Raw genomic sequence first — 56,265 nt, 5'->3', positions numbered from 1 at the left:
CTGCAGGCAACTTGGCAGATAGCAGCACGGAAAAGCATGTGATGAAACTAGAGTTTACCTGCAGTGTCAACATAATAAATTGTATTAGGAAGTTCACAGATCCTCATGCTGCCTTAGAGATTTTAACACGCTATATATCTACACTTAAGGACTCTCGATCACGTCTGCTTCCCTGATCCACGTGGGTGACTCCATATGGAGGTGTTATCTATTAATATTGAAATAAATATCTCTGATTGGTTAATTCTCCAGAGAGCCATTTCTTCCCTTGTTTTTTTGTGGTTCTGCCCTGTCTGATTGGTCCTTCCTTCTCTGCTTGTCTGTCATCATCGACACACATCCCAGGGAGGGCGACGCTGTTGATGGGGAATGAGTAACAGGCCCGTTCCGGCCACATCGGGGGGTGTTGAGTCTGAGGAGAGTAGAGCTTTTGCTAACGAGTCTGAGCCGATGACAGCTTCACTGTGGTCAGCTTCAGTGTGGGGATGCAGTGTGGGGATGCAGTGTGGCTTCAGGGAGATGTGCGGCATTTTAATCCTTACAGCTGACGCTTCTTTATTGGAGTGTGGAAAAAATAGCCCCTCAGTCTGGAAATAGGACCACAACAGCAGGATCTGTCCCCTGCAACATGTAGGCAGAAGGTCGAAAACAGAGTCGTCACAACATTATCCGGAAGTTACTGCGAATGGCGGCATTTTGGAAGCACCGTGTTCTGCGTGTCCGAGTCTATGTGGGCGGCACTGTATAGTGCGAATGTCGCAGGGCTGTGGTCAGCGTCCATCCTGCCAGTCGGTGATTAGCACGTGGATGCTACAGCCAGGCCACACCCACCTCTCACTAGTGAGGAGGGGCAGGTTAATCCGTACAGCCCAAACATGTGTCCTCTGGCCCAGCAAGAGCCATCTGGATCTCCAAGGAAGGGCCCCCCAGTCTGGGGCTTGTGAGGTGGCCAGGGATTAGGGGAGGGTTAACCCCCCCCCAGGCTCAGGGGATGTCCTGTATCGGCTGAAGGGACAAAGTGATCTTCACCAGCTAGCGCCTTTGTTTACATGCTCTGGGTCCCCAGCCTGAAACGTGATAATGGAATACAGCAGTCGCGTTTGCTAAGCTCCCTATTTGAAGAATGTATTTTTCTGATATGGGTATTGTAGTTTGCACCAGCATGCGGTGGAATGCTAACTTCTCACATTCCGGAGAAGGAGACAGCAGGCAGAGCTGACAGACCCAGGCCATGTACATCTACTGTGAGCGTGTTCATATCCGAAACCCTCAGCCACCAGTCGGATCACTTTCCTTTGAGATGACAAGGTGAGAATAAAGAGTACTCACAGAGTCACAGAGTACTCAACTGGTTGGTTGAAACAGTCTTGGTCTGCATTTTTGATTTTCTGGACCTGACCTATCAACCTCTGGTTCTGGACATGGGAGCAGCACAGGGTGCAGGACCACAGCTGTACTGCACCTGAGCTGTGCATGTGAGGGACAAAAAGGCTTAAACAGAGTATGTGGGGGGCCCAGGGGTGTGAGGTGTGCAAAATGAGCAAACAGCTCCCCCTCCCACGGCCGACCGTCCTTCCCTCTGCTTGTAGGCGGTCTGGGTCTCCCCCAGCATGCCACCAGGACCTGCACACAGACCTGCATACATTTTCACCCGCACAACCCGCTTCCCATCCTCCATCATCCCAGAGCGATACAGGGGCAGCCGTGCATTCCTGACTGTAGAGGAGGGGGGGCGGAATGTACGTGTGTCTGTGACATCCCCCTAACCCCCTCTCCCGGGAGTGTAAAGGTCACGCGGGGTTTGTGGTTGTAGGTTGGTGCCCCTGTCGGGACTGTCCTGTTGCCCCCGTAGGCGTGGTAATTAGTCTGATTCCCAGCCAGGGACTGACAGGTTCCGGAAGAGTCGGTCGGACAGCTGAGCCTCAGGGACTGAGCGAGCGACGGAAGGTTCTGGATACGGGGAGGCAGCTGTCCTGTTTGGCACTCCGGGTTTTCTGAGAGTGATCAGAGCATCAGTGGGACCCCCACCGTCGGCTGGATCTCAGGTCCGACTTTGAGCTCAGTCACCCTGGTTCTCAGTGTTTCCTGGGCCCAACGCGACCATCTTGCACTATTTCCCATGTAGTGATTTTAAAGATTTGTTTTAGGGTGGGGTGCATAAGAGCAGCTATTATTCATACAGAGGGACCGATCTTATCATTAGCCAGGGATATGTTCAGAATCGGTGAATGACGGGGGGGGGGGATTCCAAGGACCAATCAGCTTTTTAACTGGGGCCCTGTGCCCCCGCCCTAGTATATGTCCATCGGGACACTTCATGGTGACCCAAGGCCATTTTAAAGACAGTCTTTTTGTGGGGGGCTGTCAGGGTTGGGGCTCCTGCCTTACAGTCATTAGCTCTGATAGACAAAGGGGGGGGGGGCATTTGGGGTCACGTTGGGGACTCATTGAGCTGCCCAGTGACCTGTCAGTGTGCCACGTGGGAGGGCAAAGGGCAAGTAATGGCTCTGAGAGTGTCTGTATTTTACTCATTTTGGTTGTTTTGTTTTCCGGGGATTGACCAAAGAGAACTGCTCACCCCCCCGGCCCATCTCTGCTGCCAGACATGCTTTTTGTCTGGCCCCATCAATAATGCTGTCGAAGAAAGGGTTCCTTCCCTCCCCCCTCAGCAGATCTTTGGGACAATTAGCCCCCTTTGTGATGCTGTGCAGTGACTAAATGCGATTCGGAGCCGGCACGTTTCTCTGGGTAGTGGCCGATGTGATGGAAGCCGCCTGCTCCTTCGCCGCATTAAAGGAGCCGGACGCTTGTAAATTGGGCTGTACCACCTTCTCGGAAAGGTAGGGGGGTCCATGCTCCGTGTCCTGAGCCTACAACATGCAGCAAAAAACGACAGATGTTTCCAAGGAACGCAAGTACGTTCCATCAGCCTGTTTTGGTCCAGGAGTGGCCAGTGTCGGGGGGGGGGGGGGGGGGGTTGACTGGGGTCATGTGACGGGCTAAAAAAGAAGTGTTGTCCAGCGTTTAAAGCGAAGTCCTCCCTGTTTCGGCAGGAATGAATGAGGCGGTGTTCCGCTTTGCTTATTCCCCATAGAGGTCGCATCAAATATCTTCTTCGGCCGTAGATGGACTCCCCAGGAAGGACGGTCCAGTAAACCTAAACAAAAGGTTAACAGAGACCAGTACAAAGAGGCTTCTTGTTTACCTCATTCAACTCAAGCATCCTGTGATGATCTTTGGCATGACCCCCCCAGCCCCCCCCCTGCCCCCCCCCCCCCCCCCCACACACACACACACACACACACATCTTAAACACAAATGATTTTGCTGCCATCCAGACAATCCTGTTAATTAAGGTCCAAACAGGTTAGAAAATGCATTTAGGTGGCCAGTTCCTCCATGGGGGGGGGGGGGGGGGGGGGTATCAGTACTCTGATGACCACTGGGGGCCTCCATGCCGCTGATGTTTGTCCAGCATCCTACCCCCGGACACAGAACATCTGGTTCTCCTTTCACGGCCCGAGCCCCCCCACCCCCCTCTAAGCCCACCCCACAGTGCCACAGGGGGCCACATGAAAGGCTGTGGGGGGGCATGGTCGCAGCTGGGAAGGTAGCGAGGCCTTGGGAGCTGGCGGCGAGGTGCAGTGCTCACGTCTGTCCTGTGAGAGCTGATGCGGGACATGCAACCGTGCAACATGGGGGTGGGGGCTTGCGGGGGTCCTGAAGAAACAGCCAATAGAAAAACAGAATACCTGACTAGGAGCCACTGCCCCCTATACACACTGTGCAGGTAGAATATCATCACCAGTGACATTCCTCATGTCAGACAGTTCGGTTTCCTCCGGTCCGCTCTGCCCTGTGCAAACAGTGGTATTCTGGGTGATTTCAGAGCCGCTCTCTGGACGGTCATTTAAAAAGCACAAGATGGTCCAGCAGCGCTCTCTGCCTCTCCGGTCAGTGCGGCGGACACTCAGCTGGTCGCTCTGTAGACGCCCGGAGCAAAGGCGGCTGCTCCTTTCATCAGGACATTAGCGAAGCAACTGTGGGCTTCTTGTGCTTCTACCTTCAGCTTGATGTTACGGTTAAGATGCATTTGATTGTGGGCCATACAGCAGTGAGAATGCAGTGCCGTCAGACAAGTTCCAGAGACAGCACACCAAGTAAATCCAGTGCAGACAGATTTAAAGAGAACACGATACAGGTACAAGTAAAATACCCCCCCATCAAAAAACAGAATACTGTGATACTATAGAAATAAATATTTAAAGAATAATTAGCGATTTATCCGTGACTCAGCTAACGGTGTGTAGTCAGGCAATGTTTTTTTTTAATTTTTTAACCAATCACGGCCTGCTCCTTACACTCCTGGGGGGGGAGGGGGGGGGGGCTCTGCAGTGGCTTATTTTCTGTGCTCTGCTCAATAAGGAAGTGGAGATCTGCACTGGGGCTGTATGGTAATCCCACCTTATAGTTTAGTGCTCCGGTGCCCCCAGGTACGACACAGACTCAAGAAGAAAGCCATGGGGGGGCTCTGGGATGGCCTACACTAACACCCGCCGTCATTATTAGCACATTCCCCTGCATGCCCCCCCCACAGCACCTGTTGACAATTCCTTCCCCGGCTGCTTTCTCAGGCTGACAGACATCTGGAGGACATTGCAGGACCCTTTTATACTGGATTTATGGCCGAGGCTTTGAAGGGAAAAATGGAAGAAGCAGAAACGAACGAACCTGTCAAGTGGCTGGGGGGGGGTGGGGTGGTTGTGATTTGTTTTCTCAAAGGTGTGTGACCCAGCTTTGGGGGGGGGGGGGCAGTTACTAGGTGAGCCCCAGACAAGGCAGCCGTTCCCACCCGACTGGCCCATGACATACATCCTGACCCACCCTCTCCAAAGTCCGGGACCGCCAACCCGCCCTCTCCAAAGTCCGGGACCGCCAACCCGCCCTCTCCAAAGTCCGGGACCGCCACCTCCACATGGTCCACCTGCAGCTTTTTAGCAGCTTGGGTAATTGTCACTGAGAACTTCCACCGGTTCAAAACGCCTGGTTCTGTTTGCCTGAGGTGAGGATGTCTTTCCCGGCAGAGGAGGTGAACTATTGTTCGTTTTCGAGACGGGAAGCCTTGAAATAGCTCTGTCTGACATCTTGCATCACATATGAGTCCTTTTGGTTTTAAGCAGTGTTTTGGTGGCCCCCTGAGAGCAGGCTGAGGTAAAATGAAGCATTCTGCAACAAGGACAAAATGTGTGATTTGCATTTAGGCCAGAGACTAACACTGTGGTCACATCAGACGTAGCTTCTGTTGAGTGCTTATTATACCTCACCACCATGAGAACATGGCTATGAGAAGCACAAGCCAATCAGAGATGCTGTCATTTTGGTGTGAAGTCGCCTGTTTCTCTCTTGCCCAATGATGTAAAGATAGTGAAACTGCCATTGCTAAATAGTTTGCTGCTTTTACAGTTTACATAATGTAAGGAAATCTAATGGATTCTATTAGTTAGAGATTCCCTTTCTGCCCAACAATTGTATCCTTAATTAAGATAACTTAAAATTATTTTAAAAGGATACATTACTGTGCAAAAGTAAAAATGGTGTTCATGTTGGTGTAAAATAATCTTCATTTTGGGGTAAAACTAGTACTATGTCTATCAGAGATACTCCATAACTGTGTTTTTGCTGACTTGGCTATTAGCATATGTTTGGCTAATCAATAACTCATCAATTTTTTTAAGTCATTAAGTTAATTAATTAATTAAGCTGGTGGTGATATTTAACAAACACATGGAATGGCTGAGGTGCCCCTGAGGAGAGGTTTGGGGACTGAAGCTGTGTTCATCTAGCCGTCCAACTAGATATCAGTAACTTGCTGGAGAACAGAAAAAAATCTTCTTAGTTTTGTTGTTACTCTTAATTTGCAAAAGGTCCAGTGTTAAATTCTGTTTTCTGAGGAAATATACACTTTTGCTCAGTACTCCATGTATTGTCTAAAACTTCCAGATAAAAGTAAATATTTTCGAGGACTCAAAATCTGTAAGTTTTCAAGAACCTGAGCTCTGGCTGGTGAACTGCCCGCTTCTTTCGTCAGTGAAAAATCTTTTGGAGGAAGATTTGGAGGAAAGGGAAAATAAACGAGTGAGGACTGGAGTGTCTGGGCGGCGCCAGGCTTGGCTGGCAGGATGGACCGCAGCCTCGCCGCCCTGCCCACAGTGGACCCCGACCCCCCGTTTTCAATCACAATCCCTGGTCTCCGCCTCTGAGACGCATTGTGGAGTGCTGACGCATCGACACGTACGCAATAACCGGGTGGGAGAGTCTTCCCAGCTATAAATATCCCGCGGCTATTCCGGGATGTCGCCGCCGATCGGACCCGTCCCGCTGCAAACGCGGCGTCACTCCATTCCCCTCGGCCCATCCAGGGCCTAAAAATAACACCCACTGGTCTCGCGGCGTGGGCCGTTCTGTTGCCGTGCCGACTCGCTGGGAAGCAGGCTGCCTCTTCACGCTGCCTCTTCACGCTGCCTCTTCACACTGCCTCTTCACGCTTTCAGTAGACATTTCTTTCTTGTAGCTTGTTAAACATTCACCAGCTGATGCATTATTTAGTCCCAGCTTGTGACTCGCTGGGACTGAGTTGCGATTCGAGTGCCGTGGAGCTTTTGGAGCGGCTGAACCAACCCGGGGAGAGATGACCTGCTTAATCCCCTCCTTCATGTATTGTCGCATGCTCATGATTCTCAGATTTTTTATCTGGAGACCTCCCCCAAAAAACACCGGTCAAGTCTCGCAACCCCCTTAGATATGATAACAATTGGCAGCCGCAAGGGGGTCCAACCTTCATCAGTTTTGTTGGCCGGATGATGAAATTTTAGTGACGGCCTGCAATGGACAAAATATGTCGGGGGGGAGGCATGCTTACTGCAGAAAATGAAAACAAGCAAAACATTATGGTCTCTTGTCGAGGGCTATGATGCAGATTCTCAGATCTCTTTGGGCTCAGAGGCAGGAAAAGGTTTAGTCAGGAGCAGCAGGAGATGGAGGCGAGGTGGGAGAACCGACTTCCAGGTTCTGAGCTGCCCGGGATAGCGGGGTGCCGAGTGACCCCCCCATGACCCTGGAGACCGGAAGCTTCCATCTACTAATGTGAATCTCTCTCTCTCTCTCTTTTCTCTCTCTGTCTCTCACCCTTCCTTCCACCTAGTATGTGACTTCACAGGGAACATCGTGAATACGACAAAGATCTGACAGGGGTCACCTCATCGGCAGCGGTCCCGAGACAGCCGACAGGGGCAAATATTTGAGTCAATTACACCTCCCTTTCCGGGGCCACCATCACAAAAGGATGATCAAGGGGGAGGTGGAGCTCTTGAAGGGAGAGGGAAAAATAGCAGCCCCTTCCCAGTGAACTCTTGAGGCTATTTCTGGTGCTTCGTGGGCAAACTGGCTACTCATTTAGGGAAACTTGGATGTTGGAAAAAGGATTTACCAGTTGCCTACCCATTCATCCCCGGATCTGTGTAAGTGCTGGATATAGATATCAATTTGTACGGCTCCCAATCTGACCGACAAAGACGCTAACTTTAGCGAAGCCGAGAGTGAGCTCTGCTATTGCGGCTCCTGCAATTGGTACCTTTCTCCGGGACAGACTTCCGACACCACGGGGTCCAGGGATCTCTGTTTGCAGCCCCGTTTCTCTAACTGAGCTCCTGGAGTAAAGTTCATGTCCATCTCCAGAGCCACATATCGTTAGCCTGTTGCGCTCTGGCAGAGTGTGTGAGGGTGTGCCGGCCCACATCAGAGTCACGCCCTCAGCGCCGCCAGGCAGCCGTTTGCTGCCCCAGTTGCTTTGATGTCCTTAACCAGCAGGGCGGCGCACCATGAAGCCTCTGACGCCAATCGGCTCTCCGTCCCCCCTGAGGCTCCTGAACAAGGGTCCAGAATACCTGCGTAGGCAGATGGATGGCGGGGGCAGGGGTCCTGCACTCAGTGCTGTGGAGCGACTGGAGGCTGATAAGGCCAAATATGTGAAGAGCCAGCAGGTCATCAACACCAAGCAGGAGCCAGTGCTGGTACCCTGTGCCACCCCTCCCCCCGTGCCTCGGCGTCCCCTTGCTGTGTCTGGCGCCCCCACACCTCGCCCCAGCTCCCGCCACACACCAGACTCCCCGTATTTAGTCCTGGGCTCCCTCATCATTCGACATGAGGATGAGGAAGACGCCAAAAAGGAGAACCGCCGTAATGCTGGTGTGGGGGAGCGAAATTGGAGCAACACTGGGCGGGCATCCCCGGGGCCCATTGTCCTCATCTCCCCCCTGGTGGCCCCTCACAGCGCCCCCCTGCTGCGGCGCAGCAACGGCAAGCGAATGCTGCGGCCCGACTCGCTCGTCATCTATCGGCAGAAGAAGGAGTGCAAAAACACCAGTGGCAGTGGCAGTGGAGGCGAGGCTAAGACCTGTAGCTTTGTGCAGCGGCTCTTCCAGGGGTCCATGCGGGATCGGGGCAGGCCCCCGAAAATGACCATCAGCGAGGAGAGGGTGCCGGCGCAGGACGAAGAGTCCCGCATGTCCTGGACGGACCAACGGGACACGTCACAGGAGACCAAGAGCTTCATCAAGACGGACCATGGGTCTATGTCGACCCCCAACAGCCCTCGCTCACCTGAGAGGATGAGGCTCAGCACGCCAGAGGACCCCAGCGACCCCTGGAGGCTGGCTGTGCCTCGCGAGACAGCCCGGCTGCGGCGGTCCAAATCGGACCTCCGCCTACGCTGCTCACTGGCACTGTCTGACAAAGAGCGCTTCTTTGACTACTGTGGGCTGGACTTGGAAATGGTGCAGAGGCTGGGCCCCGAAAACTTCCCGTCAGGCGGCAGCTCCGTGGACACGCTGTCCCTGGTGCTGCGCAGCGTCAGCGGCGGTGGCGGACCCGGCTCAGAGGCCAGCGAGTTCTCCCGGCACTCGGGGGAGGGGCTCGCCGAGGAGGAGCTGACGGAGCAGTTGCCGTCGGTCGTGTCCATCGTCGAGAGGAACGCCCGCGTCATCAAGTGGCTCTACGGGTGCAGGAACGCTGTCCAGCAGGGGCCCAAGGAGTCCACCGTGTAGCTAAATGCCTCTGCGGATTGGCATCGCATACTGTAAATTCTGGGGTGTGCTGCTGTGCCCCCGGTTTGGAATATCGGGAATCTCGGCAGTCCGGGAGCATCCGGCTGGTGACGGTGTCCTATCTCATCTTTTGACAGAGGCCAGTAACGACAGGGCACATGAATTCCAGAGGGGAATCCCCCGATAGACTGTGTTGTTTACCGCCAGTTGGTGGCGCTATTGTTTCGGGTGACGCAGGCATCCCTCAGCACCAGACGGATCTGCCCCGGCTTCCGCGGTGCTGGATCTCTCTGTTCTTGTGTACCATGGCCAGGGGACTCTACCTTTGGGCCAGTTAAAGTCCTGAGCTGTTTGGGGGGGGAGAGAAGGAGAGTGGGGGGGGGGGATTGGCAAATTGAAAACCAGGTTTATCTCTGCGCTGTAAACATTCACAGGGGACAGGGAGGCATCTGATTGCGAGGGGAGCTGAAAACCCCATGGGTTATTTTAACAGACCACTCCATTGGCATTTCTGATGAGTCTGGTAATGTCTGTGTGTGTGTGTGTGTGTGTGTGTGTGTGTGTGCGCGCGTCTGAGATGCATTGGCACCCCCATCCCTCCTAGATGCCCCCTGCCTCATAATCTGGGCTTCCTGGAATAAGCTTCAGGTCCTACATTGGATAAGCTGTTATGGAAGATGGGTGGGGATACCGTGAACAGATGGATGGAGGCTGGGTCTCCTTGTGAGGAGTCTGTGTCCTATTCTTGATGTATTTCTCATCAATCTGAGCAATACAAGTTTGTCTTATAAATACAGCACATGAGTCTTTAGGTCCATTAACAGGTGACTGGCAGTATTGCACAGAAATCAGAATCACATGAGCATCTGGAATGTGTCATTATTGCTGCTGTGGGTACAGCTGCCTGCTTTTCGCCTGCTGTGTTAGGTCACTCCCTCAAGGTCCCTTCTGGACCTTCCCTTCGGCCATCGTCCTGGGTGGGACCCGAGGCACGTAGTAGACACTGAGAAGGCTCACAACCTTCATCAGACATGCTTTTAGGAACCACTTCTTGTGCAGCATGTTGCAGCTTCATGAAAACCAAGTGATATTTCTGAGAAATGTTGTTATGCATGTTTACACCCATGGGTCTGTATATATTTGGTTTATTTCTGAGAGCTTTATTCTCACAGGAAACCAAATCACAATAAAGCAGTTTTTTCTGACTGTGAATGGCTATTTGTGATTCTGTTTTTGTCCACGTTCGTCTGAGTACCCGACCTCGTAATCTACTCGCCACACAGCCACGTTGCACATTGACCAAAACTCTCGAGTTACAGTATGTAGCACTAACTTAAATGCTGAATTTCTAATTAGAAAGTCTTTACATTTTATTGTTGACATTTCAGTGTCTCTAAAAGAGCCCGGTGCTGCAGGTTCAGACGTGGGGCGTCCCACACAATCAGTCTGTGACTCACAGTTCAGATGGGGCCTGGCTGGGGCCCAGTGTGTGGCTCAGTGGGCAAGGGCACAATGCCTGTGACCGGAAGGTTGCTGGTTCACATCCCATGGTCAGCGGAGTAATTTCACCTGTGGGCCCCTGATCAAGGCCCTTACCCCCAATTGCTGCTAATTAAAAGTAACTGTAATTTTTCCCCTCTAGCATCTCCACCCTCCTCGTCTCTCCTTTCACAACTCCAGCAGCGTCACCCTGTTTTCCCTGCTCTCCTTTGGGAGAGAGCGGGGCAGGGGGTGGAGCTTAATTGATTGGCAGTGAGAACTGTTTGCACATAACAAAAGACCAAAAGCTGATTCTGGGCCCCGGTGATCAAGTTACCTAGCCCTCCCTGGGCTGTGCCAACCCCCCCCACCCCGCACTCGAGGAGGACAATGGGCCCCTGTCACTCACACTCGCTGTGGGGCCCCATGACTCATTCTGTTTAGGCTTGTAGAAAAAGGTTTTTTTATGCTCATTTGGATTTGGATCCCTCATCTATCTGTGCCCCTCCCACCTTTGTTGGTCCCATGCAGACAAACAGCTGGTGTCTAGTCCCAGCCCCCCAGGCTGAAAACCTCAACTCAGGGTAAGCGGCCCCAGCCACCCTGGTCTCCAGGTGTGATTGCGGTTGCAGTTCTGCTCGCTAGCAGGACCCAGCAGGACATGGGTGTTTCTGACAGCTCGAGGCTTTTAAAGCACCACCATGTCTCTGGGGTGGGGAGGGGGGGGGGGACGGTCACAAGGTCAGTGGTGGAGCAGAACAGAAGTTAAAAGTCCCACTTTATTGGGGTTGCTAACTTTGAAAGGCTGGTAGGTGCCACATTAAATGGTCTGGGCTTGCAGGAATTCAAAGGCACGCAGCTCCCCTGCCGAAGCGGCATTATCGCTGACCACTGTTTTTCCAAATATTAAACTTCAGGGAGTCAGGAAGCTTCACCACCAACATTGTTAGGCTACCTAGCGACGGGTGTCAAACGAATCGCTTGCACTTACAGCCTGAGATATCGGCCCTTTCTCTCTTTCTGCCGTCTTCCAGTCCCCGGCATGGGTAACACAGTAAACAGGGTAAAGTACCACAAAAAATGCAGTTACGTAATTGCATTGTGTCCAACCCTCACAATTAGGAATTCCTAATCAGATGGCGTGAGAGTGCAGAGAGTGAGTGTACATAAACACAGGCGCGTTCACGTGGTCCCAGGCCCTGGGCTATTTGGGTTTTCAGATGACCCGCTATCATTTTCTACCATGGTGTATTTCTTGGCTTTTGTGAGGGGGTGGCAACAGTAAAAGTAGCTGATTTGGGGGGGGCGCATTTTTGATGCCCCTTTTTAGCAGAGACCTTTGGGCTTCTTAAAGTGTCCCTTGTGATGCAAGCCTAGGCGCAAGATACAAGACAGATCACCAGAGGGTAGAATGAGTCCAGAAGTCCAGAAAAGCTCAGTCCACGGGCTGTGGAAGCATCAGGCATTACGAATGTGCATCTCAAGAGCCCAGAGGACAAGAGAGCAGAAAAGCTTTTAAAAGTCCCTCAGAAGGTATGAGAGTCACACTGGCTGTGGATGTGAAGCGTGACGGGTCAGACCTAGTTCTTCTGGTCCAGCAGTTTGATGGAGCACAGTGAGAGGGGTGGGGGTCATCGAGCTTTCTGAGCACTCTCATTCACACTGCCCCCGGGGCGATCTTGCCGAGGAAGCAGCCATGTTGTTTGGAGCGAGAGGGCACAGTTTGAAGCGAGATCCGGACAGTGGAACACCTCGGGGTCACAGCTTCTGGGTGTGGGTCGGCATTTACACACCTGGTTTCATTCGGGGAACATGACCCCCTGCAATGCGACGTGTAATGCGAGGGCCGCATGTCTGTGAAAGCACCGACGGTGCAGCACTCGCAGCCATCCATGAAGCAGCCGAGGCTGGCAGCCAGAGGGACCGACGGCTTCCCGCCGGCGTCCGCGCGCTTGGGGCATAATTCCAAGGAAAATGCAAATCCATCCACCATTTCCATTACCTGAAATTTCAGAACTCGTATTTTAAACGCAAACTTCAGCTTCTCATCATCTCTGGGGCATGTGGCTGGTATCTGACTGTCCGTTTTGTGTTTTTCATACGAGTGGGACAGGAAGGCCAATGACTGAGATTTGTCCCCCCTCCCCTTCCCCCGTCCCCCTGCCCCCGACAGTCCCAACAGGAGCCGGAAACCTGACCCCTCTGCCCTGCTGTCCCTCCCCCTAACAAAACCCTGGCCAGGGCAAAAGGAGATCCGATGGCAGCCTGAGCTCATAAATCAGGGGGGGGGGCAGCCCTTTTCTCTGCTCTCTTTCACCCATGACCCCCCTGGTGCCCCGGGGCTCTGCGTCTCCTATCTGTGACTAATAACCCCCCTCCCAGTGCAGGCCTGACGTCACCCCTGGTGTGGAGAAAGGGCAGTACTGGGTCATCCACAGCAAAGCCCAAAGGCTTGGGCAGGGCCGGGAAGTCCTCTGAGACCCGGTTCAGGTACACAGCTGGGCCGAATTCGAACCCTGCTCACCGTACTCCATCGCTCAGGATAAGCCACCTGCTTATTCAATCTGCAAGTAGTGTCACATTCAGAAGGTCTTAGTATCGCATGTAGAAGGTCATTCTTGAGACACAAATTTAAAGTGTGCGTGTGATCCAGAGTGACCTGGCACGAGGCCAGGGCAGGGGCCGTGATTAAACGGGGTTGCGTGGGATGCGTCGTAGGGCAGACGTAGCCCAGTTTGGCCAGCGACATTTGGACCGATGTCAGTGCCGATAGTCACTTCATGTAAGCCAGTGAAGATGCATGGGGTGGGGGGCAAAAGTGGAAGGAGCTGTCAGGATGAGTGATTTGTGTCAAACCGGCCTGGCGACAGGCCCAGGGTGGTGGGAAGGAACACCACCTGTTACAACTCGTTTGTTTTACTTCAGCACTAATAGCACGTTACTCAGTGCCTCGACGTTCCCGCCTTGGCAGCTGTGCGTGCTTCCTGTTTTTCACAAACGCGCCGGCCTCACACAGTCTAGAACCATGTCCTCTGTGGCTGGACCGTACCCAGTCTCCTCTCCGTCCTCAGTGTTCATGTGATTCTTAAAATACTCTCAGGCTGGACCAACCTGGGGTTATCGGGATAAACAGGCCTGAGACAATGCGCCTTTATGCGCTGTGGTTTGTGGGGGAGACATTCAGGCTCATTCCAGCGGTTAGGAGCGTCGGTCCCAGGGTCTGGAGTTAAGGCGAGGCCCAGGCTGCTGTGAGCGGAGCAGGCCTTCTGTTGAAGATGGAAGAGGGAAAGGATCCTCAGTATTTGGGCAGAGGGTGGGTGGGGTCACTGTTGCACACTTTGAGGTTTTTAAGATAGAGGGAGACAGAAATCGTGACGGAAATGCCACATCTGCCAGCCTCTGTGTGTGGCTGCTCTACACATCAAAGCGTAGCCTCGCCCACGGCCTCGGGGCCGAGCGTCTGTATTTAAAGCTCAGGCCGGTCAACCACGGCGCCATACGGCGTTTGACCTCCCCCATCGACGCCCCAGGACTAACCCATGCAGGACACACCCACTACATACGGCAAAGGTAGGTCAGGCTTGGGATGTGAGCCCTACTGACACACTTCTTAATGACGACATCACACAGATCACCAGCAACACTCCATGCGTGAACATCTGGAGTTCAAAACTTCAGCTGCTTCTTCTCCTGGGTGCCACAGATCGCATAACGTCGGTTGATCCATCCATCCATCTTCCATGGCCGCTTACCCATTTCAGGGTCTCAATTTCGGTTTATGCATCCAAAAACTTGGAACTTCCTCCAGTCGTAGGGGAAATAATTCAGACAACAAAGAGATATCCAGTGTTTCTCCAACGAAACAATAACAAAATTAAAACACTTGTGGGGGACACGGCAAGTTAAAGCAGAGACTTTTATTTTGAAAGTCCTAATAAATAAACATTGCCATGTGACTAGACTGCAGTTAATGCAGAGCTTGCAGCATCAAAAAACAAAAGACTAAACTGTTTAATATGAAAAAAGATGGGTATAAAGGCCTTCTTGTGTCTCAGGGGGAGGATTTATCCAGCCTTGCAGTCAACCCCCAGCCTTCGCTAATCGACGTGAGGTTATGATAATGATCTCCCATTGTCTTTCCAAATAAGTATCAGTGAGGTTACAAGGCCCATATCCAGAAGCTGGTAGTCAAAGTGGATCTCTGCAATAATCAACAATCAAGAAACATTGCCGGCAATTTCACCCAAATGTTCCAGAATTAGGTTGTGGTCAAAATGACAACGGCTGAGTGTTGTTTTGGGGAAATGTGAATTGGATCACGCAACTGAAGCCACCCAATTTGAACATCACACATACGAAAAGTCTCTGCAGTTAGCCTAGTGGTTAACCTATGAAACAGCAGCCTGAATGCACTGTGGAGCCCAGGCCTGGTCCAGCAAGCTTAAGGCAGATTTTCTAACTGATGATGTGTCCCTGATAGATAAGGTCCCCAGGTAGGTAACTAGGACATCACCTCTCACCCTCAAAAGTCTAAAGCAATGTTTCCCAACCCGGTCCTCGATGAAATCTTGGAAAGAAAAGGTCAAGAATTTTGCTTTTCGAGTGATTTCCGTCATGGTTATCTGGAAAGGCCTCCATCCTCCTCTGGCTTTAGGATATAACCAACACTGCAGCCCTAACTGTGGCCCTAACTGCGTAACTGCATCCTTAACTGCAGCCCTACCTGTGGCCCTAACTGCGGCCCTAACCGTGGCCCTAACTGTGTAACTGCATCCTTAACTGCAGCCATAACTGCAGCCCTAACTGTGGCCCTAACTGTGTAACTGCATCCTTAACTGCAGCCATAACTGCAGCCCTAACTGTGGCCCTAACTGTGTAACTGCATCCTTAACTGCAGCCATAACTGCAGCCCTAACTGCGGCCCTAACTGCAGCCCACCACGTCCAGCCACCTCCACCATTTCTGCACACACTGGACCCCAGCCCCTGGCCATTAGTGCCCTGTTGCTGAGAACCTGTGGAATCCCTATGAGGTTTGGCACATTATCCATGCTGCTTGGAGCCACTGGTGGGGAGGGGTGTCTGCCCCCATCCCCTGACTATGAAAGCCCCCTCAAAGACTGGAAGGTGGGCCTTTAACAGATAACATCACTGACCATCTTAGGATTACTGCCATAACGAGCGCATTCACAACAGAGCTTGCGGTTGGGGCTATGGTTAGGCCTGATAGAGGGTGGGGGTGGGGGTGGGGGGGCATAAGGTCCCTGGTGGCTCCAGCCTGGGAGCAGGACAAAAAAAAACCAACATCCTCAACAGCTGTGGAAACAGAAACCAGATATAGCCAGGGCTTAGCGGTCAGAACGAGAGCGGATGGAAGGGCAGATCCCACCTACCTCCCCCCCCCCCCAGCCAAACATCCAGACCTCGTTCATCCTCTTCCTCATCATTTGTTATTCTGCCTCCTTCATCTACCCATTTGTCTGTATCATGTGTCACTTCTGCCCTCCTGCCTGGGCAAGGGGCAGTTCTCTCTGGTACGGGGTTTTGCACTCGTCATAGCCACAGAAATGAAAGCCATTGAGGGCATGTGTGGCCGTATAAGGTAAGCTGACGCGAGACTCACCGAATCCGGCTCAGGAGCCGTACAGCTTGGCAGCACGGATCAGTGCTTCCCAGCTAAGATTTGGCACGGCTTTCGGACATGTCCGCAGTGTCCCAGTCTGAAGGACGTCCCCGTGTAGCTGGCTTGTAAGTTCTTTGACTCTGTATTCCATTACGTGTTCTCCAAGTCTCTGTAATGGTATTGTCGATACAGAGGAATCAATTTCCAGGTTAGTCCAAGCCCTCATGTGAAAGAATGACAACAAAGCCCTGCGCTGCTTTACTTGTGTGTAGTCCCTCATTACCAGGCGTGAATCGAATCCCTCCATTTATTAAAGGAGATATACGTAATTCTGGGCTGGCCTACGGATCCGGTTCCTCGTGCTAAAAGAAGAAGGTCGAAGGGCGACTGGGTTGTGTCTGAGCTGCGGAAGGGTGAGCGGCTTGAGAGAGAGATTAGCCCTCTTCAGGAGATAATGAGGGATAGAGAGAGGCAGGGACCATAAATCCGCGCTAAAGAGCCAGGAGATTATCAGATGAGATCGAACTCCACATCGCAGAGGCGGAAGCCGGAGAGGTCAGAACCAAAACAATTCTGTAATAGTTTTCTCCCCATAGACCCTCACTGGCATCTTCTCAGAGACCGTGGCACTGCGCTGTTCAATTCGCAAGGTGATTTGCCCCCTGCTGGCTGACACATTGCACTACACCCTTAAGCACCATCAAAAAAACAGGAGATTTTTCTCATACTTTGAGGGAATCACTTGACAAAAAGTTTCCTCCCAGGTCCCTGAAAGCAGCACTATCCAAAATTATGTCTCACATCATGCCAACATCTGTTCCTCAGAGTGCTGAGGGTGCAGATGGGGTGGGGGAGGGGCACCTGGCTTTAGGCAAAGGTGGGTTTCACAGCCACGATTCTGCTTACACCAGTTCTAACCAGATGGGCTCATCATCCAGGCTGCGTGACTCACTGCTCCCTGCTCACGTGCTCGTCTCATCCGGCCTGTGCCCACACGTGCTGGTGTGTACATACGATCACGTATTGGCATTTTGGTGTGAGCAGGTTGGCCTGAACATTCTAGGTTTAGACTGGATAAGCCTTTGATAATGGATCCCCATGTATTGTTGTGGAGTGCTGTGGATCGCTATGGATCGTCATGCATTGCTGTGGATCGCTATGGATCCCCATGTATTGCTGTGGATCGCTGTGGATCGTCATGCATTGCTGTGGATTGTTGTGGCTTGTTATGGATTTCTCTCAAATTCCCCAGCAGACGTATTACTTTTCTTGTCAGGCAGACGGGGAGAGAGTCAAAGCAGCAACCATGAAAGAGATGACAGGGAAAGATAATGCCGATTGTTTATGAGTCTGTGCATCTCCTGTTTTGGGGGTCTCGGTGAAGGTCTAACTGTAGAGAAATGAAAAATCAGTATGTAAGCTCAGGGCTCAGCCCCCAAGAGGCTCAGGCCGGAACTGCAGATGTCGATGTCTGACCACACGCCAGCACTGAGGCCTATGCTCTGTCATACCTCAACCAATCCAATCTGATTGCACCACATGATTATATTTTTTTCTGGCCAATCACTGGTCACCGAAATGGAATCCTGTATCATAGCAAAGTTAAAGCTGACACTATTACAGACAGCCATCTGTGGAAGCAGGTAGAGATGTACCAGCAGGGCACTGAGTGACACCCGTCAGCTATCTATGTCACTGGATTAGGTATCTGCTAGCTCTGTGTTATCTTTGGCGACTGACACTGAAGCTGCTGTATAGGCACCACCTTTACCCAACAGTCCCATAATGCACCTGCACCCTGAGGCTCAGGGTGAGGGGGCACCCCCAAAAAAAAAAAACAATATGATAAAATTTTTCAAGCAGGAAGGGTCCCCCACAATATCACCATCCATCCATCCATCCATCCATCCTCCCATTTTCTATACTTTTTTGCTCTATGCAGAATCGCGAGGGTCTGGAGCCTAATTTTGATATGATAAAACTGAGTTACAGATTGCTACCAAGGTTCTGATGAAAAAAAAACAAAAACAAAAATTTTGAGCACACCCCCGAAATCATCTTTGCGATTCCTCCAAACCATCTGCCGCCCCACAGTTTGGGAGCCGGTCTAACTGATGGTCACACGGAATCTACCTCTGTAGCTGTGGTGGCATGAATCAAGTGTTTTACAGGAAGGTTAAATGTGAAATATGAGCTCCCCCCGTCTGCCACTTCCATCCTGCATCCATTTGCCATTTCATATCCGCTCCGCTTCCTAGATCACAGCTTCCCGTTCCTCTTATGGTTATGTCTCCAGATCCCTTCAGATGTCTAGCATATGTGGACATTCTAACTACCACCTATATGGTGTAATGTAAAGTGTGCAGTTATGCAATAATAAACAAACTACTCTATTTCCCTAAATAGTAATTCTCATTCCATTCTGGCTTTGGGACAAGCACACTATCATGAACCTTTTCGCTTTTCTGGCCACCGGGGGGGGGGTTAATCTACAAACCTTGTTTCGGCAAATCTGCTTCAAAAGCTGTTTTTGATGTCCGGAAAGCAAAGACAGGTCTGGGGGTGGCCTGGGGGGAGGAGGCTCTGTTATTCTTAATGACAGGAAGTTTGTCCCACGGAAAGCTGAGTGTGTTTTAATCCACTTGAAAGTCCCTGCTTTTATTATCCCGTAATTCCTGTCAGCTCTGCTCCCACTTCCCGGCCCAGGAAGTTCAGATGAACAATTTGAAAGGTGTGACAATGGAAACAGACCTCAGATCAGGCGGGGTTGCCCTAAGGAAGTGCACCCCCTGCGCTGGAAGTCTGCGGATGGCTGCTGTTTTCTTGTTAAGCGGGAGGAGGCAGAGTCAAGAGAGACAGGAGAGAGGAGGAAATGGGGGCATCCATAATGACTGGGAGGGGGGAAAGAGAGAGAGAGGGAGAGAGACTCTTGGTAGGGGTTTCAAAATCAAGGCCAACAGCAGAATTAATATTACTGATATTGATTTTGCATCTTTAAAGTTTGACATTTCATTTCCAGATGGGTTAATAGTCATCGTTGTAGCTTATTCCTGCTATCACAAACATTGCTGCAGTTTTAGCACAAGTATGATGCAAGAGCTCCCTCTGCTGGTGAGCATATGAATTGAGAGGCAGCCTTGTTCCCATAATTCAGTTGATTCTGCACCACAGGCACAGTCGGCTGGCCATGGATGGGACAGTGCAACAGGCAAGACGAGGCCAGTAAAAGCTGGATTCGATCACAGGGGTTAATGAGTGTGAAATGACTTCACAGCATCGGGTGATTTTCAGTGCAACAGCATTTATTGAAACATAGGAGCTGCTCACATTTTGTCACACGAGAACAAAGACAGCTTTTCGGAAGAATGCGGCGCAGAGTCGACTCGCTGCATGCCGGCGGATCAAGGGGCTCTTTAGCGGCTCTGCCACCCTCAGACCCGGGGGCCAGACACCTTCCCATCCATCTCATGCCACCTCTGTTCATCCTGAGCCAAACCGGATGCCCTAGACGTGCTGAAGCCTCGTGAAGGAACGGGGTGGGGGGGGGTGGGGGCTACTCCATCGTGAAGGTGAAGTGGATCAGACCTCACTCTCTGTCTGCCTTCTCCTCCATAATCTCTCTCTCTCTCTTCCTCCAACTTTCTTCCTTACTTCATAATCCCTCCCTTCCTCTCTCCATATCTCTTTTTCTCTCCATAATCTCTCTTCCTCCAGTGGGAGTGAGGTGCATGCGGATCTCCTGCTGTCTGCCCGATGTGCTTTGATGCACGGCCTTTTGCGGGCTGAAACCCAGGGGCCCCTTGCTAATCACGAGATTCTCAGATGATCGGATTGAGGCTTTGGGTTTCAAACTTCACCACCTCCAACCGCAAACGGAAGCAAAAAGAAATTAAAGATCCCCAGCTGCTTCTAAAAAATCCCAGTGTTGACAGAATATTTCAAACAGTGTCTGCGTTTCCTTCCAGCTCCTTTGCTCCTCTTCCAAGGGCCTCGGACCACGTTCACGTGCCTCTGCTGTCGGCATATGGACCCCGTTCTTTCCTCAAAGACATCAACATTCACAGCGACAAGCATGTAGGAAAGGACAGCAGTGATGAAGGCTCCTATTTAACACACAGTGTCTAGTGCTCTATAAACCACTAATAAACCACTAATGTCACGGGGATCACAGTGATCTATGGAGGACGTGTAAGCGGGGCTGGAAATCTGTGTGCTGGCTGTGGGTGGGATGTGGGACCTTGGAGGCAGGCTGCACCGTGCCGACCCCCCCCATTTCTGGGCCCACCCCCCAGGCCATTGGCTAATTTGTCTTGTTCATGCTCTTGGACTTCAATTCCACCAATTTACTGGTGACAAAGTTCCACTTAAATGCCGTGTCTTCGCTGTTCCCTCCGGGGGAGGCGTGCTTGGAGAAGGCGTTCCCGCTGTCTCCCCCTTCGTTCTCTTGCCTCGCCCCCTGGTCCTGCCCCCCATCCCCCTCTGGGCCTCCGGCCCCCTCGTCAGCCTTGCCGCTGGCCGCACCCTGTCTCATGGTGGCCGCCTGCTGCCACTTGGTGGCGAAGTTATCCCAGAATCCCGTGTTCTGCTTGCTGGGCGGCGGCTCCTCCGGCTTGATGGCCAGTGGGCTGGGGGGACATGGGAAAGGTTGAGGGGCGTCTGCACGATCTCCCACGGAAAGCAGAATTGGAGTCGGGGCATTTTCGGCCAAATATGTTGGCACACACAGGGAATTTGTTACCAGTTGTCAGTGGCTCACATATTGCCAGTACCCACATGGAAAAGGTTTTTAAAAACAACATAAGACTCTGAGTGTTTTACCAAAATCATATAAGTCCTTTATATGACACCGAAAATAAATTTACCATGCATATTAACTAAATGTCATTAGACATATATGTCCTATATTCATGTACAATACATAAAATTTATTTACTGTGCAACATACAAGTCCTACATTCATGTATAATCCATATTAAATGAATGTGTCATTGATTATATATGAGACGATTATTCATGTCAAACATTAATGTAATATATATTTTGTGAAACATAAGTTCGACATTAATGTACAATGCATAGTAAATGAATGATTTGTCAGTATTCGTTTTTATGTATAATTCATTGAATGAGCTCAATTGACTATTTTGAAATTAAAACATTCACTTGGTGTTCTTAGAACTTAACATAGTTGAGTTAAATCTGAATTTTCTCATGTCTAATTAAACCAACTGAATGTGGAGAGATCATACATGTCATTTGTTAGAATAATATAAAAGCAATATACATTTTTATTAAAAGACAACAAGCAATAAACATGTATTTCCCACTAAAGCCATATGATATCACGTATGGTAAAATGTACAATTCATGTAAAGTTTTATGTCTTTCCTGTAAACTTTTCTCTTGAGTGTCTTACCTGTTACGTGTGTTTTTTAGTATAAATGTGGCCATAATCATACAACGAAAAACACTGACTTGTAGTGAACATATAAGAAACATCATGTGTCGTCATATATAACTTGAAATATATGAATTAAAAATGGTTGATGGCCTTATATGAGCCACGGGTGGCTAAAGAGAAGAGAAGACAATGATCACAAAGAAAGAAAGAATGAATGAATGAATGAATGAATGAATGAATGAATCACGCTGGGACTGTGCTGAACCTCACAGTGCCCCAGAAGAATGATCAGCACTTGCTTGGTGCCTAACTTACCCGAAGATGCTACATTTTGTCAGCCTACAAACCCATCGGCCCGGTATGTCAGACGCCCCTCTGATCCTAACACCCCTCCCAGCGGCGCCCCCTGCCTGCCTCTTTTTCACTTTCCCAGCAGTGACTCGGACACCTAGAGATGACCTTACATATAATAAATGGCCATGATCATGCACTGATGGCTGTCAGGCCCACGGAAACACTGTACAGTAAGTAAGTCCAATGCGATGAAACTTTATATTGAGAAACATACAAATCTCCATAGCCAAGCCTGTTTTCTGGAGTGATTCGGGCTAAATGCCCCATACCAGAGTGGTTTCGCTGCAGAAGAAGACGGGTCAGATTTCACTTGCCTCCTAGATCACATGACTTCTTCAGATCATGTGACTGGTTTGTTGCGGAAACTGAGGTGAAGATCAGAAGCCGGAGGAGAAAGAGGTCTACCTTACACGAGATGATCCTTATCTGCTGTCACCTGACCATGGCCCAGACAACCAGTCTTGAGACTTATTCAAGACACCAAAGACAACGCAGTTGCTTAAGCTACAAGTGATTTTGAGTCAAGCTCATTTCAAAGATTCATGGGTTTTATTTGTCATGTGCCAGGTTTACAGTCAGACTATAACCTACAGTCAAATGCAAGGTGGTCAGCTCCGTCATAATGAAAATAAGACAGAAAGGTAACAATGTAATGAATATAATAAATAATGAACAGAATTATACTGGAAAAAAAAGAAAAACACCAGAGATGTGCAATACAATTCAAAAAAGTGTGAAGTACATACTAAAAGAGCAAACGTTAAATTATAACCATCGATTAAGTATTTAGTAATATGATGCTTTGAGGATAGAAGCTCCATCTGAGCCTCTCAGTTCATTTTTCTACAAGACTACAATGCCCAATCACCTTAGGGGGGCGGAGCTTGGCAAGGCGGAGCCTGTGCTCAAAGGGCGGAGTTACTCACTGGTCAGCAACAGGCTGGGTCTCTGCCTCTAGCAGCTGGTGCTCATCTTCCTTGTTGAAGAGCGCCGACATGCTCTTCCAGCCCCTGGATCCCGCCCCCTGCATCTACGATAAAGGGCAGACACTGTAGCTTCAGTCTTTGAGTGACAGAGTGACAGTGACAGTGAGTGACAGAGCTCATTAGTTCTGAAACCAAGCCAGCGGGGCTGGATACCTCTGCTAACTGATGTTGCCGGTGCATTCAGAGAGACAGGAGGCCATTTTTAATCATCATCATGCCATCGGCTGTAGCATATGTCCAGTCCTTTACACTACAGAGACATGCATGCTAGTGGATCATCTGAATGATGCTCTCTGCACTGTATAAATAGTGTTCTGTGATCCGGCACCTGTTATAGTTCATGTAAAATGACCAGAGATGGAAGGTTCTGGACTCAATCCAACTCTTACCTTTTTAGCCAAATGGGACACTGTGTTGGGATTCTCATTCTCCTGGACTGGTGTCAGGTTGCTGTCCGGTTCGCTGATCTGCTAATAAACAGAGTGCCAGTGCACCGTTAATACTCCACCAGCCGTATTGACATTCTGTATGAAGATTTTCAGTGCGTTGGCTTTTTTTAGTGTTGTGATAATATAATTAGAAAATTAATATTAGCTTATCTTGTTGCCCAAAGTACTCAAACAATGTAATGCAGCTTGACATCTACTCCAAAAGTGTCAAATAGTGTAAAAGTGTTAGAAACAGCTTCACAATATATATGTGTGATAAATAGTTAGGTAAATGTATATTTATACGGTGGTGTGCATGGTACACATGTATCAGTTTCTGTGTTCCATCTTTGAACGTTACCGCTTCCGATGAGATTTTAATCGTGCCCTGAATGTGGTAAGTTGCATATACCTGTGATTGCACACCTGTTTGGCGCTGGGTCTAATTTTTGCTCATGTGGCGCAATTGTTTGCAGCCGCATTTCATCGCAAACACGACGACAGTCAAAACGTCATCACTCAAATCAGACGGCATACCCGCATGTTACATTCAGCCAAATACACTTAATACACTCAGGCTGAGGTCCTCAGACCAAAGACATGGCAGTTTATTAGTGCTTTGGTTTGAAAGGCAAAACGCAACAAAAATGTTTCACACAGACTGCAGTACTTTCTTCAGAGTAATACACGTAATCATTATTTTCAGTTTAACAGTAGAGGATTTGGTTTTTATCTAACATGAAAAAGCTGTTAGTTATGTTCCAGCCACTGCAGATAAGTTCCTTTCTTTCAGTGCAGATCCTCATTGTGTACTGGGAACCCGGTCAATTTTTTTTACATTATTAAAATTAAGTTTAGAGTAATTAGTTGCAACCAGGCCCACGATAGCAGAATGGTGTATGCGTTGGAATGCCTGCCTGTCAAAGAGTAGCTCTCGATGTGAATGAAGCCATTATGCATTACAGTGGGCCCTGTCACGCCTCTCCTTGTGGAGGAAGGTGTGATACTGTGAGAGCTTCTGGATGGTCTGTTGGGTCTGACTTCTGGGCCGATGTCAGCTGTCCCACCAGCAGTGCCGAAATTACTTTGCCGAAAGACTAGTCAACTCGAAAGTACTACAATAGCCCATAGCGGAACATATTTGGTGACTGGTTCCAAGGGGGAATGGTCAGTCTAGCATATCATCTGTCAGTCACTGTAATGTCATTCTATCCTACGTTCCGCTTCTGGTCTACGGTTACAACTAGTTCCACAGAAGAATCGAAGAAGGTCAACACAGCTTTTGGGATCAAATGAAAGGAGGCCCTAGACATACTAAGTAAACCATTGAAGGGCTACTGTTGGCAAACAGATCTTTTGGTTTTGAGGTTTTAATTAATTGTCAGCACAGTGAGCCATCTAGTTTCCCATAAGCAACTTTGGTAACACTTTACCTAAAACATCATAATGCATTATAGATACCTTCATAATGAAATGTAATGCATTCATAAAGTATTACAAACATGGCTATAATTTTTTATAATAAAGGCATAACACATTTTAGCCATGTTTATTATGCATTATGAATGCTCTATGAAGCTCTCATCTATAATGCACTATGGATACCTTCATAATGCATTCTAAATGTCAGTATAAGAATCAAGGATGCTTTGTCTTGCATTATGAAGGTATCTATATTGCATTATAGATGAGAGCTTCATAGAGCATTCATAATACATAATAAACATGGCTATAATGTGTTATGGCTTTTATAAATAGTTATGGCCATGTTTATAACACTTTATGAATGCATTATTAAGGTATATATAATGTATTTTTCATGCTTTAAGTAAAGTGTTACTGCAACTTTTAAACATCTATCGGCAATGTCTTACCAGCATTCACAGGCTGTATAGTAGTCTATAGACTTGAAAGAATGAAAGTAGACAAATTTTGACTCAACAAAATCTAACATCCAAAGGACAACATAAAAGAGGCTAGCATTCTGCTAAAGATGACATAACAAGTCAGCTGGAACTTGGAAGGTTTGGTCTGTTGGATTCAAAGGATGTAATAAAAAGCTGTTCAAGTATCTGTAGATCCTTCACCACACCACAGCATTCCTAGATATTAGACAACCAACCATTATACACACAGAGCATCCAGGGAGAGATACTATGAGCCTGTTCACTTCCAAAGGGAACGTGAACCACAACAGTCTCCAGCCTGCCCCCCTCCAGCCCCCTCAGCCTTGCCAGCTTCTGCACCACCCAGATGTCAGTTTGGCTGTAGGGGTGTAAGAAGAAAGGGCAAGAGAGCAGAGCACCAGGCAGGGATAGAGGAAGACCAAGGAAGCACCAGCAGCGTTCAACCTCTACCTCATCCACAGCATCTTCTGACACTTCAGGGTTGATGGTCTTCATAACCTTGTTCTTGTACGTTTTCCAAAGCGGATTCATGTTCACGACAAAAGGGCCTGTGTTTCAGGCTTTATCACCATTAAATGATTCCTTAAGGGACTGATGTCCTAGTCATGGATCTACAGACTCAAGCAAAGCTCTACTTCACATGTATACATATATATTCATCTGTGAAGATACAAGAAAACACAAACTAAGCTGAAGTCCAGAGCTCTTCAGACCAGTGCGGGTGGGAGCCGTCTCATGGTGTCCTGGCCAGTTGTCGTGTCCGGACCCAACGCAGACAGCGCTCCCGTCCAATGTCGGGACTAATGACAGACGAGGACACGCCCACCACGGCTCTGTTACCTGGAGACAGGTATGGGTTTTCTCATGAAACTTTTAGGAGTCCCCTTTTCAATACATGGCAGCCATTGTGACTTTGACAGGAATATGGGATGTGTAATTCTAGCTGTGGAACGGGCACGGCGACCCTGAAGACCGGCCACTCTCATGCCAAGGGTGGGAATGTCTGCAGTGTGCCAAGGGTGAAGGAAGCATGTGAACCTTGAGAGTTTTGGATGCTGGAAGAGAATTTCAACAGTTACGTTTCCAAATACTAATCTGATCACCATAAACCACCATACGAGTACCTCACTACTACCTGCCTATCTGCTGGCCGTGTAAGATGGGGGGTAAGACAGTTCTCACCAGGACACGTAACTCACACCAGTCTGTTAGCCTTCTGCTCACATATCCTACCACGTGTATGGTAACATAAACACTTACATCCATTCAATGCAGGACTGTGTTTTCAGAGTCATGTCAGCTTTTACTGGTACAAGTTTTCCTATGCATGAGCACTCAGAAATACATCACAGTCATTATTTCTGCTCTATTGCCCTAAGACACCATCCCGCAACTTCTTATGGATGCTATTGGTGCAGAAATAATGTCATTTAAGGTATCAGCCAATCAGAAAATGGTCTCTTCATCACGGTCTCCTAGCAACCAGCCTAAGCTTGATATGTGCTAGGACACGATAAAAGATTGATAGCTTTAAGAGTGTCAGTCTGCTTTTCCCCTCTGAAGAGACAATGGTTCAGAAGGATGATTTTTTATAGATAATTATGTTTTTGTTACTGTAGAAAATCTACATTTGTAGCACATAAATCTATTTTCATTTTATATCTATAGACCTCTCCATAAACAAGTCACATCAGGACTTGCAGCAACCATCCAAGACACTCATGCATTTATTTCACTCGACCACCAGCACATCTTATTTGGCTAATCAATACGTCATTAAGTTATTTAACTAATTAAATTAATTAATAAAGCGTGCTGCTGAGGTGTCTCTGAGGAGAGGTTTGAGAGTTTTTGTTCATTCTTGTTCGTTTTTATTGTGTTACTCTTAATTCAATTTGTTCTAATGAGAAGTACACTTACTACCTAGAAAAATAACCTTAAACATTTTCTTTGAAGTGACTCAGGAGACAAGGAGGCAATAATCACATTAAAAGCACAAAGAGCACTTAGTGAGTCTGCTGTATGAAATACTACAGCATTACTCTACATCACAGGAATACGACAGTAAATATCACAGAACAACACTTTAAGAGCCGATGAACTATCCATTGAACAACTACATACATAAAACACCTGATAATATAGCCAAAACAAAGTGCTTCATTTGCACAGATATCCTAACATGAAGACAGATGATGCTGAGACTATTTACTCCGTACTTGGCAGTCCTCCATTAGCAGATAGCCTTCTGGATGAATAATGACACTCCAGTGGGAGTAAATACAGGCACAACATGAGATACAGGCTGTCAACATGATCCTTCACTGCTCCCGGCCACTGGACCCTCCACAGACCACTGGCAGTTCCTCAAATTGCAGATATTTCCAAGCCACATCCTTGAAATTGTGACAGAGTTTGCTATCCCTCCAGCGGAGGATGGGCAGCCTGGCAGCAGCCAGCTGTGAGCTTACTTCCCTGGGTGATATTTTCAAAGTACGTCTCATAAACTGCTTTAGAGGTGTCTGTGCTGCTTCTCTCATCCAAAGAGCCTGTTTTATGTTACCATAAAAACTATGATAATCTGTAATATTATGAGAAGATACAACACTGGCTACCCTATAAATCTACCAAAATGTGTAAACTTAACATCTAGTAATACAACTGCAGCTGATTGATGTTAACATAAATGCTATCAGGAGAACCACCTGGACACTGTTCAGTCACTGGCAGCTTCAATTCACTTCATACTGCTTAGTCAGACAGGTAACCTCTGGTTTTGGTGTTGGGACGTCCACAGCTACAAACCCAGTAGGTCTCAGTCCACCCCTGACCCATGACCAAACAAACATGACCGCGTGGGCTCGGCTTTCAGTCTTCTTGGAAAAGCGGCCTGCATTATTCACGAAGACCCAACACTGCAGTTGAGATCTCAAAATAGAGACCAGTTCTGCTCCCTCGCACCAGTTGTCAGGGACTCATCAGCCAATCACAAGTCCCCGTCCCGCTTTCGCCACTGGGACCATTAGCAGACTCACGCTGTGAATGTGCAAACTCACACAAAGCTTTAGTCTACCTGTATACCCTAGAAAGCGTGTCAAATGTATGTTATGTATGTTAATTTATTAGTATTTTATTAGTTTGCATCCAAGTATTTAAAATATGAAGTTTTTTGGAATGTGTCTATATTATATACTACATTCTTAACTTCAAAAATAGCTTGTTGACATTTAGCAGCAAAATTCAAAGCATCATACAGCTCTGGAAAAAATTAAGAGACCACAGCAAAATTTTCAGTTCCACTCATTTCTTAATTTATGGGTGGGCTCCTGTGTACGTGATATACCATTTCCATTGTTTCTGAAGGTCACTTCAGGTCATCCTCCAATTTATGAGGCTCTCCTGGATAACTTGACGGTCATCTCTGGCATTAGAAAGACGCTTCTGCCCTCTACCTGGCTGGTTTTTGGTCATTCCCAGTGTCTCCTGCCTCACTCTGTTCTTGTGTACTGCTGTCTTAGAAAATCCGAGCCTGGATGCAGCCTGCCGCGCAGTGCGGCCTTCTGCCAGCAAAATCAGGGTTAAACCAGCAATTTAAAATGCAGATTTAAAAAAGATATAGAGCAGTCTGTTAATTTTACCAGAGCTGCGTATTTTTGGGAAAGCAGGGTGGGATTTAAGGGCCTCGTTCTGGAGCCCAGTGGCGGAGATACTCTGCCGATCCAGAGCTTTGAGCCATTGAGCTTCCTATCACAGATGCAGCATGCTGACCCAGTGAGCCACACACCACACACACTGTTCCCATTACTGACTGCTTGTTACGGTTACTGGTTCATTTACTATTGTTACCTCTCTTGCATCAGTGCATCAGACCTGATCAGGCTGTACTGGCTACCTCACTATTTGTATTTATGGTCAGTAAGATGACAGCGTCTGTGATGTCATCTCTATAGAGGATATTACTCAGATGTGTCCTGAGAGTGTCTCACTACGGACTCTCAGGCTCCAACGCCGCAGCACTGTAAATTACCTACCCATAGTACACTGCTCAAAAAAATTAAAGGAACACTTTGAAAACACATCAGATCTCAATGGGGGAAAAAACATGCTGGATATTTATACTGATACGGATTGGGTGATGTGTTAGGACCAAAAGGATGCCACATGGTTTGATGGAAATGAAAATTATCAACCAAACAGAGGGCTGAATTCAAAGACCCCGAAAATCAAAGTGAAAAAATGATGCAGCAGGCTAATCCATTTTGCCGAAATTTCATTGCAGCAACTCAGAATCGTACTCTACTCAGTAGTTTGTATGGTCCCCACATGCTTGTATGCATACCTGACAATGTCGGGGCATCCTCCTAATGAGACGACAGATGTCCTGGAGGATCTGCTCCAAGACCTGGACCAGGGCATCACTGAGCTCCTGGACACTCTGAGGTGCAACCTGGCAGCATCGGAAGGACCGAACCATAATGTCACAAAGGTGTCCTATTGGATTTAGGTCATGCAAACGTGGGGGCCCATCAATGGTATCAGTTCCTTCATGTTCCAGGAACTGCCTGCATACTCTCGCCACATGAGGCAGGGCATTGTCGTGCACCAGGAGGAACCCAGGACCCACTGCACCAGCGTAGGGTCTGACAGTGGGTCCAAGGATTTCATCCTGATACCTAATGGCAGTCAAGGTGCCGTTGTCTAGTCTGTAGAGGTCTGTGCGTTCCTCCATGGATATGCCTCCCCAGACCATCACTGACCCACCACTAAACTGGTCACGCTGAACAATGTTACAGGCAGCATGATGTTCTCCGCAGCTTCTCCAGACCCTTTCATGTCTGTCACATGAACTCAGGGTGAACCTGCTGTCATCTGTGAAAAGCACAGGGTGCCAGTGGCAGACCTGCCAATTCTGGAATTCTGTGGCAAATGCCAATCAAGCTCCACGGTCCTGGGCAGTGAACACAGGGCCCACTAGAGGATGTTGGGCCCTCAGGCCACCCTCATGAATCTGTTTCTGATTATTTGGTCAGAGACATTCACACCAGTGGCCTGCTGGAGGTCATTTTGTAGGGCTCTGCCAGTGCTCATCCTGTTCCTCCTTGCACAAAGGAGCAGATACCGGGCCTGCTGATGGGTTAAGGACCTTCTATGGCCCTGTCCAGCTCTCCTAGAGTAACTGCCTGTCTCCTGGAATGTCCTCCATGCCCTTGAGACTGTGCTGGGAGACACAGCAAACCTTCTGGCAATGACACATCAATATGCGCCATCCTGGAGGAGCTGAACTACCTGTGCAACCTCTGTAGGGTCCAGGTATCACCTCGTGCTTCCAGTAGTGACACTGACTGTAGCCAAATACAAAACTAGTGAAAAAACAATCAGAAAATATGAGGAGGGAAAAATGTCAGTGGCCCCCACCTGTTAAACCATTCCTGTTTTGGGGGTCGTCTCATTGTTGCCCCTCTAGTGTAGCTGTTGTTAATTTCATTAACACCAAAGCAGCTGAAACTGATTAACAAGCCCCTCTGCTACTTAACTGACCAGATCAATATCCCAGAAGTTTAACTGACTTGATGCTATACTATGATTAAAAAATGTTGCTTTCATTTTTTTTAGCGATGTACTTTGCACATATTTATTGATTTGAACGTATTTACTGACTATTTCGTATTTTGTGCATATTGTTAAATATCACATGTTTTGTCCTGACCTATGTACAATGACAACTGAAGAACTGAATCTGAATCTGGACCAATGGAATTAAAATGTGAGAGAGGAGCTTTTGGTGTCAGTACAGAAAGTGACCACCAGATGGCAGCAAAGCAGCCATCTTCAAATCACATTAAACTATATCCCCGTTTTTCACTGAAGCAAACATGAACATGATGTACAGAACATATTATTCAACACCAGAGGTCTCAGACTACCGGCCCACATGCCAGATCTGACTTGATAGAAGGTTTTATATGGCCCATTGCATGTTTATAATTCATTATTAATTAACTTTTGTTTTCTAGTTTGTACATTTTCATTTAAGTGATGTCCATATACTAGTTTTCTTAAAGATTAGCAGAATACATATGATACACAGATTTTTTTCTCTCTCATTTACATTCTCAAGTACCTCAATTAAAAGGCAATCGGCCATTTTATGACGATTTATGCAAGTACATGAGATGGGCCTTAACTGTCACGGCACGGACCAGGGAAACAGGAGCAGGGAGACGGAGAAATCGGGGAATGAGGGATTTATTAGGAAAGCAACACTACACATGAGGAAAAGCAGGCAGTAACGTCAATGAGAAGACTAGGGAAACACACTCGAACGCGGACTTAAATACACAGGACTAATCAACATGACTGGAAACAGCTGGTGACATCAGGATTCCACACGAGGTAATGAGGGGGCGTGGCACATGGGAGGATCGGATGAGCAGGGCATGACATTAACTTTCTATAACTGGTAAGGGTGCAAGTTTAGCAGATAGTCTAAAATCCTTTATTACTTGAACAGTTTAACACAATTGACTCAGATCATGCAGTGCATGCGTGACTCACATCCACGGTTGACTCACATCCACGGTTGACTCACATCCTGTAGTGATGAGGCCTCCTAGCCACTAGCCCCCACTTAATTTGAGTTTTAGACCCCTGGTCCACACATTCCCCTGCATTTAATGCCATTGCACAATAGGGGCATCATCACACATGGTGGCAACTAAGCTTTCTTTATATAATTCTCAAGTAAATGCTGCCATTTAGTTAATGTCTTCTGAGGCATCTGGATCAGGAAATGGCACCGTCCCTGCTGTTTGAACCTGGTCTGCTAGTGAAACCCCAACTCCAAGGAAGGAAAGCAAGCCACCACCCAATGTGCATGGGCCATGTGTACAGAACAGGGTTCCACGCCATAAAAACACCACCTGCAGAATAACAGAGAACCATGACATACAAAGATCACCTGCAGAATAACAGAGTACCGTCACATACAAAGACCACCTGCAGAATAACAGAGTACCATGACATACAAAGACCACCTGCAGAATAACAGAGTTCCACGCCATAAAAACACCACCTGCAGAATAACAGAGTACCATGACATACAAAGACCACCTGCAGAATAACAGAGTACCATGACATACAAAGACCACCTGCAGAATAACAGAGTACCATGACATACAAAGACCACCTTCAGAATAACAGAGTACCATGACATACAAAGACCACCTGCAGAATAACAGAGTACCATGACATACAAAGACCACCTGCAGAATAACAGAGTACCATGACATACAAAGACCACCTGCAGAATAACAGAGTACCATGACATACAAAGACCACCTGCAGAATAACAGAGTTCCATGACATACAAAGACCACCTGCAGAATAACAGAGTACCATGACATACAAAGACCACCTGCAGAATAACAGAGTTCCATGACATACAAAGACCACCTGCAGAATAACAGAGTTCCATGACATACAAAGACCACCTGCAGAATAACAGAGTTCCATGACATACAAAGACCACCTGCAGAATAACAGAGTACCATGACATACAAAGACCACCTGCAGAATAACAGAGTACCATGACATACAAAGACCACCTGCAGAATAACAGAGTACCATGACATACAAAGACCACCTGCAGAATAACAGAGTACCATGACATACAAAGACCACCTGCAGAATAACAGAGTTCCATGACATACAAAGACCACCTGCAGAATAACAGAGTACCATGACATACAAAGACCACCTGCAGAATAACAGAGTTTCATGACATACAAAGACCACATGCTGTCAGCGCAATGTTTCTGATGGAAAGGATGGGACTATTGGTTTGTTCCCCTGGGTGGAGCATAAAAATGTTACTTATTTTTTTAACTTCTCCTGTCGCTTGTGATGAATTGGATCTGGAACGGAATCGGAATGAAGATTCTTCAGTCCTGCATTGGTGGCCAGCAGAGGGTGCTACTCCAATCTGTGTGAAATGCGCGCACACACACACACACACACACACACACACACATGTATACAGGGTAAACATATCCTTATGGGGACCGCTCATTCATTTCAATGGGAAAAATGCTAACGTTAACTATGACAACCTTAACCCCTACCCTGCCCTAACCATAACCATAAGTAACCTAACAAAATACAAGAGTTTTTGCATTTTTAGTTTTTACATAGCAGTCACCAATTTTTATAAAATAGAGTTTTCCCTTATGGGGACCAGGAAACCGGTCCCCATAAGGGAAAAAAAATGGATATTTATCACGTTATGGGGACATTGTGTCCCCATAATGATAGGTAAACCCGCTCGCATACACACACACACACACACACACACACACACAAAAACACACAAACACACAGCCCCCAAGCTGAGTGGGACGCTGTGTAAAAACGGTGGGCAGGTCCTTTCTGCTCCTTTCTGCTCCTCCTGTATCCCCAGCTCCTCGACTGGCCCCATGCTTCAGACGCCCGCTCTCGTGTTGCTTTCGTTTGGCTCACGGCCGTGCTGACCGGCTCCCCACAGTCCTTCTGTCATGGCTAGGTGTCCCGTTACAGGCCTCAGGTGACATTCCAGAATAACTGAATGACAAACCCGCAGGAACCTTTCCAGCTTTCCAGTGTTGACATGGGATTGAATTCACAGGATAAAGAATAAATAAGGCAGCTTAAATAAAAATAATACCTAAGTGCTGTAATATGTTGACCTCATTAATAGTAAATTAACCAGCACATATGCCAACTTCTCAGCTGGATGAGTTAGATCTGCAGACCCATCTGCGATCTAGATCCCTGTGTTCGGCAGCGTACTCGGTTACCCTCCCTGCAGGCCCATCTGCGATCTACATCCCTGTGTCCGGCAGCGTACTCGGTTACCCTCCCCGCAGACCCATCTGCGATCTACATCCCTGTGTCCGGCAGCGTACTCGGTTACCCTCCCTGCAGGCCCATCTGCGATCTACATCCCTGTGTCCGGCAGCGTACTCGGTTACCCTCCCTGCAGGCCCATCTGCGATCTACATCCCTGTGTCCGGCAGCGTACTCGGTTACCCTCCCTGCAGACCCATCTGCGATCTACATCCCTGTGTTCGGCAGCGTACTCGGTTACCCTCCCTGCAGACCCATCTGCGATCTACATCCCTGTGTCCGGCAGCGTACTCGGTTACCCTCCCTGCAGACCCATCTGCGATCTACATCCCTGTGTTCGGCAGCGTACTCGGTTACCCTCCCTGCAGGCCCATCTGCGATCTACATCCCTGTGTTCGGCAGCGTACTCGGTTACCCTCCCTGCAGGCCCATCTGCGATCTACATCCCTGTGTCCGGCAGCGTACTCGGTTACCCTCCCTGCAGGCCCATCTGCGATCTACATCCCTGTGTTTGGCAGCGTACTCGGTTACCCTCCCTGCAGGCCCATCTGCGATCTACATCCCTGTGTCCGGCAGCGTACTCGGTTACCCTCCCTGCAGGCCCATCTGCGATCTACATCCCTGTGTTTGGCAGCGTACTCGGTTACCCTCCCTGCAGACCCATCTGTGATCTACATCCCTGTGTTCGGCAGCGTACTCGGTTACCCTCCCTGCAGGCCCATCTGCGATCTACATCCCTGTGTTTGGCAGCGTACTCGGTTACCCTCCCTGCAGGCCCATCTGCGATCTACATCCCTGTGTCCGGCAGCGTACTCGGTTACCCTCCCTGCAGGCCCAGGCACTGTGGAGCCTTCAGACTCCCATATAGTACCAGCTTCCAGAAAGTTCCGTCACCACCCCTGTTCACAGGACAGTAATCCACAATCAATAAAGCTAGAACCAAATATGGGGGGGGGGGTGGGGGTAGATGGCAAAAATAACATCCAGGGATTCTGGATGGAGATCAGAAAGCTTTCCAGGGGCTCTGGTGGTAAACGTTCTTTTTCATCGTCATGGTAACACCAGTGATCCATAATCCAGTGCCTGTATTCACAATTCACTTCTGCATGACCTTCAAGGTGTCACCCAGCTACAGTCCAAATGTATAGCAGAGGTACTGTGTAGCCAGGAGTGTGTCGGGGGGGTATGAGGGGTCTCATGCCTGCCCTGCAATCCAGGCAGGGGCAGTGAACACATTCCACTCGTTCTTATCCCCTCTGCTGGACCTTGACCCTTAGCACACCGACACCAACACTATGGCGAAATAACAGCACGCCGGCTGACATGACAGGCTTCCCCACTTTCCTAGTGGCCAGATCTGTCGGTAATGACGCCTGTTCATTTTTTTTAGGGAGATGTCTCTGTATTTTCAGCAGTGCTGACCTTGGCTTCGCCCTCTTGGCAGACCTAGAGGCTGGTGGTAAAAAAAACTCACTGGAGAAGATCTGCATGAAAGCAGTAAAACACCATAGTAACCTGATGAGGACTGCATCCACACCATGCTGGTTAACAGCACACATGCAAAGCAATGCAAGAAGGTCCTTCATGAACACCGATAATAGCTCTTGCTTACTGAATTTAAAGGGGCAGTTCACCCTAAAACTGAAAAAATATATTTTAGAGGAGCTTTAGTGCTATCAATCATCTAGGTCCAGGGTTGTCAACTCTCACGGATGTGGCGTGACACACTTTCTGCAAATATACATTAATTCATTATAAACTTAAAATTAGCTACATCTAAAGCGTTGGGGTAGTTTCCAAACCCTACAGACTATTTACAAGGTAATAAAATTCTTACATACATAAAAATGTGTGTGCAGACATGACTCGAATTGAAAATCTCATGCCAGCCAGCTGACCAAAGTCAACCCTGTAGGTCGTTCTACTGGGAGAAGCTTAGTTTTGGAGATATCAGCTGTAGAGATGTTGGGCTTCTCACAAATATAATGGAGTTTGGTAGAAGAAAATACCTGATTCAGATTAGGGATCTGTGCTGTCAAAATGCAGTGCTACCTTCCCAGTTGCTCCGCTGGATACTTGTACAAGCGTAAACTTGCAGTGAAGCAGACATCCAGTGGCAAATCCCATGGGCGCCTGCAGCTGTATGCCTGGACGCCCTGTGCATGCATTCAGATTTTTTTTTTGCCTCGCTACACCTGCAACAGAAATGTAAAAAGAGTCGGGCTGGACAATTCTGGGTAAAATATGAATCCTGACTTTTTGTGATTCAAAATCAAGGTCACAATTTTCTCAGTAAACAAAGTTGCTCAAGTTAGCAGCACCAGAGTTAAAAACACAACCACCAGAATAACATGACAGCACTGGACAAACAGCCTCTTTCCGCAGTGGAAGACGAGGGATTTCGTCGGCCCATTCGTCACTTTTCAGAGGCCTCACGATACCGGCCTGCAAAATATCTATAATCCATAGATTGATCTTTCGTTTATCACAGAATTTAAAAAATGATGTAATGTCATTCTGTGCCTACTAGGTCAGCAAATTTCACCACCAGTGGCGATATTAAACAGAAATAAATCAGTTATCGATATCTGTCAAAATTTCACATTAATGCATGTCAGATAAGTGTGTGTGGCTTATGTATCGATTGCATTGTGCGGACCAAATGTCCCCACAATGTGATAAAAACCTGTTATTTTCACATTGCGGGGAACATTATTTTGGTCCCTGAATTTTATAAAAATTTGCAACTGAAATCAAAAAAGTAAAAGTGTCAAGTCTTGTATGTTGTTTGGTTACTTATGGTTAAGGTTAGGGCTGGGTAGGGGTTAAGGCTATCTCTGTTGGGATTAGGGTTTTGCCCATAGAAATGAGAGTCCCCAGAATGATATGGATACCTAGTGTGTGTGTGTGTGTGTGTGTGTGTGTGTGTGTTGGGGGGGGGGGGCAGATAATCCTGCAGGCCCCCCTGGCAAGATCTCAAACTACTTTCCCTATCATCAACTTTGTCTGTCACACATGGGAAAAGCTAAATAGACACTGCATGACCACCCCTGACACCCCGAATACATTTCACTGGCAAAAGGTCAGGAAAACAGAAAAAGGCTAAAAAAAACACAATCTGCGTGTGTAATGTGGTCATGTGACAGTGATTGACCTATGACATGGATTTTTTTGTGGCTATGTTGTAGGTATTCACAGTGCACCAGTGTAAATTATATGAACTAAACTGAAAATAACTGACCAATCCTGGACCTGTTTGAGTTGTGACAGTTTGCTCGTCCAATCGGCATGCTGTCAGTCCTGTTGGCTGCCATCTATGTTCTTAGCCTCAACTGTCTGTCTCTAACCCATCCCGCCCCGCAGCTGTCTGCCAGCAGGACACCACAGCTTCTCTGCATGACTTTCAGCACCTGTCGCTCAACAGCCGGGGATCACAGCAGACCGACGCGATTCCATGTAGGACACAATGGAAATGACCAGAATGTGAAACGCTGAATTCTGAAACACGAGGACAAGCAGAGAGTTAGTGCCCATTAAATATAACTAGTATCTCCGGCCCTTTAACATAAAGAAGCCAGTCAAGCATGAAGAGTTGTTACAGAATGAGGTCCTTGGCCAAGCAGCAAATGGCACTTACGCAACACCCAATAAAATTAAAGACACTCGCGTTGCTCTCAGAAGATGGTATACGGTGTCAGACCCTGAGGTACCTGACGGCTTTTGTAAACATTTTATTGCCTTAGCTTGTGCTAACATGTAGAGGACATGTTAAAATAACTTAAGTACATAGAGCAGAGGGGCAGGGTAAAATGTAGTAATACTTTGGTCTCTCTCGTCGGTCTCTGTTAGTGGCGGCGTAGGACATTTTGTCGAGGAAGCTTGTGGCACCCATGATGCCCACCGTCAAGCTGGGCGACGATGAGAAATTGGGCGGGTATCGAACCCACAGCGCGTGGCGTTTGTGCTAATCAGAAGACCATGAAGGAGGATCAGTGAAATGAGGGTCACGGGGTCACCAGGGTCGCTCTCAGGTGCCAGTGATCACACCCCAAGATGGCCACGCCCTGCCTTCCTTGACAGATCTGCTGAGTGAGCACTGACCACAAGTAACCTGAACCAGCACACGCTGATCCCCTCCTAATCTCCATGAGGACCGACATAAAGAAAGGAAGCGGCTCTCACAGAAACTCTGCAGGGCCGCGAAGTGGTAACTAATAGCTGTACCTCAAGCTGGCCTGAAGCCTCTGAAAGACAAGCCAATCAGAAAGGGACACAAGGCACATTATCCCCAGTACCTACAAGTTTGAATTCCCACTCCATTTTCCTGAACACTGATGTACCGAAACAAACAACTTTGAAGTTTTATTGTCACATGTGTTCCAAGGATCACAAGGAAATTCTTATGCTGCAGTTGCAGGATAGGGCATCAGGGGACAGGACAAACAATACTGCAATACAGGACAAACAATACTGCAATACAGGACAAACAATACTGCAATACAGGATAAGACAATACAGGACAAACAATACTGCAATACAGGACAAACAATACTGCAATACAGGATAAGACAATACAGGACAAACAATACTGCAATACAGGATAAGACAATACAGGACAAACAATACTGCAATACAGGATAAGACAATACAGGACAAACAATACTGCAATACAGGATAAGACAATACAGGACAAACAATACTGCAATACAGGATAAGACAATACAGGACAAACAATACTGCAATACAGGATAAGACAATACAGGACAAACAATACTGCAATACAGGACAAACAATACTGCAATACAGGATAAGACAATACAGGACAAACAATAAAGTGCAATACAGGATAGGACAGTGTAGAAAAACAGCAGTAAAATACAGGATAAGACAATACAGGACAAACAATACTGCAATACAGGATAAGAGTGCAGGGCTAACAGCAAACAAATACAGGATGAGACAGTGCAGGACAAACAGTTCAACAGTTCAAACCAGTGCTGAGGTTGAGGACTAAGCTTGGGCTTCTGTCGAAAAGCACCCAAAACACCAGCATGATGGAGCTTTTCCCCTCTTTCCTGGGATATAAAATGTGTGGAAGTATTCAAAGCATAGCAAACACCATACTATGAGCTGAAAACGAGAACCATGGCTGGAAAATCACTGCTACCAGGCTACCTAGAGGATGGAGTTACTACAGATTATTCTAAAGACCTTTGGTCATTGAAACAATGTGGTTATTGATCAAGTGGTTTAAACGAGTCAACAAGTTTGTTTCTTGCTATTATTTGAGTCTTAGAGGCCATTCTAATAAGTTAGTAATTAAATAATTATTACTGTCTCGAGGAATGGTGTGAGTGTGCCCTGTGATGGGTTGGTGCCCCATCCTGGGTTGATCCCTCTGGGGTAGGCTCCGGACCCCCCACCACCCTGAACAGGACAAACAGTTTTAGAAGATGGATGGATGGATGGATGGATAGTGTCCGGTGTCATTATACCTCCTTAATACAACGAACAGAAGAATGATGCACACGTCTAAAGGTTTATCCCAAAACCAGAGGAGCAACACAACTTAGGCCCCTGCAAGCTTATCATCTCACACAGAGGAAATGCAAAACTGGATATTAGATATCATATAATGGACAACAAAACAGATTTAAGGGTGTACTGGGTAGTTTGCAGCCCAGTGTGAAGCAGTCAGGATGAGGATCAGCACTTCTACATCGGAGGCCATGGTTCTCAACCAGAAAAGAGTGGACTGCCCCCTCCAGGTTGGGGGTGAGTTACTGCGTCAAGTGTTTCGGCATCTTGGGATCTTGCTCACGAGTGAGAGAAGAATGGAGCGGAAGGTCGACAGGCAGATCGGTGCGGCATCAGCAGTTATATGGTCCATGTCTGTCACGTTCAAGACAGAACCGAGTAAGAAGGCAAAAATTTCGATTTACCAGTCGATCTATGTTCCTACCCTCATCAGTGTTACACGTTCAGGGTAGCGACTGAAACAATATCACAGATACAAGTGGCAGAAATGAGTTTCCTCCACTGGGTGTCTGGGCTCAGTCTTAGAAATAGAGTGAGGAGCTCGGACATTCAGGAGCGGCTCAAAGTAAAACCGCTGCTCCTTCGCCTCAAATGTGGTGATTCGTGCATCTATCGGGAATGCCCTCTAGAAGCCTCCCTCAGGAGGTGCTCCAGGCATATCCAACCAGGAGACCCAGGACATGCTGGAGAGACTCTCTCTCTCGGCTGGCCTGGGAACGCCTGGGTATTCCCCCAGAGGAGCTGGAGGTAGCCGGGGGAGGGAAGTCTGGGCATCTCTGCTCAGACTGCTGCCCCCGTGAATCGGATAAGCAGTGGACAATGGATGAACGGGGGCAATCAAGGAATCAATTGATTTGAATTGATTTCAGAATCAAGGACATTTATAAACTAGAACTACTATGTTTTTGATTTAACTGCCGATTTTAAAAGAATTCATGCTAAAATATGGTCCATATGGTCCCATTAATTAGATCAAAGAAGCAAACAGACTCCCAAGCCTTATGTTAAAATCTTTATTAAATGCAGATAAGAACATATCCTAGAGGGGGCCCCTCCCCCTCCCCTCTGGGCACTCACAAACCATTAAAAGAACACTTTCAGACAGCAGCCTGTCCAATCAGGGCAGAATGAAGTTGAGCCATCATGTTAAAAAACATATAACCTTCACAGAATTGTACAAAGCGGTCACAGCCTAAGGTCTGGGAGGGACATCACGCACAGCTCACAGGCCACGCACAGCTCACAGGCCACGCACAGCTCACAGGCCACGCACAGCTCACAGGCCACGCACAGCTCACAGGCCACGCACAGCCTACAGGCCACGCACAGCCTACAGGCCACGCACAGCTCACAGGCCACGCACAGCTCACAGGCCACGCACAGCTCACAGGCCACGCACAGCTCACAGGCCACGCACAGCTCACAGGCCACGCACAGCTCACAGGTCACGCACAAACATTAAACTCAATCCCATCTGATCCCAAAGTGTTCTGGGATCTCCTTACAACCGCAGAGCAACATCCTGACAGTCTCACCATGCAGAACCTTCAAGTTAAACAGGATTTCAAAACAGGTTCAAGCTGTTCCTCAAATCGCCAAAAATGCTAAAGAAACTTCACCAAAAAACCCCAAATGTGAAATTATTCCAGCTACACTGGCCATCTCATATGTCACCACTGCGGGTCTCATTTCCGCAGCTCTTATCTGGGTCAACTGAAATACCGTCCAGCGGTAGCCAATGGGATCATCGCTCTGCCGTTCCAGCCGGCTTAGCGATTTAGAAGCTCACGGCCCATCGCGCAGCATCACATCAGCTGGCGGCGCCTCTTGGGTCCTGCCCACAGAGCGCCCCACCCCCCCCCCCCCCCTCGCCCCGGGTGACTCCCAGAAAGCACTGGCTGGCCATACGGAGGCACCTGAAAGTCAGGCTTCTCAGCACTGCAGCTATTCCGTAAATTAAAAAATAGTCACAAATCTGAGATTGCTACACACACACCAAGCAGTACCAACCCTGTTAGTGTGCAATAACATCCATGGACACAAAGCACATGCACCCACACGTTACATTTTTTAAAAGCTACTTAACCAGCCAATAAAAATACCAAACATATAAACAGAATCTACAGTAAACGTGAGTGTCTTTGCAGGCGTTTCAGCACAGACTGGCAGGGCACGCCTGGGTTGCGGAGAGGCGGAATCGCTGGCACCCGCAGCTCCGGCTCCACCCCCCACCTCTGCCCACTTCCTCTCAGACGGCACGCTCTCGCAGAGCCATGCAGGAAGACGCGGCAGCAGTGGCCAGCTCCAGAGCACATGCGCAGAGGCAAAAACAAACAAAAAAGTGCAAGCTTGCCCTTTAAAAGCAGGGCAGCTCATACACGAGATCACGAAGATCCTCTCTTCACATGTATAGGTCAGAGCTTTATTTCACAGTTTTAAAACATATAGATAATACAGCAGACATCATATTATCTCATTCTAAAACGTCACCACCACACCCATGCAGAATCTTCCAAAATCTTCGTAGTGTGACTCTGTACCTCCGCAGTCTTGCAGATGTGCTTTTAATAGTCAGTTGAAACAGATTTCACACCAAATGGGAAACAGGAAAGAGGCTGATTGTCGCCGCCCTGGTGACGAGCAGGCCCCCCTTCATTTCAGCATGACTGGGACTCTCAGGCTGACACTGTGTCTGGGACACAGCCGATTTCAATATTGACCAGTAACTGTCTTGTCTTCATAGTATGGACCAGGGGCTCAGTAAAGCTCCATTAAAATCACTTTACACAAACTAAAAGATGGTGGGGGAGGGGGGGGGGGGCATTCCTCAAAAGCACTGCCATTTGTTATTTGATGTTCGCAAAATTCCAGAACCGAAATGAAATTTTGCTTCAAGTGCGGAGACGCCCCCCCAGCAGCTTTCAATGGGGCACCCCCCTGCGTCACCTGGTGCTCACGTCGACAGTAGCTGCGCGGAGCAGGGGGGCAGAGCGGCTCAGGAGGGGGGGGCCTCAGGCGGCCGGCCCGTCGCGTACCGTCTCCGTCATCCGCCATGCGCTGTAGTAGGACAGGCTGAGGCCCATGGTGGCCAGCAGGGCAGCCAGCTGGTTTATGCCTCGGTCCTGAGGCGGAGTCCGCACCTCACCCGCCGCCTGCCGCTGTTAAAGGGACACTGTGAATTAGCGGGTCCGGCTGGGACGGAACACCTGGCCCTCCCTCCACATTCATGTTCCCTTCACATTTTGCTTTAATGTTTCACTCCACTGCGATCACCACCATTGCCTTCACCCCCAGCAGAGCTGCACTGACCTGGAGGAGCCTGAAGTATCCTGGAGTGAGACGGCCAAGCCTGATTATCATGGCTCCAGCACGACAAGACGGACTGCAACACGGCTCTGATCTGCGGGAGGGAGACAGCACCCTAGGTCAGGCTCCCCCCCCCCGCACAGCAGCGTATCAGCCCCGCCTCACTGAGAAAACCCCATCAGTGTTGCGAGGCAGACACTGGGGCGAGGCTGGGCTCCACACCACCCAAAGACCCAGAATGTAGTCACCCGCCCCCTCCCTCTCTGGTCAGGAACACTTGATGCCTCAGGCCAACATGAGCATCAAAATCCCCCCACTCTCCCACCCCCTCTGCGACCTGCACCATCTCCCTACAGACTGACCAATCAGATCAGACGGCATGACCGCACCAGTCCCTTCACATCTGGTCCTGCTTTGGACTCAACGCACACCAACACCGCCCTATCACATTTTATGAATGCGCTGAATTAAACACGCAAGCCTGAACTGGATTCAATAAGCAACAACAGAGCTTTCTTTGACGTCCAATTAACCACTCTGGTGGAAAAAAAAGGGGAACATTAAGGCAAGTTTCAGACCGAAAAGTTTCCCCCACGATTCATAACTGCCAACTTCAGTTAAAGAAAAGGAGCTTTCTGACCGAACAGCAGAAAGCTGCTCCAAAAAGCTCGAGAAGCTGACCAATAATTGGGATTCTGTAGAAATCTGCCCAGAGGTCCGGAGATCCAGAGTATCAGCAGATGGGGAATTGACTCGGCACTGTGGAGTTTAAGCATTAACCCAGCGGAGGAGACTGAGGGAATCGCTTACCCAGGACTACTATCGAGAGGAGAGCAAGAGCAGCCGTATTCATATAAACTACATCTACCTCTGAGAAGTCGGCAGCGTAACATATGTGGGAGTGAGGGGGGTCCCTTTAATATTCTACAAACCAAGCTATACAGCAGTGCGGTTCAGGGGTGAAAATGGAATAACTAAAACACACCAAAAAGAAATCCCAGGCCATGGAAGATTTCAGGAATTCAAGCAGGTTCAAGGAATGGGTCGAGTACCCAGATATGTGTGTGTGTGTGTGTGTGTGTGTGTGTGTGTGTGTGTATGGGTGTGTGTGTGTGGTGCGGGGATTAAGAAAAGGGGAAGACCCTTAGAATTCTCACCTTCAACAGGCTGTTGGGCACCGCCGGTTCTCCACACAGGCCCGCCTGCCCACCAACTAAAAGCCCCTGGCAGCAGATAACATCCCAGAGCTCAGCGAAAACTCGTCGTACTGAGTGGGCTCTGCCTCACGCTCCGCCCTTTTATACAAGCCACCCCATCCAACCAGAAGGGCAGGCTCACGCACGCGCTCACACAAAACAACACACGCTCACACAAACCAACAAACACTCACAGAGCTGTCAGCACATGTCACTTTATCAGCAGACACACCTCCAAAGTCGTCAGAAGAGACTCTCTCATCTAGTAGGCACATGGGAATGTTTTCTCGTGGAGTGTGGAGGTTACAACAAGCCTGAAAGCACAATTGCGTCAAAGAGCTATGGAGAGTTTCCGAGATAACCACAGCACCTTAACTGACCCACTAGGCTAGTGGAAAGCAGAAAGCAGATTTGCGGAAAGCAGCCAAAGGGAGGACCGGGATGTCTGGTCACATGACCAGCGACCACCATAGAGGGCCAGGCAGACCACATGGGTTGTGACATCACAGCAGGCATGCCCATTCCGGTCTGCCTGCAGGTCACGCAACCAAAATGGCTCCTTTACTGAAAGCCTAAATTGCATACAGTGAATCAAGCGACTACATCTAATGCAATGTGACAGCGCCAACTATGCCTGGAGCCACAAACCCTACCCATGCATAAACGCAAAACTCAACACGAACCAGACAGTCATGTGACCACCGAGCAATGTGGTAAAATACAGCTACACAGCCCATTGCAGCATAGGTTCCATTCTGCGCTACATGCGCCCCCACCCCAGTTAACTCTGTGACCTTCTTTCACAGAGCAACACCAACATGGCATCAATATAGTCACACCTGTCACCTGAGGCTACTGACACGTTTACACCTCACAAAAGGAGTGCCCGTAGAAGAAAAGCGAAATAACTCAGTTTTCCATCAAACACAACCACGTAAAGTGGGTGGAGGAGCAGCCGTCTGCTGAGCCTCCCTAAAATTCATTAAGGAGACTGGTTGAGTGCCATGGACACAAACCGTTTGGCAGATTAAATCCAGCAGCACTTAGAAGGTGCAAAAACATGTGTACTTTTAAAAAAAAAATTAAACGTACATCTGTACTTTTAAGAAAAAATACTACGTCAATTACACTAAATATAAATGTCCTAGTGTGGTTAATGAAACATTTCCAGCTGTCCGTGCACATCACCCAAAAAACCCAGAATGCAGCCACCCCCCCGGTCAGGAACACTTGATGCCTCAGGCCAAAATGAGCATCAAAATCCCCCCACTCTCCCACCCCCTCTGTGACCTGCACCATCTCCCTACAGACTGACCAATCAGATCAGACGGCATGACCGCACCAGTCCCTTCACATCTGGTCCTGCTTTGGATTCAACGCACACCAACACCGCCCTATCACATTTTATGAATGCGCTGAATTAAACACGCAAGCCTGAACTGGATTCAATAAGCAACAACATTTCCAGCTGCCCATGCATACGGCATATGGGTGTGTGACCTCACTCTGGGTTCCTCGCCCATTCCTCACTCTCTCCCCAAGCCAGAGAAATGCAGATCAGCTCAAATGGAAGCTCTAATTGCCCCTGATGCTTGCATAGGTGTGGGTGAAGATGATCAGGAAGCCAATGACAGGCCTATGCAAAACACCCATATCTCCCTTACATACTCCCTTGTCTCACAATACCCCACTGAAGGATTTCCACTCCTCTGAACAGTAAGTGTCTGTGTTGTTGTGACAAGAGATTACAGTGCATTTTAACCTATATACCACAACGGCATACTTACATACAAGTTATGTCAGTCCCTGTCTATACAATCAAATTAGTTTAGCTAACAGGTACAAACTATGTCGTACAAAGATAAGGGTGGGACTGTAGCCTATTAGTATAGGACACTAAGCATTGGTACACCCTGAATGGGATTCCAGTCCATCTCTGGGCAGACATAGAGGACTGCTGGCCAAAAGCAGAGTACTCAGAGGGAACCTGCTTAGTATGGCAAGAACATGAAAACTACACAGACTGATTAGATGACTGGAAACAAGCGGAATTATGCTTTTCTCTAATCTTTCACAGACACTATACATTTTAAAAAGTTACCTCCTGCTTAAGAAAGGGGAGATGTTTTCCGGACAACAACATTCGGAGAGTCACTATGCCCCAGCTAGAGTAGCTGGTTTCATAACATCTTTACGCACGAGCCCCATACTTACACTGCAGCAAACCTGGAAAAAAAAACCTAATCACTGGTTAACAAGAACTGTTGCACAAAAGAGAGACTGAAAAAGCCAATTACACATTAAGAGTAGCCAAAGCGCCAAATTCCCTCCTTTCGCTGACAGCCAAACCGACCACAAGGTTCTAGGGCTCACGGTCTAATATGCCAGTTCTCCAACGACGATCCGATTAACCACACTACTAGACCTGGAATTTCACCACGTATCAGGATTCAGCAGGGAACCTCCTCTCCATCTACGTTCCCCTCCCGAACTTCTACTTAAATCCAACATAAACGCCCCCGCCCGCAGGAAAAAATCTTTAGACGGGACGTAAGTTAAACTGGAATCGTAAAATACGCCCAGTGCTGCCGAATCATTTGCATTAATATGAAGGAGCATGAAACGTAAGTGACGGTCACGATCGGCTCGTGACAAAATCATCAGACGAACGAACTAGAGTGGAACGTGCGTATAAAATGTTCAGAGAAAACGAAGACGATGCTCCCTTTCAGTCGAAGGCGTCTTTGAGTGATATCCACTCTTCTGATTACTTTAGATCAGTTAATTCGGATAAAGTCGTGTTTCCCTCAAATGCAGGCTATTTCAGTATGCATCGCCGCATTGAAACAATCTATTACGCCGTTTCGCAAACTTACACTCAGTCACCCGGCCAAATAACCACGAGAACATGAAGTCCTCTAAAGTTATTCCAAATATACTTACGCACGCACCATATCCGGGTCCCGATCCGGACAGCCGTGTCGGAAACTCTCGCTTAAGAATCTAAAACTGCCAGTTCAAATAATAAGAAGCTTACGGAACAACGCTCTGTTGCGTCACGATGTAAAGTCGTGCGGCGGTTATTCGAACATTTTTCGTCTGCATGAAATCTGTGCGTCTCTGTTGGTCACCAGATTAACCCTTTGTTTGCCGTATCTATTCATTCGACGCCGAAGCAAGTTAATCTCTTACCTGCCCCTGTGTCCCTCTGTCCTGGTCCTGGCCGAGCTCTGGCTGTTGGATGACACCTCACGGTGCACACGTAGCACGTTACATACAAAACCAATACAGCCTATATGTTCGGGGGTGGGGAAGGGGCTGACAAATGAGCTCACAGATCACTGTATGTACGTAACCCCCCGGGGTGTAATGTACTGACAACAGGTCGTTCTCCCCACCCCAATAGCATTTATCTCTTTCCTGGATCTCAGCAGCTCACAATACTATTGTACTATAATTAGCTCTCCCAGTTGGGTGTTTGGTCCACCTCAAATTAATGTAATTTATTTGCCTCCAATGCTGAACCTTTCCGATGGTTGACCAAATAGATCCTCTTTCTAAATTGATTAAAAATGTATCTAGAGAAGTTTACCATTCTAAATGTATGTATTAATTCTTCAGCAGTGTGCATTCTGTTACAAATACCATCAGTCCAAGTAAATGAATGAAGTAGCTAGCACAAATGTAATTTAGTCTAAGGACGAGTTTAAACATATACCTTCTCCATTGTTAGAGACAGCCTTCGTGGGGGATACGTTATGCATTTCATGGATGGAATTTGAACAGTCTTACTCCAAGTATCTTATCAACAGCGAACCAAAATACCACTGTTGTTCCTTTCAGCTTTTTCCTCACATATAATGGAAATTTCTTACCCCCTCCTACCAACCGACTGCTCATTTGGCAGTCCCCTGCCCCCACCTTGCAAAGGCAGTCTTCTCAGCCCTTCCTGGTAAACCCCTTCACGTACACAGAGTACCATCAAACACAGTCTGACAATGACAAAGTGGCATTCCATGACAAAACTATGAGATTTTCCCTTGCTAAAGAAATGATTTTCGACTGTCTTTTGCCTGGAATTGAAATGTCTTTTAAGTTTTCATTATAGTACACAGTTTCTCAAATCCAACTAATATTTATTTGCCTCTTCCACTCAATTGATCTTTTGCTCAATGTGTTGCTTTGTAGTTAAGTAAAGAGCAGTTGCACCAGTGCAAAGCCAGCTGATATTACAGATATAAGCCTTCCCAGGTCACTTTGAATGAAGAGGTACTTGAAGATGACGGTATTCACCTTATTGTTAGGTCAAATTTGGGGTCCTTCTGTGTACACTGAATGTACACTATATGGACAAAAGTGCTGGGACACCTGGCCATTATACCCACAGGAACTTTTATCACATACCTTGCTAAACAGATAGGTATCAATATGAAGTTGGTCCCCCCTTTGCAGCTAAAACAGCCCCCACTGTTACAGGAAGGCTTTCCACAAGATTTTGGAGTGTATCTGCGGGAATTTTTGCCCATTAACTTAACGACACCACAGTTATTTGTGTCAGAGAAACTGTTATGGGGGTTAAATGTGTGGTGGCCATGAAGTGCAAACACCCCCCACCCCCAAAAAAAAATGAAAAACGCGCTTTCAAATGAAAATGCCCTCCAAATGCAAATTGCATCCCCCAAATGAAAAATGTGCTCGCTAAACGCTGAACACAACATTAATTTCTACCAGAAATGGTTGGTACATTTGTATTTGACAAGGATAGTCGCTGATTGGACGGACACACTGTCTGTCTCGTTAAGAGGAAGGAAGATAACAGGAGCGCGAACCAAGAAGAGTTTCAAAAAAATGCAAAGATGTATTGTCCTCATTGTGGCAAAAAGATTCCCGAAACCTTGCAGGCGAAATTTTGCACTGGTTGTGGTAAGGGGCTTAAAGAGATTCTTGATGTTGAACCCACCTCTGAACTACCTTCAGGTAAGATAAGCAAACGGTACGTCATTGTTGCTAATGGAGTCCATGGAGCACTTGTTCAAGCTACTGAGTGGCATTCCCATGCCTGGCGGTCTACAGGCTACACATGCTTGTAAAAAATAATGTTCAAAAAGACTATTAGTTTATACTAAACAGTATAAATATGTGTGAGTATAAATACATTAATAACATGAGGGAATGACATTGTTGGGGTAAGGAAACTGTCAGAAAGGGCGTGTATGTACAAGTAAACATGCGTGCATGTTAGTCTATTGTTGTGCATACTCCTGCGCTGTATTAGTTTGACTAGTACAAGACATTACAAAATAGTAATTTATGCACAACTATAGACTGACATGCACAACAATAGACTAATATGCACAACAATAGACTGGGGCTACTAATAAATGTTTTTCATTTTGGGGGGGGCGGGGTGTTTGCACTTCAGGGCCACCATATAGATGAGATGTTCTGACGGCTAGATGCACCAGCCTTCAAACGTTAACATTAACTAGTTTATGACCACCACTGCTCCTGGCAATCGAGCGTCCTGCAGGGATAAGGTCCCAGGACCTGGGATGAGCAGCCTTCACTCAGTTCAGGAAGGGCCCAGGAACTTGGCACCAGGAGCCACAAAAGTTCCCAGTCAGGAAGGGCCCAGGATCTTGGCACCAGGAGCCACAAAAGTTCCCAGTCAGGAAGGGCCCTGGAACTTGGCACCAGGAGCCACAAAAGTTCTGCACTGCTAAATCACAGACCAGATAACGTTACCCTTAAAAATACCCCCCTGGGACTCTACTGAGATTAACAGTGAAAATTGTATTATAATATGCAAAACAGCACAAACAAAATACAGCCACATCATTTTTAGTTGTATTTTTGTGTTAATCCAGAAGAGCACTTGTGAGGTCAAGCACTGATGGTGGATGTGAAGACCTCTCAATCTCCATTTATCCCAAAGATGTTCAATAGGGTTGAGGTCAGAGCTCACCCAGTTATATCTTTATGCTTCCCAAGACATTTTTGACAATTCTATGCTACCAACTTTGTGGGAATAGTTTGGGGAAGGCCCTTTTTAGTTCCAGCATGACTGTGCCCCAGTGCACAAAGCAAGGTCCATAAAGACATGGTTGGGTAAGTTTAGTGTGGAAGAACTTGACTGGTCGGCACAGAACTCTGACCTCAACCCCATCAAATGCCTTTGGGATGAATTAGAATGGAAACTGTCAGCCAGGCTTTCATCTCCAACATCAGTGCCTGACTCAACAATAATGTGAACACTGTGATCTTCAAGGACCTCAGACCATAACTGTGTATGCCCTCATTCAAAGTAACCTGGGAAGGTTTATATCTATAAATTAATCATGCATTACACTAGTGCAACAGCTCTGTAACTAATTGAAAAGCCAAACATTTAAAGTTAGCCTTCATGTCCAACATCAGTACTTGACCTCAGAGCTATGCTTCAAAGTCTTGTGGAAAGCCTTCCCAGAAGAGTGGCAGCTGTTATGGCTGCAAAGGAGGGACCACCTTTATATTGATGCCTATGGATTTTGAATGGGATGTTATAAAATTTCCTGTGGGTGTATTGGCCAGGTCTCCCTATACTATATTATCCATATAGTGTAAATGGGTATAATTAAAAGCAATTAATTCATTATTTTCAGTTTCGTAATCAAAATATGTATTGTACATTCTTCTTGCTTAACCCCATTATTATAAGCATTGTGTCATAATATAAATTTGCTTATTATAAGGGAAATGTGAAAAGTACTATAAAAACTTTGGCCACAAATAATTTTATTTCCTTTCATAAACGGTGCAAGTGAAAATGAGATAGATGGATGGATGGATGCTGTACTGACCTTAGGCTGGGACAGAGAGTGACACCTGCTGGACAGAGGATATCGTGCTTCACTGTTATCCAATGTTGGTGTAAGGCTGCCCTCTGCTGTGAACCTTGTCTACTGCAGACATTGTCTTTACATACATGGTTTGACATCACCCTAATAATTACGTTTCATTTCACTTATTTAGCTGTCTTCAAAAGCAATTTTCAATTGAGAGGCAGGACAATCAGTCCCAGGAGTAATCGGGGTTGAGGGCCATTCTGAGGGGCTCAATGGTGAAATAACTTTGCCAAAAAGGGGATTTGAACCAGTGACCTTCCAAACCACCAAGCCACACAGAATCCATTTATGACACTCGGCCACAACATACTCTGTTTGGCCCATAAAATTTTAAACTAAAGCATTTTTGTTAATGTTCTTTATGATTTTTAGCTACTGTCTCATTTTGTTCCCTATACCTCCACTCTTCACTGGAAAATGATCCAAGATTTATCAGTGTATAACAGACATGCAATAGTACAGTGTAAACATATAACAGGACAATTCACATAAAGTGCAGGTGCAAGTACTACAATAACAGTTCAGATTTAGCTACTGATGATGATGGCTGGAATGAAACTGTTCTTGAATCTGGGAATGCTGTCAAGCCCCCCACCAAACTTCACTTAATTTTTTATTTTTTTGGAAGATTTGATGGGTGACCTTGCAACCCTCATTATGTCATTATGGAGTTCCTGTCCTGTAGCTCCACCCTACCATACTGTAACACCACAGGCCAGGACACAGGTACTGCAGAAGAAGTTAGTGAGATGGTTCTTACACATCTTCAACTTAGCCTTTTCAGGGTGTGATGATGCTGACGGGCTTTTGTGAGGATGACTTCAGGGTTCTCTGTTCACCTCAGCCTTCCTGAGATCTGCAGGCCCAGGATTCTGATGTCACTTACAGTTTCCACCGGAGTATCAACAATGATGATCGGTGTGTGACTGCTGTTGTGTTTTATGAGGACACCAATAATCTCCACTTTACTCAGATAGCAGTCTTATCAAGGCAGATAAGGTTTTATTCAGGAAATCTAGGAATACAGTATCATCATGCTACTTGCAGCACTTCAAAAAGAATAGAGGGTTTAATTATTAAATATCTATGTATTTCAAAAACAGAAGCATTTGGCAGATTCAGACTAGATTTTTTGATGAGGTAAGAGATATATAATGAATAGACAGAAGGTGGAAGCAACCTCATACCTACTGGACATTTGATTTTGGGACACCTTAAATGACTATAGTAATTCTAATCAAATCACTCTTACCCGCCATCTGTTTGTGCAAGTACCCTAAACCCCCCAGGTCAGCCCCTCCTGCACAGCAGTGTATCAGGGCTACAGAGATGGTGGGGCTGGCTGGGACAAAGCTGCCTTACTGGGAAGACCCTGCTGATGTCGGAGGCAGAAACTGGGACCGGGCTGGGCTTCACACCACCCCAGAGACCCAGAATCCAATCACCCGTCCCCCAGACTTGCAGGAAACACCCAGAGGCAGAACAGGTAAATCTGGTCACATGACTAGCGACCACAACTTTACTTCGGAGGTCAGAACTCGGAACTGGGAATGACATCACACCCAAGGTAACCGCATTCCAGTAAAACAAGTTGGAAAGATGTTTCAAAAAGCAAGATTTCTTGCTTAGCTGTATAACTTGTCTATTTAATTTACCCCAGCTTAAATTACCTTTATCTTTGTTCACTTACATTTAGCCCAGAGTACCTTAAATCCAACAAATAATCCAGCTGCACAAGAAATCCTGCTTTTTGAAAGAGGCAGTAGTTGAAGCCCAGTTAAATGTTAGCCATTGTTAGCAATATCAGTGGATAACAACACATTACATGATATTTTGCACGCAAACATGACGGTTTGACAGTACTGTGTGTACGACTGATTTAAAGAGTCACAAATAAGATGTAAGTACTAATAAACAGTAAAAAACTACGGATTTAACTTCTGCTGACAAAGGACGCAGCCATCTTGAATTCTGAGGGCGGCGCTGCAGAGATTCCTCCAAGTCCACGAGTAGGAATTCCGACTTCAAGGGGCGTTCCACTTGAAATTTCCGATCAGGAACTCAGAATTTCGAAGCATTACGCACATCAGAATCTGTCCCTCGGGGACTTGCAGTCAGGGCATCAGTCCTGTTTCATGCCAACAGTAAAGCATCCTGAGACCATTCATGTGTGGGGTTGCTTCTCAGCCATCGGAGTGGAATCACTCACAATTTTGCCTAAGAACAAGAATGATACTAAAACATCATCCGAGAGCAACTTCTCCCAACCATCCAAGAACAGTTTGGAGATGAACGATGCCTTTTCCAGCATGATGGAGCTCCGTGCCATAAAGGAAAGTGATAACTAAGTGGCTCAGGGAACAAAACATCAACATTTTGGGTCCATGGCCAGGAAACTCCCCAGACCTTAATCCCAATGAGAACTTGTGGTCAATCCTCAAGAAAAACCCACAAACTCTGACAAGCTCCAAGCATTGATTATGCAAGAATGGGCTGCCATCAGTCAGGATTTGGCCCAGAAGTTGATTGACAGCATGCCAGGGTGAATTGCAGAGATCTTGAAAAAGAAGGGCCAACACTGCAAATATTGACTATTTGCATAAACTTAATGTAATTGTCAGTAAAAGTTTGGCACTTATGAAATGCTTGTAATTATACTTCAGTATACCACAGAAATATCTGACAAAAAGATCTACAAACACTGAAACAGCAAACTTTGTGAAAACCAATACTTGTGTCATTATCAAAACTTTTGGCCATGACTGTATGTTACTTATATACATGGACATAATTAAAAGCAAAAGCAATTAATTTATAGCTTTGGTTTCATAAGCAAAAAATGTATTGTGTATTCTTCGTCCTTAACCCCATTTTTATAATCTGTGTCATAATAACAATTTGCTTATTGCAAGGAAAATGTAGAAACTATAATCAAAACTTTGTCTTTTGTAAGTTGATCTTAGGCGGGGGGAGAGAGTGACACCTGCTGGACAGAGGATATCGTGCTTCACTGTTATCCAATGTTGGTGTAAGGCTGCCCTCTACTGTGAACCTTGTCTACTACAGACCTTGTCTTTACACATATGGTTTGACGTCACCCTAATAATTACGTTTCATTTCACTTATTTAGCAAATACTTTTATCCAAAGCAATGTGCAACTCAGAGCAGGGACACTTAGTCCCTGGAACAATCGGGGTTGAGGGCCATGTTGAAGGGCCCAATGGTGAAATAACTTTGCCAACAAGGGGATTTGAACCAATGACCTTCCAACCCACCAAGCCACACAGAATCCATTTATAACCCTCACCCACAACATACTCTGTTTGGCTCATAAAAATGTTAAACTAACGCATTTTTGTTGATGATCTTTGTGATTTTTAGCTACTATCTCATTTTGTTCCCTATACCTCCACTCTTCACTGGAAAATGATCCAAGATTTTAAATGTTTCATTGGCCATGTGCACAAAGTGCTTTGGAATCCACACCCAGTTCAAGAACTATCAGCATATAAACTAATAGCAATAGACATGCAATAGTGCAGTGTAAACAACAGGACAATTCACATAAAGTGCAGATGCAAGTACTATACTGTAACAACACTTCAGATTTAGCTGTATGATGATGATGATGATGATGATGATGGCTGGGGGAAAGAAATCTGTGAATGCTATCTATGTATTTCAAAAGCAGAACCATTTGGCAGATTCAGACCAGATTTTATCACATTTTGATTAGGTTAGAGGTACATAAAGAATAGAAAGAAATTAGAGAAATATTCTCTGCACATTTCCATTCACTGAAGAGGAAGGACCTCGGGTGGAAGCAACCTCAGACCTGTTGGACATCCGATTTTGGGACACCTTAAATGAGAAGTACAGTGCCTCACTGTGTGGGGTGGCAGCTGCACTGTGGCGGAGAAGGAGGCGCTACAGAGGGCGGTAAAATCTGCCCAGAGGAACGTCGGCTGCAGCTTACCACCCATCGGGGACATTTACATCATCAGATGCAGGGAAAAAGCCTCCTGCATCATTCATGACCCCACCCACCCTGCACATGAACTGTTCACCCCCCCTGCCGTCGGGATGGAGGCTGCACTGCATCCGACCAAAAACAACCAGACTGAGAAACAGCTTCTATCCAGCTGCAGTCAGACGTTTGAACTGCTCCACCTCCCAAGTACATTTTGCACTATAATTACTTGCCTCTTACCCTTGAAATTGCACTGATCACTTGAAGTCACTGCTGCCATACTGTACATTACTTTTTAATTTTTACTTCAGAGGTTTTACCTTGGCTCATTTCATTTCCAGTTCAGATATTTCACTCTAGCATTTTACTATTTATTGTTTAGTAGCACGCTGCACGCACCGAGACCTGACCACCTGTGTTTTGTTCTAATCATGTCAAGTGGTTTGAATGACAATAAAGCTGATTCTGATTCTGAGATGGGTTCAGTAATTCTAATCAAATCACTCTGAGAGTGAGCAATTAATTAGGCCTGTTCATTTACTGTGGATCAATGTTCACGCACATTGGCAAATGTTTCTCGCATATATTGTGGTTATATTCATGTAAAATGTTCAGTAACACAATGTTGTACATATAAAAAGATTAAAAAAATTAAAAAAAACCCAAGGCCTTATAAACAGCATAGTCACTATTATGTCAGACTGGCATTGTGACAAATGTTTATCCCAACTTAATCATAAAAGCGTCGTTGTTGTTTATGCGTTTGAAAATTTTGGACAGTCAGTTACTATAACAAAATGCAATATACAAGAAATGCAACAGATTCCATGATTTTATTCAGAATGAATTTTTAAAAATCAGTCTATTAATTTATTACACACACAACCATGCAGGACTGTGTGGGTGGGAACCACATTGAGATTGTTTAGTTTCTATTATAGTTCTGCTCCAGCATTTTTTTCCCCATTTATTCCTAATTCCAGCATCTGCATCTGAAATAGTTTTCTGAACGATAGTTCACACTCTGAATGAAATTCAGCCAAATTCCACTATTTAACAAACTACAGCTCTCACTAGAAACAGGAAATTATTTGAATGACTCCTGGTTATATTGTGTCTTGCACATTAACTGCTTAAGTCTGACATCTATCCTTCCAACAAATCTTTTTAATTAGGTGATGCATTACCCAAGACCTATGGTTTCCTCATCAC

The 56,265-nt window shown here is 47.1% G+C and overlaps 2 protein-coding genes across 18 annotated transcripts in view; one reads left to right on the top strand and one right to left on the bottom strand.

The window, feature by feature from the left end:
- fam110d (family with sequence similarity 110 member D) overlaps positions 1 to 10,313 on the top strand; it is a 14,710-nt gene extending 4,397 nt beyond the window's left edge. Inside the window, exon 2 of the mRNA XM_023812995.2 lies at positions 7,202 to 10,313. Coding sequence (XP_023668763.1) covers positions 7,878 to 9,101 — 1,224 coding nt within the window. The 5' untranslated portion in view covers positions 7,202 to 7,877 and the 3' untranslated portion in view covers positions 9,102 to 10,313. The remainder of the gene's footprint in view (positions 1 to 7,201) is intronic.
- An 8,409-nt stretch (positions 10,314 to 18,722) lies between these two features.
- On the bottom strand, positions 18,723 to 47,579 carry LOC111844553 (uncharacterized protein C1orf232). Of its 17 annotated transcripts, none has more exons than XM_072716249.1 (5): positions 47,150 to 47,376; positions 29,618 to 29,725; positions 23,333 to 23,413; positions 22,884 to 22,987; positions 18,723 to 20,827 (listed from the first exon to the last, which is right to left on the bottom strand). In XM_072716249.1, exons 1-5 carry the CDS (start codon positions 47,150 to 47,152, stop codon positions 20,503 to 20,505), a joined length of 621 nt encoding a protein of 206 aa, XP_072572350.1. In that variant the 5' UTR covers positions 47,153 to 47,376; the 3' UTR covers positions 18,723 to 20,502. The 17 variants fall into 17 exon arrangements, 6 of the variants coding, with proteins under 6 accessions (XP_072572350.1, XP_072572351.1, XP_072572352.1 ...); XM_072716250.1 differs by having other exon boundaries at positions 23,333 to 23,410; XM_072716251.1 differs by lacking the exon at positions 47,150 to 47,376 and adding an exon at positions 46,413 to 46,453.
- Between the last annotated feature and the right edge of the window lie 8,686 nt (positions 47,580 to 56,265).

The sequence above is a fragment of the Paramormyrops kingsleyae genome, chromosome 9, assembly GCF_048594095.1.
Source record: "Paramormyrops kingsleyae isolate MSU_618 chromosome 9, PKINGS_0.4, whole genome shotgun sequence".
In the NCBI taxonomy this organism is placed as follows: domain Eukaryota; kingdom Metazoa; phylum Chordata; class Actinopteri; order Osteoglossiformes; family Mormyridae; genus Paramormyrops; species Paramormyrops kingsleyae.
Note: the sequence above shows the minus strand (reverse complement) of the source record. Positions and strands in the feature narration are given on the sequence as shown.

What these genes read in the sequence shown, in the direction of transcription:
- LOC111844553 (XM_072716249.1), bottom strand. An exon ending in GGATGCCCCGACATTGTCAG is followed by an intron (nt 23,414 to 29,617) that starts GTATGCATACAA and finishes TCTGTTTATTAG; the next exon opens with CAGATCAGCGAACCGGACAG. An exon ending in TGTCCCATTTGGCTAAAAAG is followed by an intron (nt 22,988 to 23,332) that starts GTAAGAGTTGGA and finishes CCTTTATCGTAG; the next exon opens with ATGCAGGGGGCGGGATCCAG.